Source organism: Pezoporus occidentalis, unplaced genomic scaffold, assembly GCF_034315485.1.
Source record: "Pezoporus occidentalis ecotype Australia unplaced genomic scaffold, CSIRO_AGI_Poc_V1 ctg270, whole genome shotgun sequence".
In the NCBI taxonomy this organism is placed as follows: domain Eukaryota; kingdom Metazoa; phylum Chordata; class Aves; order Psittaciformes; family Psittacidae; genus Pezoporus; species Pezoporus occidentalis.
In genome coordinates this window covers 334,296-406,384 of record NW_026914612.1, presented here as the reverse complement: position 1 = coordinate 406,384, position 72,089 = coordinate 334,296, and the positions used below count along the sequence as shown (strand labels likewise).

Genomic DNA, 72,089 nt, shown 5'->3' with positions numbered 1-72,089 from the left:
GTTACTTAATGACTCCTATTATTTCACATTTGCATATTTGAATAGATGTCTCGAGTCTTTTCCCCCCAAGCTTGTAATCTCTGTGTTATCTCCTGCCTCCATATTCCCCTTTGGTAGAATCAAGTCTCATTTGCAGAGCAGCATCAAGACACATCAGTTCTGATGTACCAAATCACATTATAAGCATCTCTATATGATGATGGGAGGGAGAGACTCAGATGTGTGCAGGAAAAGAGAAGAACACAAGGAGCAAGCAGAAAGTAAGAACCTCGGAGTGTGAGATTTCACCTATGTAGTCAAAGAGATTCTTAATATCACCTATTTGCTTTGATCACCAGGCTGTCAGAGGAAAGGACCTAGGAGAGATGACGGTAGGAAAGATGGATTCACCTTAATCACAGAGAAAGAATGTATAATTTTATGTGAGCCTGGAGAAGACCTGCAGTAGAGCAGGTCTGAAAAGCTCTTTTTGGTACATCCTCATGACACACTGCTGGAGTGATGCAGTGGGACCATGGCACAGCTCTACACCACTTGGGCAGAGCTCACTGTGAGCTCCTAAGCCTTTAGCGGCACCCCCTGCCCGAAGGCACCTTCCCAGGCTCATCCTAGTGCTGGAGCTCTGTTTCCTTATACCCTGGCATCACAAAACAGTATCTTCTGCTTTGGAAAAGTACCTCCATGAGAAAGCCAAGTGTGTACCTGCACTGCCAGATTAAATCCTACCTAATGCACATGAAAAAGGTTCTCCTACCAATCTTTGTACATAGCACTCTATGTAACCTCTATCATGCTGCCACCTTGGTGAGGGGTTTTTGATCTGGAACTCCACTAGACATTTGTAAGAGAAACCAGGTGACATTTGACCACATTTGGAGTAATGACAGATCTGCTGCTGGTTACAACATATGTGTGTGTCATACCTGTTGTTTGTGAAAGCTTCAAGATTAGAGACTGTGGTTTTGAAGCAGTGATAAGACTGACCATGTACCATTAATGTATTTGCTATGTGATCTGTTTTGAGGTGTAACAAGGGATTCCCACTGTGTACCGATTCCCCCTGGATATACCTACACCAGCATAGATGCACACTCCATGTGTAGCTGCGCAGATATAACTGGTTGAGTGTTTTAGGAACATTATTTGCCACTGTGCATGTTTTGAAATGTTAGGATATTCCCTGGCACAAAGTTTGCCTATTTTTACTCAGTTTACCCCAAACCATTCCCACATTTGGCAACTAGTGAAGTCCATGGACCATTCCCATCTGGCACTTTGCTCACTGCCTTGTTTTGGTGACTAGAAGATCAGTAGCCCAGAGCCAAGCCACAATGTGCAAAATGGTCTCAGCACATGGGAACATCCTCTGGCATACTTAGGTTATTAGTGTGGATGGTTTTAAACTCAGCACACTGGAAAGATGGGAAGTTTTATCATCCAGATGGAAAACAGGAGAGAAGAGGTTGATACACGAGCAGGGAAAATGCAGGGAAATATTTTGGGAATTGACCTTATATCCATCCTCATCTCTTTGAATAGTTTCAGGCTTTCTAACCTGTCTCATTCTTTGTCCAGAAATTTTATTCTATAAGAAACCTGCAATAAACTGGTCCATTTTCCAAATCAACATTTTTGGGTGCAAACTGGTTTTATCACCACATCTGCGGGCGATTTTGCTCATTGGAACCAGAGTTTCGTTCTGCCTTCAGGCACCTTGCACAACAGGATGGTGCTGGGTAAACTGTGCTCACATTTGCAGAGCTCACCCCTCCAGAGGCTAAAATCTCCTTTTTGATGAGTGGGAAGGAGGTTCTGCACTGATGTTACTGTTTTACCCACCAGACCATGTCAATGTGGGAGAAGATCAAGCAGCTGGAGAGCAGTATAGGAAAACTTAAGGGTTTTGCTTCCAGCCTGCACAGGGTCCCTCATTTACCATGAGTCTCACCACTGGCTTCTGCTGAAGTCAGGCTTTCCTTGTCATTTTAAGTCTGCAGGACAGAGATAGCAGCCTTTCCCATGCTGTGACCCCTGGTGTCATGCTTACCTGTGATATGAGCAGCTAGGGAAAAGGAGGAAGAAGCAGTGATTTCTGGTCCAGGAGTGTGTGGTGCTATTAGACACGGTTGTAGTATAACTAAATTGTAGTATTCCCTCTTGCACAAGCAGGAGAGAGGAGGCTCAGGGGAAAATCAGCTGTGATCCTCCTGTATTAGAAAGCATCATCATGTAGTGGTTTAGAGGGGGACAAGCAGGGATGGCAGCTCTCACTCCCCCTGAGCTCAGAGGGGACCTGAGAGGATGCATGATTCCCACACTATGGGTCTGAGGTGCGATCATCCTTTCTCATCCAGCTCCAGGCTTTCTGCAGGGAATAATGTTAGGGATGGCAATTATTGGTATGGCCTCTCAGCAGCAGGAAATGGTTGTTGGCTCATGTTATTTAAGCTAATAAACATGTGTCAGATGAAAATGACTTTCTTTCAAGCCCAATCTTAACTGGATTCAGCACGTGTACAAGTGAAGTGGATATATATAGTGCACTCAGAAACCTTCAGTATTGAGGAATCGCAGTTCCAGGTGTAAATAAGATTTAAGACATCATAGCAATTACTGTCAAATAAATATCCACTCTAGTTTCAAGACACTCTCACAATTGATATTCTCTTGCATTTAGCCGCCATGCATATTACAGCAAATGAGTTTGCTGGCAGAAAACTCTATCAAATAGCTAATTAAAGCATTAGTAAAGCAGACTTTAAATCTGCAAGCACCAAATACAGCATGACAGAAATACGCTCTAAGTGTAAGTCACCAAGGTGGGCACAATAGAAAATGCTGTGACCTACTTCAACTGGGCTCACAAGGGTGGCCCGCCAGCAATCACAGATCACCCAGAGCAACAAAATACCCCCTTAGCTTCCTCTTTAGCTTATCAGAAAGCTTTGCTAAAAAGCTTTAGCTGAAGGTCATGAAGTTAGAGCTATTTCCAACCAAATGTCATCAGGTCACAGTTCATGTGCTCTGCACCTACAGTGAGCTTGAGTTTGTGACAGTCAGAAAGTGTTGCTGGTGGAAGAACTACAAATAATTCACGGGAATTAGGCAATCACTGGCAATCAGCTGGGATTTGAATTTGATGGAAAATCCCCATCTACTGATTCCAAGAATACAGGAAAATAGGGAAAGAAGCCATTTGAGGAGGTCACTGGTCATGCATTCTCTATGCAGCTAGTGCTGTCCTCCACATTAGAGCAATGGGGTGAGGACCAGCTTCTTCCAGAGAAGATCTCCTCTTCCCTTGTCAGTATTCTGTGGGCCTTTGAGACTGTCGCTGGCCAAAAGCAGTGAGATTACTATGGAGTAATCAGGAAATACAATTGCCTTATTGACTATCCAGCCTGTATTTACTAACTGAGCAGTTTGCTGCTGCAAAGCAAAACTCACAATAGCTGAGCTCTTAGTGCCTTTGTCATGAGTGGACACATTTTGTTGCGTCTGTGTGGCTATGTCTGTAGTAAGAAATCAAAAAGCAAAAGACCTTCCTGGGCACTGGACTGAATAATAGTACTATATTATTATTATTATTATTATTATTATTACTACTATTATTTTAAGCCCTTGCTGTCTGACATTGTTCTAGACACCATTGCCCAAACTTAGCACAGGTCAACAGGCAATTCAGAAGTCAGTTTTGATGACACCTTTCCTGAAGGAGTTGAGCTTGATGGAGATGAGCAGGTTGTTTTTATGGGACCTCAGTACTACAGGAATGGCCCTGACCATGGAGGTGTTCATTGTAAGCACTCTTTTCTTTCAGTCTATTCATTTTGTTTTAAAGAGGTCCAGAAATTGAATGGAGCACAAAGAAAGAGATATGGACAGAAGAAATCAGAGAACAGGTTTGCAAGCCTTATTTAAGACTGCAAGACTTATTTAAGACAGCAGGGGGAAGAAGATGGCAGTAGATGGGTTTTCTGTGCAAAAGGGTTAAGGATGAAACTATTCAGTGCCAGCTGAATATGATTGAGACTAGTCTCCTTGAAAGCTTTCTCTGAAATTGTATTGGGAAATGATTGATTATGAACCAACTCTGTCTTGGAGATCCTTCTTTCATGCCATTGCTTGGGTTTGATCTTGTCTGTTCTTTTTGTATCTGAGTCAACTATACACAAGGGTGATCTTCTGGCAATGGGGTTGTGTTTTTCTGTTTCAGAGAAAAACTACCTGTGAACTATAAATTAAAAAAGGCTGGTGCCATTGCCATGTGAATACGTAGTTATAGTTACAAGGAAGAGGAGTTTGAGAAATGAGAACGTTTCTCTGGCACGTAAGAACTAGAAGGTTCATAGGAAGTTATCTGCAAGACTTCAGCTCCGCTGGGACCCTCCCCTGTTTACAAGCTTAGATGGACAATGAGCAAATCTCTGCAATTTTAGCTTGTTCAATACTTCTTTTGATTTGAGTTTGTTCTCAATCTGAGAATAACTTGGTACGCCTGTACCAAGCCTTAAGTTACTGTCCACCAGAACATTAGAGAGGAGCTTACAGTGGACATGAGTCCTGGATTTAGGTTTATCTCTGTGTTCAAGCAGGGCTGTAAATAAACCCAAGAGTTTTTAATAGCTGAACACTGCCAATTCATTATATGATGATATAGCACATAGTTATTCCTATAAATAGAGAGTTCTTTTTAACCCCAAGAGATACTAGTCCCATTTCTTAGCTAAATAGAGCTGCCTAGAAGTGAAGTGTGTTATGGCTCCAGAACCAGTGGATGAAGGGAAGATTTACAGTGAAATCACTCCCCAGCCAGGCTAATAAAGCACAAATGAAGGCAGTTGTTGGAAAAGAATAGTCTACAAACATAAACTATGAGAGGGCTGCCCAAAGCCCTCCTCAAATAACTGTAAGTGATGAGCTGGCGAAAATGAAGTCTGTGCACAGACAGTTCTTGAACTGTGGTGTCTTTTTTCCTCCGGTGTATTTTGATTGTTTTAGTAGGATCCAACAATCAGATGTTGTACAAACAGCTCTGGAGCTTCTGGCCTTGCAATGCATTAGTTACTTGTATAGAAAAGCAAAGACATTTATTTCTTAAGTTCCAGTAATGTCTCCAGAGTACATCCAAGTTCTGAGTTTTTATAGATGTACAGACATAGAGAAACTAGATCTGTGCTAGAGAGCATAGGATAATTGTGTTTTGTCATATCATAAGGTGTCTTCATGTTTCCAGCTTCCATTTAAAGGAAGTTAAGCAACTCAATCTCCTGGAAGCACAAGGCAATGAGTTACAGGATGATACTTAAAGACATTAAACATGTACCTAATTACATGAAACTACTTAACTACATGAAACTTTCTGACCAGGTAGCATCCCAGAAGGCTTTAAACACCATTGGGAAACAGGAGACACATGGGTTGAGGAGGACTTATGCCGTCTAGTCCAGTCTTGAGTGACTTTGATCCTGTTTTCACCTGGGGGCCTGGATATCTAGAAGATTCAGTGATGGATGGGTTCTGTGGGCCATAGGCACTTCCATTGTCTAAGCACTGCTGGAAACACATCTGCAGCAAGCCAGCAATGCATGGGGAAGGCAAGAGACACATGAGAAGGGATGTGGTTCACAAGAAGTCAGCTGGCATTTCGAGCTCTCATTTGTGTTCCCTTGGTTGGGTTAAAACCTGGCTGTTCTCTTTTGTGCATCCATAAGACCTCTGACCTGCTGCTTTGCCATCAGTGAACATGATTTTTTGCTGGGCTTTGATTTTCTCTGCATATTCAGAATTTGTTTACAGACATTCACATTCAATGAGATTAAAAGAAAGTCCTGAATAATTCGTTTGAATTGAACTGCAGTGACCTTTATGTTAAAAAAAAAAGTGCCCCTCTCCTCTGTGCACTTTAGCTTTTGCAAAGCAGGGAATCCACTGCATCTGTTGAATTCACAAGTGGCTTTTTATTTTGTTTCTGTTTGGTTTTAAATAACTGCCTAATAGCTGGAGCCAGCATTGTGTTCCTCCTGCTGACTCACTGGTTTCCAAAAGCTCTGCAACTACTGTGACATCTTTAAACACCACAGAATATACTGTTTCCTTTCAACCAGGCATAATCTGCAGTGATTCAACTCACGTAAAACAGCCATGGGGGTAGAAGTAGAGCAGCTGAATACGTCAGCCTCCATCCCTCCTGCCTGGGTGCCTCGCACTCCATGTGCTATGCCATTCAAATACTATTTACTATGGCAGTGCATAAAGAGACTTTGCCTTTGTTTCAAAAATCATGGACCGAATGTGGAATTTAGCTGAGGCAAAATAGCCTGTGCTCATTGAAGTGAGTAATTCCAGTTCTTGCCTTGACTGGGATATGAAGTGCATTGACACTGCTTATAAAGTAGTTATACAGGGTACCCTGTATAGGGTAGCATGTTGCTTGGAGTTATGAAGAGTATGAAGCTGATAATCCTTATACTAAAAAGTTCCTCAATCACTGCCTCGTAAAAAGTACCTAGATCTGAACATTGTGCAAGGATGGGAATTCCTGGAGAGCAGAGGTTAATTCTGTGATTCTACCATCTGCCATCTAATTTAGGGCAAGTCCCTCCATTGTGGCCAACATCAGCTCCTCGTCTGCAAAATAAAGATGGTATCATGTCAAGCTCTTCAGGAATGAGGTAATTTTTCATCCATGCATCCAAAGGGTTGAACACAAGAGGGCTTTTCCTCTGGGGAAGATCTCTTGATAGTGCTTCAAAATACACGACCTCTGAGTTTTCTTGTGTTTATGTGCAAAAGTGTTCGTGTGTAAGAATGTGCAGAAAGTGAAGTTATCAGGAGAATCGGTGAGAATAAATATTCATGAGAATCCTCTTGCTTTTGTGGCCATCTGTAAAAGCTTTTTTATTATTCAAACAATGCTAAGCTTTTTGCAGATGATTTGCCAACAAAAGGAAAAAAGGGAAGGCTTTTTTCTTCCTAAAGACAGCTGATGCTGTAGCGGCATCATCCCTGGTGTGTGATTCAATATCCAACATGTGGCGCAAATAGCCAGGAAGGAGTAATGGGAACAGCACTGCGATCCTAAAGACAACAGTATGCTCATACCAACTATTTTGAGTGAAGAATAAGTTAGTAAAACCACCACCTGCTTCTAATAATGACGGCAAACAAACAAAAAGATTCTCATTTTTTTCAACTGTTTATAGCAGCAATTCCCTTTAATGTTGGTGGATGCCTCAGTGTTGTTGCACAGCATCCTTCTGCTCCAAAGGAGAATTCTTCATTGTGGGAATTTCCTTCTATTCCTCATGTGAATCAGGAGAACCATGACTTAAACAGCTCCTCCTTTATCTGTCTTTTCATGCAATGTCAGTATTTTTCATCACTGTATTAGCAGAGCATCTCAAAAGTGCTATGGCTCTATACTCACCACACATCCCTTTTAAAGAAGACTTGTCATCTCTTTCTTATAGGAAAGGACGTGTGCAGAGGTAATATTTACCCTTTGCCAAGACCACCCTGGGAATCGCTGGCAAAGCTGGGAAATGGATTTTTTTACTGCAAACCCTCCTGTATTACCACTGCCACAAAGCCATCTTTTCTGTTGATCATTCTATTCCTTCTTGACTTACATTTGGAGCTAAAATGGAAGAAAAACTGGGAGGTTCCCTCTGTTCTTAGATTTTTTCCCTGTGCAAGGACTTCTCACCCTGATTTATGAGTTGAGGGCTATTGATCTGACCCAGCTATGAATTTTCTCATTATTTCTTTTCCTGTTCCTGAAGTGTTTCACTAGAAATTGCTAAAACAACTGGTGTGCTGTTAAATGCCATCCTGTCCTTCAGCAGTGAGTTCCACGAGTTACTTATTCATTACATGCAGAGTTATTTCATTTTTTAATTGATTTTTGTTGTTGCTCTGAAAGTGTGCAGGAATCTTTCCTTCACTGCACAGATCTGTATTCCAGCCTATTCATATCCCAGATTCCTAGACTGTGGCTTCTGCTGGAAGTCCTGGGGCCAGACATTTACCTTTGCATTGGAAGGGTAAATTGGCTTGTAATTGTTGTTGTAATCTCTTGCTTTTTCTTTAAATGGGGATTTTTCCACAACACCTTGGATCTGTAAGATATTTCTCATCGGAATCTGCTTATGGTATATGGAAATATAATAGTATTATATTTCATACCATATTTCATATGGTGTGAAACCAGTTGTTTGAGACATTCAAAATGTCATAGGAGCAAAGGAGAGAGCTTCCTCCTTTCTCATACCATCGGGGTGGGAAGCAAGCAGGGAGCTACTTCATGGTGTCCAGCCCCACATGGTGGATGAAAATGAGGGCTCAGGATAAATGGCTCAATTCGTTTAGCAATTAGGGGAGCCCCATTTGCTTTGAATCCTTGCTCTGTTCAGTCACTTGACTCTGGGGAGACGAAGCAGTATGATCCAGAATATTTCCTTCTGCAGCAGCAGTGATGAACACTTGAGGGAAGCAATGTCCTTCTGGAGGAGGCATCTCCAGCATTTTAAGGGAACGGGCCAGCATCGGTGTGGATGCAGGGGTGCATCTGCACAGGTGCATGTCCTCATGCTTGAGTGTATGCGAACATGTCTGTGATGCTGAGCTGTCTCTTGGTTGTTGGTTGATCTGGAGCTAAAATGGGTTCACGTGAAAACAACAGGGAGCTGGTCCTCCTGAAAATCCTGTATTCTCCTATACAAACAGTTTGCAATGCCACTTTCTTGGTAAAAATACCCTGTTTCTCTCAGCTTGAGCTGTTAACATAATTTTGAACACTCCTCATGGAATGACTGGTCTCTGCTGCAGACTTTGCCCTGAGACTGACTGGTTGATCACCACAAATAAACCAGGAAAGCACTGCATATAGCAATATATAGCAGACCAAGCACCAAATTGTATTTTCCTTCTCCAAATCTCCCCTTTTTTGCCTAACCTTAAAATTTTAATCGATTTTTCTACCTAAAATGGTCATTCCGAGTTATGACCATACAGAATAGTTGGTAATGTGTGGAAGGAGAGACAGAGGATTTTGAGCATGGACTTCACAATGCTCTCAGTTCAGAAGGACTTTATACATATCAAACTTGAATTACAATCAGTAAGGATACATTTCACCCATGGCTTTACACCATGCCCTTCCTTAGAGCCCAGTCTGCATGCCAGGCACAACAGAGTGAGTTTGGGTTCAGATGATGAAAGATAAGTTTCCCTCTCTGAACAAAACTGGCTTGCACTGCACAGCTCCTGTCCTGCTCTCTCCCCCTCATCAGTTCTCTTTTCCCTTTCACACATCAGCTGCAAACATCTCATTTGGCTGGGATGTTGCAGGCAGGCTCATCTCTAGCAGTTCCACACTGTTAATTCAATCAGCTCTTGTATCAGCACTAACATAAGTTAAGTGGGGAAAGGCTCCTGAATTTCATCACCTTGTTAAAAACTCAGGTAGATTTCTGCAAGGATTATTTGATTTGCTTCACCAGGTTTTATAAAGGCTTGTACACAGCATTTAAACTACTATTATTTACTCTTAACAAATGTCCTACTCTCAACTGCATAATCAATACAGCTCTCCCATCTGTTCAGAGATCATCACATCAGCAGATTTCAATTCTCTGCTGACAGAGTAAAAAAGAAGGAGTAATTTAAACACAGTGAGTGAATGAGAGAAAAAGAGCCTGAGAGAGACTGATAGGAACTAAATCTCCATGTCCAAGATAGTCAGGCATTAAGGAATTGTGGATCCAAGTCATAAACTTGCTGCGGACATTGCTGAGAGCATTGAAGGAAGCTGCTATGTCTGGGAGTAGATCAAAGTGGCTTCTATCAGTTAGAAGAATATTCTGATATCCATTAAAGCTGCTTGAATGAGTTCCCTTTTGAGTTAATTTACTGGGACTTCTGGGTTTTTTGACTTTGCCCTGGAGCAGGAAAAGGGTCTTCACTTGGGCATTTCCAGCCCCCCCGCTCCATGGCTGGCATGAAGTAACTTATGAAATCATTCTGGCTAGATGAAATCACATCTCTGCATGGTGAAAGATGAGAGGAAGAACATCTGCACGCATGCAGAAGGATGCAGAAGTGCAGACGGGTGATACAAAGGGAAGAGGTCTCAGTCTGTTGCTGCATTGTCATTGTCAAGGCCCTAGGAGACACACAAAGTGATGGGAACCAAAGGATTCTGACCTCATTTACAGTGGTATAAATCTGGAATAACAACACTGAAGCTTTTGGATGAGGTCACTTCAGGATGGGCTGATTTCTCCTCATTCAGAGATTGCAGGACTAGGAAGTGAGGAACTGGCGTGGTATCTTCAGCCAGTTAGCGTTATCGAAAATAGGAACACAGCCAGAGATAGCACAGGGGTCACAGCAGCTGGGTTTACTTCACAGCATTTTTGGTGCTTGTTATCTGGCTAATAAACAGTTAACACTTTGCACTCTGACTTTGTTATTTCTTTATACCAAGGACAAATGCATCTTTTCTCTTGCAGCGGTCCTTTACAGACCCAGCCTGCATCTTGAACTTCCCTAGTCACCTTCTCAGCTACGTCAGATTTTGGGTGAAGGAAATCTTATTCTCCCATATGCTCCTCTGCTCCACATCACAGTTCCCAAGAGGTGTATTGAAGACTCTCCATACGGAATATGGGAAGGTGGCTTCAAGGTGGTTGATGCTGCAAAAACAGAGGCTTGAGCTGGTACAGATGTCTCTCTTTAACCCATGTGAAAACATTGCTGATTTACAGACAAGGTGTTTAATTGAAATCTTAAGGCAATGGCTCATTTTATCAGGTTCAAGCCCTGCTTTTGGCACAAAGCTGGGTGTTTTTCAGCCAGACCTGTTGTGGTTTCTTTCTATTTATTCCCTTCTTTTCAATCCACCCAAAGAAAGAGAAGCAAATGTCTGATTTGGTATGGAGACAGCCCAGCACAAAGAAACAACTGAAGTTCCTCCTCCCACCTGAATTCCAGTGCCACTGGATCTCCTGAAGAACTAAAATGCATTCAGTTTTAACACCACCTTTTCCAAGAAAGGTCACTTTGTGTCACTGCTGACACCTACCTCGCTATCTCAGAAATGCCACCATGGTCTGGCATTTATTATCCTTTTGATAGCCACATGCTCCATTTCCCCCATTTTCTCTTTCTTTTTTCCTCTTTTCTTTCTGCGTAGTATGACCAGACTGAGTCAATTCACTGGGTGGGTTACTTCTTCTTTTGAATGAGGGTTGCTATTTCGTCCCTTTTTCTCCTCTACTTTGGCCCCACGGCATTTGGGGAAGGAAGGAGGGAGGAAATGAGAGGTGATATCTTGAAGAAATTCACCCTGGTGGAAAATGACTGAATATAAATAAGCTCTCTGAGAGCTCACATTACCCTGCTGAGCTCATGCACAGCAGAGATAAAATGGCTTTTTTAAAACTGAGTTTTGCTTTCCCTACCAGCTGAATGCAATATCAAAGTATACAATTTGAAGTCACTGTTAGTAAAGGGGTTATACACAAGGCTATCAACAGAAGGGAGCTGAAAATTACATGGAAATGATTACCAGAGAACTCATTTCCTTCGCTACTGGGAGGTTAACAACAATAATGAAAAGAATTTCAAAGTGAAAGCTGAGATCTTTCCTTTGGTGTCTGTTTATTTTCTGTTTATGTTTCTTCAAAAGAAAGAGCCACATCATAAATTAAATGTGATGCTCAAACAGCATGTTCCTCTAGGTGGTTATTAAAGTTATGATTCACCTCTCCAGCTGCTATATACTGGCAGCTTTCTGTTTTGGCAGCAGACCAGTCATAGCTGGGTCCCAGACAGACAGAACCCAGTTGCTTCTTGAAACAGCAATTAAGGGGTTTCTAGTTGAATATGTGAAAATGAAGAATGAAAAGGAGCCCGTGCCTTTAAGCATTCCTACAGCTTCATCTTAACGGAGCATCTCCTATGACATTCAAGTTATTTAGGCAAGCTTTCAATCACTTGAGCTTTGGAGGCAACGTCATTGCTTTGATGAGAAATCTCAGGATAAGTGATTGACCAGACTCTGGGGTGCTACGTATTGGACACACTGGGTGCTACATATCAGTCACACTGGGGTCCTGGATGGCTTTAAAAACCAATGTGTCTCTCACAGCCCACAGTCACCCTTGGGTGCAGTTGCAGGTGAAGCTGGAGAGCCCAAGTGCACCCACTGAGTGATCATGGACCCAGCCTCTGCTCAAGCAAGGCAAATAAGAGCAGTTGTGGTGGATCCCAACCCACCAGTAGCTGTCCCAAGGCTTTACCAAATATTCCTAAAAGGCTTCAGCTTCTTCATGGCAATGGACTGCAGCAAATGTCTGGCTTGGTATCTGGGGCTTTCTAAGCTGAGTTGCAGGCAGATGGCAACCAGGATATACCCAGCCACACAGACATGTATGAGGTTTCTGTTTTGAAGTGATTAAGACCTATATCATGAGTCTGGTCCTCAGCTGAAGTGCAGAATAGAAGAAATAGAAGAAAGCAAATGTCACTCCCATCTTGAAGGAGGGCCAGAGGAGGGTAAGAGTTCTGCAGGCTGGTAACCCTCACCTTCATCCCTAAGAAGCTGACGGAGAAAATCCTCTGGGAAGCAATTTCAAAACTTGCTGTGGACAAGAAGGTGATTAGGAGTAGTCAGCATGGGTTTAGAAAGGTGTGATCACGTCTGACCAGCCCGCACAAAAACCTTCTACAGTGAGATTATTAGCTTGGTGAAAGAGAGGAGAGCAGCTGATGATGTTCTTCTTGAGTTTAGCACAGCTTGCAACACAGTCCATAAGTCTTACAGACAAAGTGATGAAGTTTAGACTACTCAGGGGGGTGGTGAGATGGACCAACCCCTTGACTGTTCCTGGCTCTGGTTACCAAAGTAGGGTGCCACAACAGAGACCTAAGTCCCATGACACTCACAGCATAGCCATTCAGAACCAGTCTTGGAAGAAGAAAGCCTGATTCACAGCCAGTTGAGGTATTTTTATATTCTCCTTTTTTATACAATGGTGCTACTGTATCTCCCTGAAAGTAAGGCCCTACTGAACCCCAAAGTGATGAACAAGGTGATACACAATAACAGAGGGCAGCATCTGCCTACTTTTCCAGTTATCTGACTTAGAATAGGATTAATCATACTTCCAGACTCTTTCCACTTATAATAGAGGAAATTTAGATAATTAGTTTGGATGCAGCTAGTTAAATTTTCATGAACTTTAAAGATTACAGACTTTCAGGCAACTCTGGCTAGTTGGGCTTGAATTCCATTCCATAAGCCCTGAACAACTTAGAGCAACAGAGGATGACTAATGTTCAGACTCTATATACTTACATATATACTCTAGGCATATGCTCATAGAGGAAGAAAAGTCAAAGCCTAACAAGATAGCTTGCACCAGACCACAGGAGATATGCATAGCAGACCTTGGAAATAAATGTAGGTCTACAAAGACTCACTAGCACCTTAACCACAGGCTTGTCTTTCCCCTAAGACACGCTTCTCTTCAAAGTTGTGTTGAATATTGTTCAGTTTTGCTCCAACTTAACCCCACCAAGAGATCATGTAGGCCTTGTTGGCCTTTTAAGGAAGCCTCAAAAGGTGTTAAGGGTTTTGCAGTCAGCTTCTGCACCATTTCTGTGGAGGTGGACAAAGATTTCTGGCAGAGCTTTGAATTTTTGACTCACCAGATCCCGAGATTCAAAATGAAACTGAAAGTCCTTGTGGAGATTGGAAGCAAATACAGTTCTCCAAAGACCATAAATAGGGAGCTTTGAGCCTCGCTGGTTATCACTGCTTTAGCATGGAGAAGAGGAGATGCTTGTCAATGCAAATGGGAATGCACCATCATCTGGTCCTCCATAATGAGGATGTACCAGGAGGATGGAGAATTTCCTCCGTGGAGTTTCTTTAGCAACTACAGAAAACATGTTGGTGACTAATTTCTGATGTTTCTTCTTAGAAGGATCTTCTTTAACAGGATCAAACCATGAAGACATTGCCAGCCTCTAGGTCAGCCTGTTTCAGTAGCTCAGTGCCAGCAAATGTTCCACAAGCAGCTACCACATGCATATAAACCAAGTGTGCCTGCCATAGGCTCAGCAGATGCAGGCTTGCTCTTGGAAAAGGCCGTTTGTCTCAGGTGTTTTTTAGGACAGGAGTCAATAAGATGGCATTTTTGCAACCCAGTGGCAAAAGCAGAGAACACCCCAGGGTGTCTCAGTGATGTTAGATGGCTGAAAGTGAACACTGCATTCCTATGCAGTAGACAGCTAAATGCAGTTATTTGAACTGGGATCTGAATCCAGATTCAGGACAGAAATACTTGGATTTCTGGGGAAGATGTCGGGGTAGGACGGATGCTCTCTGTTACCCAAGAGGTCAGATTAGAGCCATTCATCTGTTCTAGTCGCAGGCTGTTTGAGATATCCCTCTGATATCTCAAAAATCCTTTGCTTCAGCTACAAAAGCAGCTCCAGGATTGGTGACTTTGAAGGAAAACAGCAGGGTTGTAACTGAAACCATGGAATGAAGAGAAATGTTGTATAAGATTATATCAACCTGTACCCCTCCTTTCTTCCCTACTTTCCTTTTCTGTGCTTGTTTCATATTCTACAACTCAATGTTTTTTTCTTTGTTTCACTTTCCTTTTCTTTTTAATCATTTCATATCCTTGTGTATATAAATATCAAGTTAATATAGAGAATAAAGGACTCCATCATGCCCATTACCAAACAGCAGAATGGACCCCATCATGTCAGGTACAGTCACTGAGCTGTACAGCACTATTGGCTTGCAACCTATGCCAGTTACAGAAGAGCCAGAAATGCATTAATTCCTGTGTTTCACCAGCTCTTCGTGTGCTGTCTTGGCTGCTGTGAGACAGCTAAGATAAAGGGTCTTTGCAAGCAAGGAAAGTAGAAAGGCTTCCTGTAGTGTGCACTGAGACCTCCATTGTCTTCACAACACCACAAAACATGCTTTGGGTCACATATTGATTATGATCTTAACTGATGTAGGCGATGCACTTGATGAGCTGGCATCTCTTGGAGTGAGAGAGCAGTTTAGGTCCCAGCTGTGATCTCTCACTTGGGTTTTAAGTGTATAAGATACAAATGCAATAGTAAAGGGAAGAGTATACCTGTAGTATTCACTGTTTTGAGCTGTATTGGCAGACAGGGACTCCTGGTGATATCTCTCCATTGTAAGATGTGCCTGGTAGCCACTGGGCAAAGTTGCCTTTTCTTTCTGCATGGGCAGCAAAGAGCATGATGGGGCACAGGATGAAGCTTGGTCTTCCTTAAGGGAGAAGCAACCATACCGTTGGTCTGCAAGCTGAGGAGCTGTGAGACCAACCAACCTCCACTGGAAAGCAAGTTGGAGGCCTTTGCAGGAGGACTGGAGTCAGGGCTGTTACTCACTGATGATTCCCACTTATCCTGGCCTGTTCATCAGCTTCATGTTTGGTTTGGTGAACATCAACAGGTAGGAATGTGTGCATCAGTCAGTTGAAGAGCCAAGACTGGGGAAGAAGTTGGATGGTGAGGACTTCCAAATCTTGAGCTGAAGCATAGGGCGTTGGAGGTCAGACTCTGATGTTTGCAGGAGCCAGGCTCCTATTTCAGTGTTGTGATCCCATGGGGCTCCAGAATGAAATTTGGCCTTCAGTGAATCACAGAATGGTTTGGGTTGGAAAGGACCTTAAGATCATCCAGTTCCAAGCCCCTGTTGTGGGCAGGGTCATCTCATACTAGACCATGTCACCAAGGCTCTGTCCAGCCTGGTGTTGAACACTGCTAGGGATGGAGCATTTATTACTTCTCTGGGCACCCTGTGCCAGTGCCTCACCACCTTCACAGTAAAGAACTTCTTCCTTACATCTAACCTGAACTTCCCCACCTTGTCCTATCGCTACTGTCCCTGATGTCCTTGTAGCCTCCTTCAAATACTGGAAGCTGCTCTGAGGTCTTCATGCAGCTGAACAGCCCCAACTTTCTCAGCATGTCTTCGTATGGGAGGTGCTCCAGGCCCTGATCATCCTTGTGGCCTCCTCTGGACTTGTTTCAACAGCTCCATGTCCTTCTTATGTTGAGGATACCAGAACTGCACACAGTGCTGCAAGTGGGATCTCACGAGAGCAGAGTGGAGGGGCAGAATCACCCCTTAAATGAATAAACCAAACCTGGCAAGTCTCACCTACCGTGCCATAAAATGAATGTTTTATGGAGGAGGGGAAAGGAAAAGAAGAAGAAAAGACAAGAAGGGTATGGAGGGGCCAGGTTTATCCAAGGCAAAGAAACATCTCTGCGGGTACCGGGCCTGCTGCTTATTTCCGTGCGGGTGTTTGGTTTTCAGCCCTCACCAGCTCCTATCTCTCGATCTCCGCCACCACAGGAAGACACTTGCTGCTTACCACGTCACTCTTCACCTACCACAGGCACAGCTGGGAGGGTTTTCGTTCTGTGGCACTGGTGAGACACACAGCATGCGCGTTCCCATCTCCCTCTCTCTCACCCTCAATGGGTTTATTGGGGTTTTGCGCTGAAGATGCCTTGCAGAGAGAAGCAGGCACTTCTTGTGGTTTACATCAAAAGCCCTACAGTAAGCCTAACCCCATGTCTGCTCTAGCAACGTCCTCCTTTACAAGTCACTGGTATGTTTGGCTGCTTTATCTGTACAGGGCCACAACTGGGGTGCAGAGAACCCTGCCTCTGGTCAGAGAGGTGTTAAACCCTGTTGCTCTTCAGTTACTTAAGCATAGGAGGTGATTCAGAACCCTCCTTCCTTTGTCTTCCCTCTCGGGGTGTCCCTCCATTGGTGTTAAGCCCAAACCACTGTGCCATTGTAAAGGAAACATCTGTAACAGCCATTTCGAGTGGGATACTGCCTGTCTTCACATGCTTAGAAATGCAATCTCTTGTCTGGATCAGGCCACCCAGACTCCACGTATAGCACGTGGACAGTGTCCTAGCACTTGGCTGATCCAGCCTCATTCAGGTGTCAAAGGAAGATGGTCTGAGTCACCCTCTAACAGTAATGACTTCTGCACATTTGGCTCTGCAACCCCTCTGAGATACCAGACCCCATTTACAGCCATTTCTCCTTCTGGCAGTAAAAAAGAACGTTTTACTCTCATCTTGGCACCTTTGCAAGCGCCAAATGCTTGTTATAGATGCTGATCTATGAAGTAGTTACAGTTGCTCAAATGCTTGCTGATCCTGTGTATTTACAGGTTGAAATTCCCTTGAGGAACATTCCCCAGAAAGCACAGCGCCGTTTCAATGGCTTTTCTGAGCACTTCTGTTCTTTGCTCCTATTTAATCACTTCAAAGCCCATTTTCCAATTGTACACAATGTTTTATTAAACTGTACAAACGGCACTGGCATTTAAAAAACCCACATTAATCATTCTAACTAAACACGGTGACCAGCTGCACAAACTGAGCACAGATGCCCCCTGAGTTTCACACAGCACAAGCAAGGATTTCATGAGAGTCACTGGACTGAAACCTTCTTGTTGATGCTCGGCACTTCTTCTGCTCTTGGTCCTGAAGGACTCAGTGCTTGCGGTCACTGCCTGTGATATCCCAGTGCTGCCTGCAAGGCTGCGTTCATCCTGGTGAGAGATCCAAGGTGATAGCCTGGTCAGAAAGGCACCTCGGAAGGGAATCTGATTTTGGGATCACCTTCTTGATCTTCTCTTCTCCATGGACTGAATGGATTGGTGCAATGGAGCTCCAAATGTATATATGTCAATTAGAGCCTAACAACTTGGGTGATTGCCTAAGTCTAAGCTACTACAGAATCCTCTGTTTGGGCTTTGACAAGCAGCAACTGGGCAGTTCTACATCCCTCCAACCTCAGAAAACAGCACATCTTCATTGAAAAGGATCCCATGGTGAAAGGATCACAGAAAAGACTTTTAAAAACTCCCCTGCATTTCCACAGACTGCAAAGGGATCGAACACAGCAAAACGCCATGAGGTGAAGAGCAAGATCACCCTCACCTGATGTGCTGTCCTGCCCTGTGACTGTTGGGTGCAGCTTGTTGACCCGTGTCCATCATATATGCCAAAGAGCTCAGACGCCATATAGGGCAAAAGACAGTGTACCAGCCTTTGCAAGGACTGATTACTACCTTTCAAGTGAAATACACCAAAACTGGAAGGCCAGTTTTACCACACTTCAACAATTGCTTGAGGAAACCTCTTCCGCCTTTAGGATAAAACTCCAGAAAGCCCAGTCCAGGTTTTGCTATGAGTCTGGTGTGTGCAAGGAGAGTTAAAGCTTTAAAACAGGGGTTCTCGAGGCTTTCTGCTGGACTGCAATTCCACATCCTTCCTGCTTAAGTCCTAAGTGTAAACCACTGGCTTTCTGCATTGATCTTGATACTTGCCATGGGGATGATCTTCCTTTGCGGTTGAGTCTTTAGCTCCAGTGCCTCTGATTGAGATGTACAAATGCTGGACTGGGCAACTGCAAAGTGTCTTTGTCCCAGCAGAGCAAAATCGAACCCTAACACTTGTGAACATTACTTGTGTAGGGAGCAAAATTGCTTCTTAGAACTGTGCATACATGCACAATTCCACACAGGTACAAGTGGAGGTCACTGAAACATCCAGCCCAAAGTCTGCCCAGATACCTTCAGATACCTTCAAGCAAACCACTTGTCCTTCAGAAGAAGGTAGGTTTAGGTGTAAATTGCAGAAACGGGCACTGACATCACCAGAAACTCAAATATAGTTGGTTTTTTTCTTACAAAGAAACCCACTGGCTGTGTATACAAGTAGTGAGGAACAGGTTTTGGCATCTCCTCTTCTTCGGATGCTCTCAACTTCAAGAACAAGAGAGACCAAAAGATACCACAAAGTAACTTCATCAATAATGAAGAGTAGCTGGCATCTGCTATGGACTGGAATAAGCCAGAAGCCTCCAGGCATGGTACAAACTTTCATTGAGGTGTTTTTCTGGAGGGTTCTTGGTAAAAACCACCATGCACAGTCTTCATGTGAGAGAGTGTTTACCATTAAAGAGTTCTTTCAGTAAGGCAGACCTCAGCACAGTATCTTCTCCATTTTAGGGTTCACAAAAGAAAAGTTGCTGAACATATTTTGGTCCATGCTGTTAATGAGTGCTCTGTCAGCACACGACAGTCTCGGTTTTTCATTTAGAAATTCCTTGTCAAAGTTGCTGCAGTCACTTGGAGATTTCTTTAAGAAAAAGAAGACAAAACTCACGTCAAACCAGTAATATCCAGATCTTCATTACAATGGTACTGGCCCTATCAGGCTGCTTCCTACAGGCTCAGCTTAACTAGCTGGGAGCAAGCTCAGCTCAGCCAGGGAACCTGAAATGCATTTCTCTTGGCCTTTTGCGCAATGATTAGTTGCTCCAGCCCATATGAGGCACAGTAAGATACCAAACTGCAGTGAATGTCATAGAACCCCTGACTGGTTTGGTGTGTAAGGGACCTTAAAGCTCCTCCAGCTCCAGTCCCTGCCACAGGCAGGGACCCCTTCCACTAGAGCAGCTTGCTCCAAGCCCCTGTGTCCAACCTGGCCTTGAACACTGCCAGGGATGGGGCAGCCACAGCTTCTCTGGGCAACCTGTCAACCTCTGCCTGAGCTCTTAATATCCAGCAACCACTGCTAATCACTTGCTTATTGCCATCCTATTGAAGTAGTAATGGGAATAAACACTATACAGGAGGTACTGAGATTGAGATCTGTGAATTCTGCCAGGCAGAGATGCTGAAGCTTTGTAACACAGCAGATTAGACCCATCAATTAAATAACTCCTGTGAAAGACTGTAAAATGAAAGCATGATGCACTTGTCAAATTAAATTTTATTATTGTTGTTAATAAGAATTTGATAGCTTATTATGACTGTTATGAACAGTCAGGAGGAGCCTGACTTAGCCGATCACCTCATTATCTGATGTGCTTTTCCTTCTTTACCTTCTGCAGTACAATGAAAGATAATCCTGACAGAATGGGCTGTACTTATGTGTTTAAGTGAAGGTGTTTAAAGTGGCCACCAGACCCCTTCTATGGTAACTGAGAAAATGAGTAATTTATGGTTTCTCAGGTGTGGGCATGCCAGATTTGTGCTTGTAGCCATCACATAATAATAGTCATGATGCTCAGGTCAGGCAGCCCAGCCAATAAACAAACATACAGTGAGTAAGGCTGTAGTAGATCTAAATCGTGTATGGTTTCAGCTTCTTGTGTCTGAAGTACACTACATACTGGCAGCCTGTGAACAATTTAATCTGTATTTGGACATTAAAGTAAGAGTCAACGCTTTCCATTCTGCCTGCCCAAGGTCCTGCATCTACTTTTAGACAGAGAGACTACTCCGTGTGCAGGGCAACTCCACAAGATAACTCTGAAAGTTTGAGGACATTCTGAAAGCCTTCACTTGGTGTCTAAAGCTGTTCCAGTGTAAAGCAGACGTTTAGTCACCTTTAATACGCTGACTCCATGAATCTAAACAGGATTTGAGGTCTCTGACATTAAAGACCCATGTCTGAAGATTTTGACAGTGCCCCCATAGAGATGGCTTATAACATTACTGTGGGTCTTGGTATGTCTGGGGGTATGTTCAATATTTGGGGAGCAAATGATTTAGGATAGAAAGACATAAGATGGGTGGAGTTTGAAGAAGGATCCTTACCACTCTTGGTTTGAAAGGAGGCTCCATCCTTCTTTCTTCTAAAGCTTCCCAGTTTATTTCCCGGAAGAAGGCATGCTGGCGGATGTTCCCTCTTGCTCCCAGTCTCCTCTCAGGTTCTCTCACAAAAAGCTAGAATGTTGAAGAAAGAGAAGTCACTTAGTCTTTTATCAATAACAGTGTATTCATTGAGACAGTCCTACCAGATAGGGTCTCAGACTTGAAACTCAAGCACGGTTGATAAAAGAGTGTGGACTTTTCTACCTTACTGCATTTCTGACTGGGGGAACCAATTTGGGTTCTAAGCTGAACACATCCAAACTGAGAGACCTTTGCAGGAGAAAGAGGACAATTTGCTACAGAAGCAACAACAGACGTGTCTGAGCACGCAAATATGCAGCTACGCAGGTGAAATGTTGCACTTGTAAAGGTTTGTCTGCACAATTTCTTGTTATCAGAAGTATTTTTATGGTTTAAATATAAGCATGATTTTGTGACAAATACTATGTGGGATTGCATTCATCTCCTACAGCCTTGGACACCTGGACTATCAGCATTCGACACCTAATAAACAGTCATCTTTTAGATGCAAATCCTCTGACCCCTTTAAACACTTAAAGAGGAGATAAAAGACACCCTGGAAGTGCTTGCTTCTCTCCACTGACCAGCTCAGATACTGACAAAGTCTTCTTTGTTAAAAGACTCCCAGTTCAGATAGCTGGCTTGTGTTTGTTGCACACTGCAGGCTACAAATCCTGTGGATGACTAGTTCTGATGAAGATGATAAGGGAAAAGCTAGAAGTGGAGCATATCTTCTCACCATCAGCTACATGTAGGCGTGAGCCCACTCTTCAGTTCAGTGCAAACACAGCCGGTTTTGCCATTGATGTTTTTATGGTGATGCAGGAGCCGTTTGGCTCTGGAAGCAGTGAAGTGGTTTTGGGGGAGAGTTTTGGGAGTGCTAAATGCTTGAGTCCTCTTAAAGTGTGTGAGCAGGATGCAATCCTGAAGTACTGGTGTAATGGTGGGTGTGAATAGATTAAAATTCATCTTTATATCTGCAGCTGGCCCATAGAGCACCAGATTCTGTATCCCTCTAAAGTCAGTGGAGAGGAATAATGGCAGCACTTGACAGCAGGGCACCTGAACACAGCCAGTATGTCTTACTGCAGAGGTAAGGGCAAATCTTCAAAAGCACTTTACTATTGGAGTTCATCTCAAAATGCAGTTGGGTTACATACAGTAGAATTGCTTGCTACTCCATTCGGCAAAGAGTGAGCGTACAAGAGATACCACTCAGCAAAGACAAATAGAAATATCTAATGCCAAAAGCGGCAGCAAAATAATCTGATGTATGGACTATTGAGGGCCAGATTGGAAAAGAACCCAAGCATTGGGCTTTTGTTAACACTGTGGGCAAAGCTTAGCCAAAACTGGAGTCTTCTACAGGCAACTGATATACAGCAATGCAGAGTCCATATGTTAAATTCTGTGCTGATAATGGTTGTGGTTTAAGCATTAAGGCATTAAGCAGTGTAGAGTATGTAATTATCCAGAGTCAGTGGCAATGAGAATAGCCCTTAATGGAGTTTTTAATTCTTTTTTTCCTAAGCCAGGAAGTTCATTGATCGCTATAGAGGTGATTACTAACTCTAATCCTGACAGAAGTATGGGTCGGTTGTACAGAAAGATGGCAGTGTAAGTCCCACACACAAACATTCAAAATATCTTCCTGGAAAACTGCTTTTGATTGTTTTCATTATCATTTTATAGTGATACTTAAACACCAGAGCCCTGCTGCGCACTGTACAGATGCTAAAGTAATCTCCTGTTCTCCATTTTTTGGTAGTGGAATGCTCTATGTTGTCCTGTCACTTTGTAAATGCAGAAGTGAAGGTAGGGGCTGTACATCAAATATAACCAAAATCTTGTGAGGAACAAGCTACCTCACATCAGCTGAACCATTATAACACTCTGCACATGCTCTCTTACTGTGCTCCCTCTTGATACAATGCCTTTAGATCATGTCCAGCATCAGTCTAAAGCCCAACTGAGGGGAGGGAACCTGTTGTGACTTCATTGCATTTCTTTTTGGCATCTCTAGAATAACTTGCATGCGAAAGCCAGAAGGCTACAGTGCTAAATGGCAAGGAGCTGAGAAGGAGGAAATGAAAAAATCAGTGTATTAATGGAAGGGAACCTAAAAGAAGCTAGAGGGAAACAGAAGAGGAAGAAAGGACACTATGCATTACTATGTAAGAGATCCAAAGGGCCAAAAATCAGTGTATTAATGGAAGGGAACCTAAAAGAAGAGGAGGATACCCACTAGAGGGAAACAGAAGAGTGCTCTACTCAGAAAGGACACTATGCATTACTATGTAAGAGATCCAAAGGGCCAAAAATCAGATGACATGGTGCTACTAGCTTGAGCAGCTCTGCCACTTCAGGACATGGCTCAGGCTTTGTTTTCTTGCTCTTTAGCTCAGTGTAAAGATGCAAAATATCCTCTACTAAAAATCAAGCTGAACACCAAAGCAATCTACCCTGCATGTCCTCATATTTAAGGCACAAGAACTGCTTCAAAGCCAAAGTTATCGAGGAAGTCACTGTAACCCCTAGTTTGAATCCTGGTAGAATAACTTTCCCAGGATTTAACATGCTTTGTGCCTTAGGCATTTCTCTGCAAAGAAACTGATCTCTGCTGGTACCTGATACCCTGTGATCCTACGTACTGGATGCAAGAAGGCACCATCACAACTCCGGAGAAAGAAGACACAAAGACAGCCTCATGACTTAGGTCAGGTGTGCTTTTTGATCCACAGACAATAAAAGTGATTCTCTCTGGGCCTATCACACTAAAGGTGTTTCTCTGAACAACAGCTGAAGATGCACAGATCAGAGATGACAGCTGTGGCAAAAAGACTTTCATTCCACGTGTGGTAATCCTTACCTTCAGCAAAATGTCCTTTGCATCTTTGTCAAGCCAGCGAGGATAGAATGGGTTATCCATGCGGATAGACTGGAAAAGCTCCTCTTCATCTTGGCCGTGGAAAGGAGACTGGCCAATAAGCATCTCATACAGGAGGACACCAAAGGACCACCAATCAACGGAGGTGTTGTACTTCTGCCCCAGCAATATCTGCCCAAAGAGAGGAGTAACAAAGTCAGATGCAAAAGGCCCGTGAGGAGTATTTCAGCTTCAAAAGGGTGGTCAGACCCTGACCTTCCAACTGACTTTGCACTGAGAGGGATAGCAGAGATGCTTCCCTCTGCCTGAAGCATGAACCAGAGCATCTACTGGTGGTGCGCAGGCTGGGATTCAAGGAACTCCATCCAAATCACAGCCACCACTGGGTGCCTAAACAGTCCTTCACACTGCAGGTAACAGGTTGCAGGTACCTCTTAAGTTACTTGAATGAATCCTTGGCTACCAGGGAGGTCTCAAACCTAAGAAGTGAGACAAGTCATCTTTGGCCTGCTCTCCAAGTTATTCCAAGGATTCAAATCAGGTTTGTGAAAGCCAAGAAGACAAATGGTCAGGCATTAGCATTTTGGGACTGACTTAACTCGCACTGTATTTTAAGGTCACAAAGGTGGCAGTGGAAGGGTACTGTAGGGCTATCAGTCAGTAAAATGGTGTGAAGCTGCCCCAGGAAAAACAATGAGAAAGCAGGTGTTGATCTGCCATCTTCAGACTGGTTGAGCAGAGGATGGGAATTTGTCCTCAAGCCTATCCATTGGTTTGTTCCTTTTTGTTCAGCTATAAAGTGAGGGCTACATCCAGTGTGTGGGGACCAGGGGGAAGTCAGCTGGAGTGATGACCTTCCCTAAATTGCCTGTGTATTGACCCAAAGTCCTCTCATGAGTGTGGCTTTAGCCAAGGTGCTGAGACTGCAACAGATTACAGTGCTTGCAGCTGCATTGAAACACTGACAGCAAGTCCAGTGCTCCTGCCTCTCGTGGGAGAGATGATCCATAAACTCTATCCGTGCTTTCCATTTAGAAGTAAAATGTTTCATATGCACCCATTGAATCTCTAAAATAAATGATGGTGCAGAAACAAAACTCTGAGCTGGTTTAGTCTTTCTCTTTTCTATGAAGTAAAATCACAGATAATGGGTTATGACTTCTCTCTTTTTTTCTTCTTTAGGATCAGAAAATAGCTTTTTTATTCTTAAATGAAAGCATACTACAGTGGAATAAAAGACAATCGCAACTTGATTGCAGAGCATGTTTATGTCTGCTCTTAGGCAATACTAATCCAATTGATTTGAAGAGTTTGTCAGCAGTGATGTAACCTAGATCAGAATCGAACCTGTGGTGCACAGTAAAAGATCAATGAATTATAGTGGAGAGGGGAAAAAACAAAAGCTTTAAAAGCTATTTGGAAAGTACCAATATCCATCATGGAAACACTAACATCAGGAAATGAGATTTTGAAAGGCAAATAAATGGATTTCAGAGTGATGTCAGACATGATGCATGGATGACTCGTACGTTCTTCTCTGAGGTGAAAAATGTTTTCTTTGGCCCCAATTTGCCACCTAATTAGTCAAAGCCTCTCCATAATAAGATCTATCATTGTGTGAAGTCACCAGGTTAAGGAAGCTTTCTCCTTTCTGAAGGGATCTAGTCCAAAAGATCTAAATTTACTAGGAGAAAAAAAAAAAGAGAGGAAAAAAAAAAAGAACAAATTTCTGTCTGTGAAGATATGGAATGAAATAAGGAGAAGCAAGGACCTTGCTATGGGCAAGCTGAAGTCTGTGTCTGTGACCACCCAATTTTATTGCATGGCTACATAGAGCTCAAGTTCAGCTTTGCTCCACCAGGTATCAGTAGATAGCAACTGCAGAAGAGGAACTGTTGGTATGGTTTTCCATGGAGCCTGGAGACTGCCCCCATGCAAACTCCAGCCTTCCGGAGACAGGGGAACAGAGCGGGACCTTTACACAAGCTACAAGCTCTGCCTTCCCCTTCTATAGCTCAAGCACAGCTTGGCCTTGATACAGCTCCATCATGTTTAGCGTTAGAGCCTCCTTCACCAGGAGACAACTTGTGCTCCAGGGATGGATTCCTGCGGTGACATGAGGTGCTCTGGCATTGTGCACACACAAAGCAGAGAAGCAGGTAATCCAAACCCCAGTCAAGAAGTCAGTTCCCACTTGTCCTCCAGAGAGCAATGCCTCTCCTAACTGCTGGCATTTAAGAGAGTGAAAATCAGGATACATGGCCACCCTCCTGTTCACGTCTCCAAACATCTCCATCCCTTTTACCAGCAGCTATTAGTTGTTTTTTGTCTAGGCAGACCTTCAAGCCTGTGCTCAGTTTTAAGGTTATACCACAGAGCATATAGTGTCTTATTCAGCTCTGGGAGGATGCTCTCTATACAGGCTGTGTTTGCAGCCAGCTGAGAACCCGTCTGAGTAAGAAAGAAGTCCAAGCTTACGGGTGCTATCCGACTAAGCATCAGAGCATATCCCGGGGGAAGGTGAACCCCAATCTCTGCTTTATTATGGACGCAGCCTCTCTTTATCTATAAGGTGGTCAATCAATGAGAAGGGAGAATCAGTCCAGATGGACATTCTATCCCACCTTTCTCTATTTTCTCTCTTAGGTTATGATGAACATCATGCTTTAAAAGTCCCCACAGCTTCCTACCAGCTATAAAGGAGCCTTTATAGCCATTGAAGCCTCCTATTGTTAGCTTGCGAGGGAACATGCTTCCCATTCCTGTCCCTGAATTTCAGGACCTACCTCTTGAAGCTTCTTCTGCCATGGCCCAAACTGAATTTCCATGAAGCGTTTTGTTTCTTGCTTAGGTTTCAAGCACCACTTGCTTTCCAGGCTCATTTGCACAAAAAATGAATAAGCCACACAAATATGCAATGCCAGACAGCAACACAGACTCTGAGTCAAACTGAAATCCAGTTTCCAGCCTGGAACTGCTCAAAAGCAGGTCAGATATGTTCTCTGTCCCACAGCATCTTGCTGACCTCCCTTGGACCCCACACCTACCTCAGGAGCGATATAGTCAGGAGTCCCACAGAAAGTGCTTGTCTTTGCATCTCCAAACATGTTCTCCTTGCACATCCCAAAATCAGCGATTTTGATGTGCCCCTCATTGTCCAAAAGGACGTTGTCTAGCTTCAAGTCTCTGTGGAGGAAGAGAAGGAAATCCCTCCTTTAAAGTGTTATGAAGCCACACAAGTTATTTGAGCAGGTTACACATTAACTTGCTATGTGCCTCTATGTAGTGCCTATAGGGTGAAATCACAAGGGAAGGCTGAGGGTTGAATGAGGAGCTGCTTTCTTGGACTTCAACATCCCTCTTTCTCATTCCTCCCATCCCAGCACTGATTCATTTACTGGAGATGTTACCAAGACATCTCTTACAAGCTGCCTCCTTCAAGGATGCAGAATCGTGAAGCCAGTGTGTTTCTTCTGCCCTAACATAGCCTGGAAAGAGTGAGCAAGAATGGAACAGCTAATGCTCACTTTCTCCTTCCCTGGAAGTCTCACTACTCTCTCTGAAGCTGCCACTAGATCTCAGTGCAGGCTGTACAAATGTTAGAGTAAGTAGGGATACACAAGCCCTGCATGGCTTGCAGAAGGTCAGAATAATCCCAGATATCAGCAAAATACCCCGCAGCTTTTCAGCTCTGTGCTGCACTATCTGAGACCTGGGGGTTTACAAAGCCCTTCAAACGTAGCTGCCCATCCGTTGGCAGAGGTTTCAGGCTCTGAGCTACTGTGGGAAACAAAGAGGTCAGAGAGAGGGAAAAAAAAGAAATGCACAGAGAAGGAAATAAAAGCAAGTGAGCTGATGAATCATAGCCATTGACAGAGAACAAAGAGGGCCTCACGTGGGAGCAACGTGAAAGGAGAGAAAAGCATGTAAAGAAAGAAGGCAGAAAGAAAGGAAGGCTGGCGTGGCTTCTATGATAAATGTTTTATATCTTATCTACAAGTTTAGCTTTTCATTGAAATAATGACTCAGGGAGATGTTTGGATCAGTGATGCTGCATTTCAACCTGGGATCTAGGTAGCATTTGGGTCACCTGGTCTTAGAGCACCCACGTTCCTGCGCTGCCTATGCCATGCTGTCAATCACTGCTCCTTCTCAGGGCTCCCAAAGCACCCAGACACAACATTGGCTTGTGCCTACAGCTGAGGATACAACTGGTCTTTTCCAGCCTCTGCTGATTCACAGCCCGCACACATTTTCCACATCTCAGGCAAGAGTCCTAACCACAAGGCTGGTATACAGCTGCCTCCTGATGATAACTCTTTTACAATGTGTTTTTGTTTTCCAGAATGGCTTTGACTCCCTTAAGTAAGGTAATTCCTAAGGCATGATGCTCCCGAGATGATTGCCTACAACTGCAGGAAAGATGGTAGTTCTTGCCTCCCTCTGTGCAAAGCTCCTTCAGCCAGATCCCAGTCAGGGTGGGAGACCTCATATTGTCTACACACTAAATTCTTGTCACGGGCCAATTGTTCGCTGCTGCTAGAATACGGCTCCAGAAAAACGGGGAGTCATCAATCAAAAAGAAATATAAAGACAAATGAGACATTTGCCTTCCATGTTGCAGACACTCGTGTTGTCACAATTTCCAGCTGGAATGACTTATTTTAGTTACACCATTGAGATCAATCTCTGGCTGCCAGCGCTGCTTTTATTCAGCTGGAAGATCGAAGCAAAACAGAAAACCCATCACCTACAGTTTGCTTTCATTATTTTGATGAGTCTCAAACTCATTGGCTCCAGGGATTGGAGTTGCTGCCAAAAAAAGCCTCAGCTCATTCATTAACATTTAAGCCAACATTTCAAACGTAGGTGCATGAGACGGAACAGCTGGATTCATTATTCTTACTACATCACAAGTGATGTAGTAGCAAAAATGATTTCTATTCCTAAGTGCTTAGTTAGCTCTGACTGAGATACTCATGACTGTGTGTTCAACTGACCCTGTTATTGTCTTCAATGACAAAGGACTGGTTAAATGTTTTCTCTCAAACCTCGATACCTAAAACAATGCTGCACCGACTCCTGAGAACGAGGTATTTCTTTCCTATCATTATGCTACCCTATGTCTGGAGATTCCAATTTACCCACATTTCTTGAAGATCCAGACTCTAAACATCTCTCTCATGAGGAAATGGGCCACAAACCCTAACACACCACTGGTGTAGCAATTCTGAGTAAAAATGTGAAGGATAAAAAATTCAGCATTAACAATGCTGACACAAAGTCACAATGTCACAGAATCATAAACTGGTTTGGGTTGGAAGGGGACCTTAAGATCATCCAGTTCCAACCACCTGCCATGGGCAGGGATGCCTCACCCTAGACCATGCAGACCAAGGCTTTGTCCAACCTGGTCTTGAACACTTCCAGGGATGGAGCATTCATTACTTCTTTGGGCAACCCATTCCAGTGCCTCAGTAAAGAACTTCCTTCTATCTAACCCAAACTTCCCCTGTTTCAGTTTGAACCCATCACCTCTTGCCCTATCACTACAGTCCCTGATGAAGAGTCTCTCTCCAGCACCCTTGTAGGCCCCGTTCAGATAGATGACTGTCTATTTTATGGCAGGGAAGGGTTTTATGGACTGGGGTGAGTCCTCCTCCAGTTACAGATCAGCTATTGTCCTCAGTGAACGCTTGGCTAAATATGCAGTAATGTACTAGTTTGTCTCTGATAATGCAGATCTGTGTAACCAACTTTTCTGAGAAGTCTGAGTAGAAATGACAGACATGGCAAAGTGATCTTGGCACGTCAGTCATCCAGAAGAATAATTGGAGCTGGAAACTTGCTTGAATCACAACTATCATCTTAGCTTAATACCACTGGTATTGATTGCATGTTTACGCAACCACCATCATTGGTCAATAAAGACTATAAATGGCTCCCACATGAGTACTAATAATGAATAATAAGGTGAGTTATGTAAATTGAAGCTTGGATTTTAATGGGAGCGTGGACTGTAAACAAGCCATTCACTTTCAGTGTTTGTTCTAATGTTCAAGCTACATGACAAACATTGAAACAAGCTCATTTTGGTTTCAGCAAACATTACTGTTCTAGTAAGCTTTCTCAATTGTTTGTGACAGGCTATTTGCTTCCTGCTTTTCAGAAGCCTGCAATGTAGTAACCAACTTTTGAAATAAAGATGAGCTGGACTGGAGCTCCCTAGAAACTCCCTTTTGGCCATGGGAAAGCAGACTGTGGCCTGATTTCTGCAGCCCTTCTTGCTCCCGTCTTCTCTTTGTCCTTTTCTATTGGTTTGAAGCACAACACTGGTGCATTAGACTAAAGCATCTGTGCCTAACTTTGATTCTCCTAGGGAAGACAAGCAGAGGCTGGAATGGGTGGGTTTGCAGTAGAGGACTTCTTGGGATTTGATAGATTGATGCATTGTGGAGTAAGTTCATACCAGTAACTTTGGGAAAGGACTTTTCTGTTTGAATGCAGCTGCAATGACCCACCTAATCCCCATTGGCTCCCTGTAAAGCCTCCTGGTAGAAATAGGCATTTCTCACACACAGGCTCGATGAACCTAAAAAAAGCCCCTTCCTCTCTGCTAGCTACACGAAGAGTTTGGGCAGCTAGCTGAGATTCAGGGTAGGTGAGATAAAACCCATCTCCCCATGGAACTGCACACAGCAGACCTGCTAATAACCTCAAAATGAAGGTATATCACTGTCTTCCTGCTGTTGTTACTTGAGCTGAGATTGTCACCACTGATCAGCATAGCAAATGCACCAAATTCCTCATGGCTAGCTTGACCTTCATACATGGAAAGCTTAAACTGAGTGCCTGTGCTGGGTGTTGTATGAATGACTCAGTGTAAATGTACCAAAGCACTTGCTTTTAATGTTAACTGAAACAGGACTGGGTTTTCTAAAAGGGCTCAAAACTGCCTTTTCTACACTCTCCCTTTGAAATAAAATAGACAGACTCTGTAAAAAGGAAATCAGCATAGAAATGCAATATCAGTAAGTACATCAGTAAGAAGCAGTCTCCCTGTTTCCATTGGTGCTTTCAGGGAAAGCAGGAAAAGTTTAATATATTAGACACTGAAGAGTAAAATTACCTGTAAATTATGCCCTTGGAATGGAGGAATTGGAGGCCACATATAATTTCAGCAGCATAAAACCTGAGTGACAGAAGGCACAGATTAGAACAGATGCTGCTCAACAGGCGTTTTCAACTAGACCCAAAAAGATGGAAGCTTGATCTCAGTAGAAGCCAATATTCCATTAAGTTCTCAGAAGGTTTGGGATGTCTCTAGAAAGCTTGGTGTAACTGGGTTTTGCAGGTAGCTGATGGATGATGTGAGGATCCCAAAAGCATGCCACATGGCTAGCAGCCCAGCTCCCGCTGAAACCACTTGGGGAAATGGTAGACACCCGGAGCCTACTCATCTTCAGGGATTTGGAAGGCATTTCTTTTTACATGGAACTGACTCTGAGGACTTGTCCTTCCATCCCAAGATTGTCTTGTATCAACCGAAGAGTGAAAAACAACCATGCAGTTCCTATTGTTCACCCTTCCTTGCCTCAAGCTATGGCTCCCAACACAATGAAGCCAGACCTTGTGGTGCCTGTATCTATGCACTGATTTACATAATCAGAGTAAATCAATGAGTTAGTGATGCACCAGGCTGTGAACTGCAAATTACAGTTAATGCCTCAGACACACAGCTGTAATTACTCATGTTCAGTATCTGCTGCACAAACAGTGGAGCGATCCCAGCAATGGGCAGGCTGGTGTGCATCACGGTTTGGGGACCACAGGCATTCCCCTTGCCTTGTCAGAGACCTCTCTGCAGCTCAGGTTTATGACTTGCTGTTGAAAGTTTGCCGGAGACATGAACTACCCAGCAGTGTGGTGGCCTTTCTCTGGGGTCTTTTTTGAGCTTGAGATCTTTGTTCTCCACACATTTCTGCTGGAAGCACACCACCACATCCTGCTACAAAGGGGCAGTATAAGGTTGAATCACCATTGTGCAGTGAATGCGCTCTCCCAGTGGGGAATGTAATCACAGGCTCCTCAGCCCCTCTGGTGATGCTTCTTCAGTCTTCCGTGCATTGGCCCTTAATTCTGAACATTTAAATGCTTTTGAAATAAGCCATTACATTAAACACTGATTTCAATGGGGGTTTGGTTTGGGGTTTTGAATTATTAAATAAAAATCTAATTCTTGTAGTGGTTTCAATATTGACTTTCAAAGTACCTTTTGCTTGCAGAAGGATTTAAAGCCCCTTTCATTTGTTCTAATTCTTCTATTTACTTTCATCAAAGATAAATACATTTTTAATTTGCTGTGGCTGTATTCATTTTTTGTTTAAATTTACCTTTTGCACTTTCAATAAGTTTTATCTCTTCCCCTTCCTTCCCCCCCTTGAACCTTAAAGGCAAAAAGAGAAAATCCCATTACTTCTAGCAAACAGCTTCACCTCTGATCACTGGAGTGGGAACCTCAGCTAAATCAGGTCCCGCAGCTTGCCTACAGGCCACCTGTGTTGTAAAAGAACAAGATATCTGGTTCCACAGATGGCTGAAAATGCATCTGTGGGGTTTCTTTAATGATGGCCCAGCTGGGGTGGAGGTTGCATCCACAATGTCATTATTTCGGCCCCCAAGTATGGGCTGAGCAAGAACAGAAAGAGTAACAAAGAACAACCCCAGATTCACAGCAGATACCTGTAGGTTGCTTTATAATAACCCTCATCTATAGGCCATGAATACAAGATACTAGGCATGCTTGGGGCTGTTTACAGATGGTGGAGGCACTTCCAGAGGTTAGGCCCCAGCTGGATTGAATGGTCCTTCTGGATGTCCTCTCTATTTGAGGGACTGCTGCTCTGGGAAGGGGACTTACCCAGCAGGCAGGGCAGCCTAAGGGACAGAAGGAGGTCCCTGGTTGTCAGGCTTAAGGAAAAGCCTGCAGGCAGATGCAATGTTGATGAGCAGCATCTGCAATGCTTCCAGACAGAAATAGCTTCCCTGGTTGACCATGAACGTAAATCAAGGTCACCTCTGATTGACGTGTGGATCTGACTGTGTGGATAGGCTCTAAAAAGCCTTCTGTGGGAGGAGAAAGAGGACAGGGAGAGGAAGTGACTTGCTCCAAACCCATCGTTGAGTTGCGGTGGTGAACTGCATGTCCGGTATGTTCAGTTTTGACAGAGATGGGATAGGGAATGATTCCACTTCCAGCACAAGCATTATCTCTGCTTTGCAGTTGGGTAACGTGTAGAGAGGTCAAATGATATGCCCAAGGTTTCCTCTGCAGGACAGTAGCAGAGCTGGGAATGAAATCAACTGGTGTCTGCAGCTGCTGCTTCTGCTTCTCCCAACCAAATGTGTGTGACCTGCAAGTAATAAGAACATCTTACGTTGCTCTAGGAAGGTCGAACTTATGACAGCTCTGGATATGGAACATGAGGTCTCCTCCATTGAGGTATTCCATGACGAAAAAGAGGTTTTCCTATAGAATGAGACAATAAATGACAATAAAGGGTGGGGAAGGGTAAGCTAAAAATAAAAAGCCAAAACAACCCACCCAGAAAGCACTCAAAAAGAGGAAGGAAAAGATGACTGTGAGGGTTTTGGACAGAAAGCAGTTTCTTTTCAGATTCTTCACTTCTCACTGTTCTCTAAGCCTGTAATGACCCTCTCTGCTCTGATTTGTACAAACTGTATTAGCAAACATAGCAAATCCACTTAATAACCAGCTGGTGCCGTTGATACTTACCATCAGACCTCAAGGCTCGCTAGAAGGGAACGAGTAACTCTACAATGCTTGTATAACAGAGACAGAACAAGCTCCCTGGGGGACTAGTGGAAGAGGCAGAAGTAAATCCCAGCTCTCCTCTGGTCCCCAGCCAACCCCAACCCCATTGTTGGAGTGATCTCAAGCTGGTGTTACCTGAATTCCTGCACTTCTTTTTGGGTCTGACTTTTTCAAGTTATCAAAGACACTGGCCAGGTGCAACAATCTGTTTTAAGTGTATGCTTGATTTCAAGTTTGAAAGGGGCTCTATTAAACAAGGTAAGTTGTAAGTTGCTAGTGGGAAGATTCATGAAGGAATCACATTTCTGGATGCCCACTGAGCGTTTGCAGGACAGAGAAGCTAGGAAAAAGATCCAGTCATTATCCACAGTTGCATGCAACTATCAGCTCTTTCAGCAGGGCAATGAAAAAGCTCCTCCTGGTACATAGAAATGATGGGAGGTGTGTGGGTCTCCGTACTGAATAAAGAGCAGAACTGATCACTAAGGTTTGCTTCCCAATCCTTGGTATACACCACACTGATCCCCTCGCTGCTCCATCACCCATAACTTCACCATCAGCTCCCTTCAGAAGCTGGAGGCTGATTCAGACCAATCCCTTCCACACTGAATTGTACCTACAAAGCAGGAGGGGGACCTTTTCTTTCTGGAAGAAGAGTATCTATGCAATGAGTTATGCTCCCAGATTAAACTTCTGTTTCAGGAATCTCATCTTTTGTTCACAAATGCATGAATAATATAGGATGTATGCAGTACTTCTTTTCCTCAAAAGCTTCTCTCTGTTGTGCACGCATCTGAAGTTAGTCATCTCCAGGCTATGCTGAAGTTGATGACTATCTTCCTTTTATTCTCTATTGCTTGTCGCATATTTTGGAGGGGGAAACAGAGCTCTTTTCACTTATGTTTTTAACACTTGGAGGAAAATTTTCATCCATAAGGTCTAATGGATGGAAGTTTTCATCCATAAGATCTAAAGGATGAAAGTTTTCATCCGTAAGATCTCTGGCAGCAAGTCGAGAGCTGGCTATTTAAAACAACAACAGTATTTGTTCCTTTCAAATCACAGCTGTTTGCTCTGATCTGTGCAATTTCCTTAGCCAGATCCTTTTAATTACAGTACTCTTATTTAAATGGACGTCTGCCTGGAAACCACACATGTCATCCAACAAGCACAGGACCAGAACTGGCCTCCCAGGGAATAAATACAAACTCTGCCAATAAAACAAATGGGTGCGGGTTTTCAGCTTGAACATCTTGCATCTGTGGATGTCAGTGCCCATAAATCAGTTTAAGCAAGTAAGAAGGCCAAATAGAGTTGAGGAATTTAGTAGTATAGAAATGCATAAATCTTGGAAGCAATTTCAGGAGCCTGCTCAGGAAAACACTTGAACAGATGCTCTTTGTGAAGGTATAAAAGAAGGTGATGAGATTTAGCCAACAACAGACCAGCAGCCACATGTACCACACTGTGATAGAAGAAATCTCATGGATCTTTATATGGGCCAGATTCAGGTTCAGTTAATGGGAAGCTGAAAACCCCTGGGTTTCCCCAGAAAGTCCACTGAATTTGGCTACACCTTATCTCACATCTTTAAGTGCAACTTGAAATTCGTGTTTATTCAGCTGAACAAGCAATTCTGCTCTACTTGCTCATGATTTTGAGCAGCCAGCTGATGCACTTATTTAATTGAACTGGGGACTCCAAACTGGGGACTTTGGCAGCATCCTTCTACCACCTGAGGAAAGAAAAGGTGGACAAACTCTTACATTAATTAACATCCAAAGATCATTATATGAACTCAACTGTCTAAAGCCAAGAAGCCGAAGACTACAAACTTGACTTAGGCATGATTAATACGGAAGTTCATGGACTACCAGGTACTATAGAGTGGTACATAAAAGAAAGACAGCATCATTCTGACTTTTCTGCTCTGAGACTTGGAAGTTTCCCTTGCTTCTTACAAAGGTCAGGTGTCTGGGATGGCCCACGGCAAAAACCTGCTCTAAGTATGTCATTATGAGCAGCAAGATATAATCAAGCAGTGGAAGCTGCAATAAATTATTGCAGACAGCTTCCTAAGGCTGAGATCTGTAGAGCACATTAAAAACGAGAAGTGGCAAACCCCATACTTGAAACCACTGAAAAGCCAACTGTGTGCTAGAGATTGAAGGGCTGGAATGGCGTGTTTGGAGGTGTTTGCAGACAGTCTCCAACCTACACTTCCTCTTGTCCTGTGACTCCTGTCTGCTGCTGTGAGGCTCTGAAGTCTGTCAGCATCTGGACCAGGTGAGAGTGAGTTAAGTGGGTATTTCTCAAGATGGTGATAAACCATTGCATGCCCTTATCCCCTGCAATGGTCCTAGGTCAGGGGCGCTGGGCAAACAAACAGGAATGCTGTTGCTCAGTGCTGAGACCTACACAGCTTTGAAGAAGGCTTGGGAAGAGCCCCTCACCTTCACCCTCCCTGTCTGCCATGTGTATAGACAGCAAACAACTTCCTGACCACCCATGAGAGCATCCTCATGTAGCAAGTGGTCAAGTCAACTTCTGGTCATGGTTCCAGACTCACATCACAGAACAGAATAAATCTGGTCTCATGAAAGAGTTTGGGGCCATCTTTTACAACCACAGAGCTCAAGGAGGGATGTAAAAGCATTTTCTGCACTCAGCAATGGACACTGCCCCAGGATAGTTGTCACTAGTTGTCTTGAGGACATCCATGTATCAGCCATTCCCTACTTCTAGATCATCTTGCATTGCAGCAGATGGAATATCACAAGCCTCTCCATGGGAGGATGAAGCACTGCTCCTACAGCCATCAGAACCATGCAACATGATGTGCAAAGCACAGTTAGACACACAGATGTACATCCTGCACTCAAAATAACACTGTTCCCTCACTGAGTTAATCCTGACAAATGCTGAAAGACTTGATTACTCCAAGAACTTAATTTCTTGATCCATCAGTCCCTCAGTGCCTGTGCTGGGCTCCTCTCTGCAGAGCTACCTTCTCCCTCTGCCTCCCCAGGACATGGCAGAGATGGAGTTAAATCAACCTGCTTCTGCTCTGCATGCAGCTGCTGTGAGAATGAATAGTCACTATCAGAGATGCTTTCAACTTTAGAAACAATGAGGATAAAGCAGGCAGCATTTAAATGTATCTTTTGAAGGTACATCCTATAACAGGCTCTTTAAACCTTCAAACCAGCTGGAAGCCCTCTAGAGCACTTTTCTGCAGAGATTTTCAGGTTTGGTTTTCTTTGCATGTGAAAGCACTTGCATACATACAAATACACCATTTAACACCACCTACTGAAAGGAAAAACTTCTTCTTCTCAGGGTTTCCTCAGGATGAGCATGGGAATAATTAATGCTGCAGGACAGTGTGCCTCTAACCTTATTTAAAGCAGTTACCCTCACAAATGGCTGTGCATGTGGAGGGGTCCTCAGTCGGATTAAGTGACCTAACCCTACTTCATGCCTACTGAATCAGGTGGCCCTTGCCAAGAGAAAGGTTTGACACCACACAATTCCTGCTCCTGATTCTTGTCTCGCATTTTCCTGACAGCCCTGTCTGAGTGCTCAGCCATAGCATAGCATAGAATCACAGAATGGTTTGGTTTGGGAAGGACCTTAAAATCATCCAGTTCCAGCCCCGTGCCATGGGCAGGGATGCCTCACCCTAGACCACGTTACCCAAGGCTCTGTCTGACCTGACCTTGAACACTGGCAGGGATGGAGCATTCATCACTACTTTGGGGAACCCATTCCAGTGCCTCACCACCCCCACAGTAAAGAACTTCTTCCTTATATCTAACCTGAACTTCCCCTGTTTCAGTTTGAACCCATCACCACTTGTCCTATCACTACAGTCTCTGATGAAGAGAGAAGAGATGAAGCATCCTTGTAGGTCTCCTTCAGCTTCAGATCCATTTTATTTCATGGGACAGATGGGAGCTAAAGGCCTCTCAGCCTTCTGCACCAGTGGGTGTTCCCATGCAGTGGGAAAACAAGGAATGCATTTGCACTGTGCCTACTCCCATGGGGATGAGCTAACACAAGGTCACTCCTCCCTAGTAGGTGACCATAGGAGTCATTTACATAGCTAAATGCACCATAGAATCATAGAATAGTTAGGGCTGGAAAGGACCTTAAGATCATCTAGTTCCAAACCCCCTGCCATGGGGATGAGCAAAGCCAATGTGTTACAGATTAAACTCTAGGTTTAATTTTATTCTCTGGTTTAGAGATGTGTTTGTAGCTCTTGTGTAATACCAGTCTATCTTCTGGAGATGGCAGCATTTCTTAAAGCTGTCAAATAATTCAGTCCGGACTCTGATCTTATGGTTTATTTTCTGTTCTAATCTTTTCACTGTCAGTGTTTTTGGCTGCATGTTAAACTGCTCATTGGTGATGCTTAGCTTTGTGTGCCCATCTACTTGGTATGAAGAATATGAATACATTGATACACATATGTAAGAATACATACATATACATAAAGGTGTAGACAAGGCTGGCAATAACTCCTTTCACTTGAGTTCTGAGATTCCAGGACCCTTCCTCACAGCTCCAATCAGGCAGAGTATAACACTTACAGTGGTAAACTGAGTTGCTATCAATCAGCCCTGTCTTGCAAGGGAAAGTGGCTCTCCCTAGGACTTAGGGGTGTTGGTGGATGAGAAAATGAACATGAGCCGGCTTCAGTGTGCGCTCGCAGCCCAGAAAGCAACCGTATCCTGGGCTGCATCCAAAGGAGCGTGACCAGCAGGTCGAAGGAGGTGATCCTGCTCCTCTGCTCTGCTCTCGTGAGACCTCACCTGGAGCATTGTGTGCAGTTCTGGTGTCCTCAACATAAAAAGGACATGGAACTGTTGGAACAAGTCCAGAGGAGGCCACGAGGATGATCAGGGAACTGGAGCACCTCCCGTATGAAGACAGGCTGAGGAAGTTGGGGCTGTTCAGCCTGGAGAAGAGAAGCTGCGTGGAGACCTCATAGCAGCCTTCCAGTTTCTGAAGGGGGGCTATAGGGATGGTGGGGAGGGACTCTTCATTAGGGACTGTAGTGACAGGACGAGGTGTAACGGGTTAAAACTTAAACAGGGGAAGTTTAGATTGGATATAAGGAGGAAGTTCTTTACTGTGAGGGTGGTGAGGCCCTGGAACGGGTTGCCCAGGGAGGTTGTGAATGCTCCATCCCTGTTGGTGTTCAAGGCCAGGTTGGACAGAGCCTTGGGTGCCATGGTTTAGTGTGAGGTGTCCCTGCCCATGGCAGGGGGGTTGGAACTGGATGATCTTAAGGTCCTTTCCAACCCTAACTATTTTATGATCAGTACTGGAGGGATCTTGGAAAGGAACTATTTTTCTCAAGGCTAGGAACAAATTTCTGTGAAGATTTGGGATCACCGGTCCAAAACCTAAGCAAAAAGTCAGATTTAGGAAACAAGTATTTTATCAGCTGAAAAATGGGAGGGGAAATGTAAATGTTTTCATTTTAAGAAGTCAACTTTTTCCAGGACATAGAGCAGACTTTTAGACATCTCAGGCAAAGCTGAATGCATTTTGGGCTGATTCTCCGCACAGACGGACAACAGGAAGGCGATATGTGTATTGAATATATTGATCAGCTATCACTTAACCCCATGCTTATGAGCTGGCCCCTTCTTTTCATTGCCAAAACACTCCAGCTGTTCCCACCACATGGGCTGACACAACCAAGAAGGGTCTTGCAATTACAATTACAGCTGCTCACACCTTCTCTGGCAGAACCTTGTTGAAATCCCAAAGCTCTGCTGAGGCACTGCTATTTCTACTGAACCATGTTGAGATTTTGGCCAGGACTGAATGAGACCTTGCCAGTTTTCTTGCTGCTGGTTCCTCAAAGCCTCCCTAAACTTCCCAATTCTTCCCCAACTTTCCCATTAAGCCTTGAATCAGCTGTTTCCAAGCTGATGTATCACCCCAAAATACCAGGAGGATGGAGACCTAGGAACACTGTAGCTTCAAGATCCTGCCTCCCAAATGGCAGAACACCAAGGCATGGGATGGTTTGTGCAAGGGACAAGGATGGTTTATACAAGGCAAAAACCCACTGCATTGCTGTATACTCTCTTATTTAGCCATCCTTACTGGTCAATGCCAAAACTAAGCTGCTGACTATAAAGACATCTGGTCTGATCTTAAAAGACACCTCATTTTGTAACCAGCACACCATGTTTTGTTTAGTCCATCCATCAATTTGTTGTGGTTCAGTGGTTAAATGGTGGTGGAAATCAAGACTTGCAACTTCACTGCTCTGCAAGATGACTTCAGTAATACATTAACATCCTGCAGCCATGCTCTGGTCAGAGAGGATCCTGCATTGCTTGGGAAGGGCATGTGGGCCTGATCCAGGGTTGCTCATAAGGTCTATGGCACAACTATGCAGTGGAGCTGAACGTCACATAGGTGTGAAATGCATGTGTGCCAACCCACACGCTCTGACTTAGGTCAAATAATTCATCTCTGTCCCTCTAACAGCAAGAGAAATATAGAAGAAAACTGAAATTCCTCTTGGAAAATTTTGCAGGAATTGTAGTTTCCTCTGAGGAGATATTTTAATGGGAAATTTCCTAAAAATACTCATGGATAACACTTCAGAGACTAAGAATCTTTAAATTTGGATCACACTCCTTATGTATAATCCTTTTCTCCTTCCTGCCAATGTAAGAGATTTTGAAGTCAGTCATGTGAAAATGGCTCACCACCAGGACTTTGAAAAGACAGAATACATTAGTAAGCAGAAAAAAAAACCTGTTTCAGTAAGACTTGCCTTTAAATTGCAATAAAGATGACTTCTCTTTTGGGTTGAGGTACTGTTCTCTGGTGCTTTTTTGTGCTATAAGCCAAAATGCCTCAAGACTTCATTTGCATTTAGGTAAAGGGTGTGAAGTAAATGAAGCAAAAGAAGTAAAGTAGCAGAAACAAAAGTGACTTTCAAAAAGGGAAAGCCTATTTTTATCACAGAATATCAGTGAAATGCCAAAAGAAGAATAAAACAGAAGCACTGGGATGCTACTCAGTGTTTTGGCGTTACTAATTTGGGGATTTCATGGAATTATAAACATGTTTTTCCTCCTCTCGAACATAACAGCGCTCCTTTAAATCTAATACAACAGAGTAACTCTCTGAGCTTGTTAAAATTCACACCATATAATTATATTGGCTGAATATCTGGATACAAAGATGACTGCAGTGAAATAAAACAGTCAAGTTCAAAATCAGATTAGAATTTTCTGCTTGGATTTATTCTAATGTAGAAAACCATGACGAGTATTCTGGGTTTCAAATGCACTGATTGTTCAGCCTATGCAGGAATACAAAGGAGTATTAGGTGCCTGGTGCCTTAGAAACACCAGTCTGAAGGGCTGTCAAGCTTTATGTATCTGAGCATTCACAGGTGACCTGGGTTGAGACCAAGAAGAAACCTATCCCAGAGAACTCATAACAGATTATGTGGCCTTTTTTTCCCCTCTGGAGACGTGGGGTTCTTGCTTCAGCATAGGAATGCTCCTGGTTTACTGCCCTTTGCAGAGGCACTCAGTACCTGAAGCAGTTCAGAAACCTTGCAAGGCAAAGCATTAGGGATTCAGAAAGTCATTGACACATGCATTTCTGTTTGAAACTACTTATCTATCCAGCGAAACCTTAAAACAATACCAGTGCTTCAACTGAAAATTGAAGTTTTCAATACCAAAGTCCAGAGAGGGGCTGCACACAGCAGTGCCCTGGCTTCTAAGACACTGTTCTAAAAGATATTATGACTGCAGCACGTCCTCTGAGCCATGAAAGCCTGTCCATGGTTTGTCACAGCTCTCCCCCTCTGAATGACTTTCATGCATCGAGCAATCGCCTCTTGGCTTGCAAAGGTCAGAGGAGAAAAACATAAGCTAGAAATCAATCAAACCGAGCGCCTTTGGCTGGGGCAGCCACATTCCAGCTTCTCTATTTGTGAACCTGAGGGCAAAATGGAGAGATCAAATAACTTTAAAGTGACAATGGTGACTTGAGATGAGATGGATGCTGGTTCCTTCTCTATGTCAGGAGAGCAACGCTGTGATGCTGCCCATGAGACAGTGTAGGAAAAGATCACTTGGGTTTTTGAGCCCGGCACCCATGAGTTTTCAAGCACTCATTGCTTTTCCATCCTGCAGGTTTTCCTTGCCTCAGCCACCACTGGAAGCACAGTCACCCCCTTAAATGGTCAGTAAATCCCACCTGGCTCCATGTGGTCTCTCATCTTTTTAGTCTCATGAGGGATGTGAACACTTGCATGCCACTTGCCACTGCTGCAACCATCCCCAACCGGACCTCCAGCTTGCAGATTGAGGTTGGAGCAGGCTGGACCATAGACAACACAGTTCTGTGCTGCAGCCAGTGGCATCAGTGCATGTCCCCAGGAATTACAGGCAGCACAAGCATCTCTCCCTGGAGTGTAAGTTCCCTTGTAGAGCTGCGAATATTTTGTCTTTTTAATTAAGTCTTGATTTCCTTTGCTTCAGGAGTTTGGTCATTTATATTTTCCCCTGAAGTCTGGGCCCCAGAAAGGGAATTAACTCCTTTCTTTTCCAGGCAATGATCCATTCCCAGGTCATGCTGTCTTCACTGACAATCCCAAAGGGGTTAAACATGAACACCTGGTCTCAGTGACACATCACCTATGGCAGTTCCCAAACACTCCCTGCTATGAATTTAATCTGTCTTTAAACAGGTGCCGCATCTCTTGGACAACTGTGATCTACTGCAGGGGTTATATTTGTTCCTCCTGACCCTGCAAAAGCAGTGAGCCTATTGCTAAGCAGGTCCTAACCTCACACTGAACAGTGCTTTGTGTCACTAAACCCTGGGATTGAGCAAGGACTAGGAGCATCCTCACAAAACCCTCAACAAGCAGCCTTAAGAGAGTGGTGTAGCTCTGAATCTGAGCTCAGGGACAGCAAGCACCTCTCAGGAACAGGAAGGACAAACAAGACAAGCTCTCAGATTTCCTTCCACTGTGTTTTCCTATGCCCTGTGTGTGCTTTAGCATTAAGGTGACAGATTATCACTGTAGGAAAGGCTATGGAAAGATCATCTGTTGGTGGTTTGTTGCCACATAGAGTCATGAAGATACACATACAACTTAAATGTCACTTCAATTTTGGTTTGGAGTCCTACGGAGGATTTCAGGTGAAGATGCTTTGTGTTACCCCTCGGAACCTCAATATTCACCACTTGCATGAATTAGGAAGTCTAACAAAACTTAACAGTAATTGGAGATAAAGAAGATTCCCAAAGTGAATGGCAGCTTTATTGTTTATTCTCAATAACCAGAGTTTCTTGAGTTAGCTTTGACTCACTGCAGCATGCATACTGCTTCATGGTCTAAGATGTTCTGATAACCCCAGTGTGGCCACATCTGCACCCTGGCTGTGGATGTGGCCTTTGCATGTCCTCAGCCCAGGGTACCGGGACACAGATTTTAACAATGGCTCTCTGCATAGCCTGGATCATCAGTCAGTCCTGGAGTCCATGATCCTCCAACGCCCCATGCTGCACCCAGGTTAATGTGGGCAAGGCATGTGAAATTGCTGGAGCTGCTTCCTAAGGGGTTAACCTGAAGCTCCCTTGTCTTAGCACCACTTCATGTCCAAGCTGTTCCCTAACATCTAGCAAACTTAAGCACTTCACCAAGTATCCATATTTCAACAAAGCATCCTCAGCCCATGGAATTAGGTATCAGATCCTTGTCTTACCTTGGTCTGGAATGTACAGAAGACATGAGTCAGGAATGGGTGCTCCCAAGCTAAGGAGAGGACTCTCTTCTCCACCATCGTACATTCAACATCATCATCCATGAGCACCACATCCTTCTTCAGGGCTTTCACAGCAAAATACTGGTCTGTGCTCTTCAGCTCAGCAAGGAACACCTATGGTGGAAATGGCTGCTCAGAAAGAGTGATGCTAATCTCACAGAGCTGGCAACACAACCATATGAGGATGGGAGCTGAGCTATGGGGAATTCACTAGGGTAGACCTTAAAAAAGCTGATGTTTAAGGCTCAGTTCTGACCTTAAGGACCATGTAGACTTTGAGTTAGTTCCCCACACCCAGAATAGCTGTATGAAGCTGAACCCTAGGGAGGCCTTGGTGCATACAAGAGCAGGGGCTACATGCCCATATGGACAGGGCATGTCAGAGAGCAAACACTTCTGATAACGGAAACCAACTTTATGCAAATGCTCTTGAGATACATTTCCTTTTTTATGTCTTCAAATAACAAAACACAGAATCTTGCTTTGTCAACATGTGAAATGCAAATGCCCTGCACCGAATCCTCAGCAGCTGTAAACTGATGTCCACTGTAGTTAGAATGATCTGAATCAGATGCAACTTTCTCCTCTTCCTCCCAGTAAGCAGGATGCCTGAGTAAAAGGGATGGGTCCTTTATACTTCTGCAGAGCTACTTCTCTAGGAACAGCAAAATACATCCCAGAGGAGTTAGGACCTCTGCCTGGTTTTATGGGCAGGGAAAATGAGACACGGAGCAGCAGAGAAGGGGCTCCTAGGGACCGAGGAGCAAAGAAGTTTCCAATTCTGTGCCTTTATGCTGCCTGTTGACACCACTTCTCATAGACTGAATAAATGCACAAGACACATCAAAGAGGTCTCTGAAGTTCTCTACCAGACACTATTTACTGAGTAAGCTCAGACATGTTTTACCTCTGACAAAAGCTTTATTTACCCTTTTGGCTGCTGCTGCATTTCACTTTGTAGCACCAGACAGTGAGCAGAGTTTAGAGCCTCCCTTGGTCTCTGCACTGAATGTCCACACATGCTAACAGTGCTGATGCTGCAGGCACTCTTTTTACCTTTGTTTTTGTGCATGGCACTGCTCTCCTGAGGAGCACAGTACATCTGTGACTTGTGCTGGGACTTCCAAGGTGGGCAATGCTATCCCCACTCATGCAGAGAGGACTTCCTCTGGCCCTCAACATCCCTGGTCCATGCAGAGCTGGAGAGAACCCTCAGGCAGTCAAATCTGCACACCCTATATGGGGAAGTGAATCTTGCTCCAAGCAAATAAGGGGACCAGGAACAACACCTACACAGGAAACTTGTGGGTGAGGTTTGTTGCAGAAGGGCATGAAATAGCCCATCCACACCCACATGGTGCACTGCAGAGAGATGCAGAGGCTTGCAGAGTCCATGTCAACAGAGAGGGCTAAAGCCAGATACAGAATCTGCATCAGGGAAGGCATTCAAGACTCGACTAGACAAACCCTGGAGCACACTCATCTGCTTAGACTTGTTTTGAGCAGCAGGTTGAACTAGATGGCCTCCAGAGGTCCCTTCCAACATGAATGCTTCTATGACATGTATTGTCTGGAGTCCAATGTCTGGGACATGGATTTTGGATGTATTCTGGCTCAGATCTCTAAATGAGATACCTCAGCTCTGCTTCCCATGCAAACTGTAGTCATGCCAAGTATTTCCAAGTATGGAAAGCCAACACAGCAAATATTTCACCAGTTTAAGAAGTGGTGAAAACAATTTAAGCCAGTTTAAGAACTGGCTAAAGCAGTTCCTCCAGCTCACTTAGCAGGCAAAAAGCAGCCCTTCTTTAAGGCATGGTTTCCATCTTGGAAAGATGTGAGATATGAGCAATACATAATGATACACATTATCCTTATTGGCTACGAAAATACAATGGTGAGTTCCTCTGAAATTGCTTCCTGCAGCTTTATGTAGGCACTGAACAACGCGAGTCCCCTTCCAGGGGACATCTGGGAGGAGGAGCAATTCATCAAGATTAATGAATCCACTGAAAACAGGTGGTTCTTGTTCCAAAAGCACAAATTCTTGGCTGTTACAAAGTTTGCTTTATGCTCCAGCACAAACTGGATGGGAAGACGGAGATGGGAAAGATCAGTTAGCATTCCCAGCTGGAGACCTGCTGCTCCGGAGAGGAGAGGTGATCCACACTTAGCTTTTCAGCTAAAGCTTTCACCTCCCTCTGAACTTGCTCAGCTAAGCCAGCAGGAGAGGGACAGCATGGAGATCTTCCTCTCTGTGGATACCCAGGCCACATCAACCTGCACAGCAGGGGAAGGTGCAGCTTTATTTGGCTGCTTTTCTCTCCTATCACGGGCACTCATGAAACAGCAACTACTGGGACAGAGGGAAGGTCTTTGTCTGAGGAAAGAAGTCTGATTCAAGAGTCAGCCATGCCAGACCAAGGGCTCCTTGGAGTCTTGGAGATGTTTTTTCCTATGTGGCCCTCAAACCAGATGCTATTTAGTGCCATAGAAAGCAATATACAGATGCATTCAATGGTGTCTCAGTCCCCCTGATGCTTACCTTGCCAAAGCTGCCTTTCCCCAGCATCTTGTGCAGGACAAAATCCTCAATGCTTAGTTTTAGCTGCACTTGGTGCTCTTGCTGCTCCTGGGGCTGTTCTCCTGAGTCTGACTCTATCAGAGATTCCCCTTTTGTTGTGCCCTCCACTGGAGACTCCCAGGAGATGCCTTGTGGCTCTGCAACACACGTCAAAGCATTCAAATAAACCCCTGGAACAAGTGGAAAATCCCCAGACCACTTACAGGCATTGTGCTTAGTGTCAAGAGGGTATTTCAAATACACAGTGGCCACATCTACTAAGTAGATTGGATCTGCTCCCAAAGTTCACTCCTGTGTAACTCCACCTTTTTCAGTGGCATTACTCCCACTTTACATCTGTCTCTTTGTTTTACGGCAGCGAAACCATGACCTTCATTTCTGGCTGCCTGTGTACTTCAGTCCTTCTTGCTCATTGCTATTATGATGCTGTCCCATTTTTTCAAGGTCTTCTCAAGACCCTTGGCAAAGCAAGACGAAAAGATGGAGCAGCATTTTCGTACTAGGCACCTACTATGGATGTGAAGCTCTGATCAAGTATTCCAGCTGTCCTGGAGTGGAACTAGTCAGATTTTCTTCATTACTGTATACACTTGGATATATGTGAACTTCTGAGATATCCTGGCCATTACTGGATTTATCCCATGCACTGAAATACACAGTGCTGTACTGTTCTAATTTGCTGAACAGCAAGAACACTACACATCAGACAAATAGACCCACATGTAAAACAGATGTGAAACCATCTGGGGCTTTACTGATTCATATCAGCGTAGCCAGTCCTACTTGTAGAAAAGAAAGAAAGTAAGCACAGATGGGGATATCATTTATTTCCCCCTTGGGGGCCAAAGTGCACTATCCCCTGAGCTCAGATAGCACCAAAACCAGCCTCAGAGGCTTGGCAGCTTGCTGTTGCACAGTATCAAACCCAGAGCACTGGTATGAAGTGGCTCTGCCATGCTTTAACTAGTGCCTTCTGACTTTTTGCTCGAGGTCCAGTTTCCAGGATATTATCTTCAGACAGGATACTATTAACTTGCATTAACAGCAGCCTTCTGATAGCTGAAGGGGGCTATAAGAAAGCCAGAGGGGAGCTCTTCATTAGGGACTGTAGTGATAGGACAAGGGGTGATGGGTTCAAACTGAAATAAGGGAAGTTCAGGTTGGACATAAGGAAGAAGTTCTTTACTGTGAGGGTGCTGAGGCCCTGTCACAGATCGCCCAGAGAAGAGCTAAATGCTCCATCCCTGGCAGTGTTCAAGGCCAGGTTGGGCAGAGCCTTGGGGAACATGGTTGAGTGTGAGGTGTCGCTGCTCGTGGCAGGGGGTTGAAACTGGATGATCTTAAGGTCCTTTCCAACCCAAACCATTCTGCGACTCTACGATTCTATGATGCTATGATTAAGAAAGTGGGGCCTAGGCTCTCAGCTTGACATTTGTTTGGGTTTGCAGCTGAAGATCCACTGTCCCAGTCCTTGCCAGGCTTAAGTATTGATTCACTTGCACTCTTTCTCCCTTCACGTTCTGGTAGATGCATTTTAAAGCTTGTGGGAGGCCAAAAACCATTGTGTCGGTACCATCATAGGGCTGCTGCAGTCACAGAACAGTGCTTGGAGGGGAGCCATGAAGGTGGAGGGGTTCTGAAATGACCATTTAAGTGGGTCACATGAGTACAATGAAAGATGGTGACATTTTTGCTCTTAATATTCAGAGTTCTGTGACTCAAACAAAGTTTGGCTGACAAAGCAGACAAACCAGGGATTTCCCCAAGAGACTTTAAGTTCTGTTTGAGGCCACTGAGCCCCCAGTAGCTTTGTCCAAAGTCTGTTAAAGCTTCTCCCCAATCTCTCATTCACCTTCCTAAATACTCGTTCTTGTAGCACAGAGGACCCTGAGACCAAGATCAGTTCCTGGGCAATGAATGAATGAATGAATGAATGAATGAATGAATGAATGAATGAATGTGGGAATCTGTCAATGGTTTTCAAAGGTACTGTGGGTTCAACCCACAACCAAAAATATGAAACCAGAAACAGAATTGGCCATGGTGATCAGAAGGATTCCCAATCTCGTGTTTAGAGCTTGGTTTCTCTTTAAAGTTCTCAGATTTTACAGTTTATGAGTCCCCAAAAAGGGAACAAACATATTTTTGCCAGTGGAGGTATGAGATGTGCTCAAGCACTGGGTCAGAAAAAGAGTTTAGGGGTTAGCTGGGTGAATGAAGGTTGGGGTCTCATTTCACTAGAGGTTGGATGGCATGGAGGAAATGCTGATTTATAGAGAAGGAATCAGGCTCAGATCCTACCTGGCATGCCCAAGTGATGTTGTCAGGAAGAGTTATTGATATCCTGAGATGAGAAAGGGTACGTCTTGCTCTAGGCTGGAAAGATGCATGAAAGATTCACTGGCTAATAAATTCCTTTGTCACCTCTACATAACCATGGACCAAGCAAAAATGTTAACAAAGCTTGCTGCCCTGTATCACCTTTTTTTCCTGTTGTGGATGCTGGCAATGCCTGAAGAGTTGTCACCTCCTTCGTAGTAACAGGGAAGCCAATTTCAAGAGGTCCATCCCTGGAGATCTGTTCAGTGTCACGCTGACAGCGAGCCTGGATTACAGAAAACAGCTAATGTCATGGTTTTGACATTTTGAGCCCTGTGTCATGTTCATTAAAGCACAGAGTGGTTTGGGTTGGAAGGGACCTTAAAGATTATTTAGTCACAGGCAGGGACACCTTCCACTAGAGCAGCTTGCTCCAAGCCCCTGTGTCCAACCTGGCCTTGAACACTGCCAGGGATGGGGCAGCCACAGCTTCTCTGGGCACCCTGTGCCAGCGCCTCAGCACCCTCATAGTGAATAGCTTCTTCCTAATATAATCTAAATCTACCCTCTTCTAGTTCTGATCTTACAGACACTGTGGTTTCTTGACTGTGACTGTCACAGAAGCCAGGATCTAGAAGAGGTCTTTGCTATGAGACAAGCATCTCTGTACCTAATGTCCAGGGGTTTGGTAACATAGAGGAACCCGCAGCCTTCTGTGATATGTGCTCCACTCAATGCCCAAATTACTTGCACTGAAACAAACACTGAACAGGTGATCCTCCTTTCTCCATGTGACGCAGGACTTAAAGTATTTACCTGCTGGGTGCTCCCTATCATTGCCAGAGCTTCAGCCATTAGTTTCTGGTTAACTCCACAAAGGTTTGCTACTTTCATCTGGCACTTGTGATGGACATTCATGCCACACGCTGAAAGAAAGAACAAGAGGTGTTAGAACAACAAAGGACTGTGAGGCTGTAAAGGCTTTGACATGAGGTTGGGCAGGAGCATGTGGTGCTGCTGGCCAAGGGCAGAGATAGCCACACAAACAGCTTAAAGCTTGGGCACCATTTATGTCTCATGGAATGGCACTCGGGTCATTTTATTTGTTTCTCAATGGAGACAATGTTTTTTATATCTCTTTCAAGACAAAAGGTCCATTTCAGCATCCATCAGCCTTTGCAGCTAGAGGCTACCAAAACTCAAAATGGTACCAAAACTTAAACTCACAGTTTGAATATATCAGCTCAGAGATAAACCATAATCACAGAACAGAATCTCCCCATTGGTACAGGGTTATGTAGATGAAGTGTCTTGAGTTTGTCTGCTAGTGGAAATAGAGCATTTAAGTTAATACTGGGAGTCATTTTGGAAGATCAGCAGTACCACTGAGATGTTCTTTGCCTCTTTGGGAAATGACTCTTCAGCCTCATGGACCACATATCTTTCTGTATACTGACAAATGTTCTCCTTGAAGAATGATACTCCTTGAAGGCTAATCCTCTGGACCACTCCTTCACCACCCTGGATGGCATCTCATACTGGTCTTGGAGGGTATAGTAAATGAGATTTGGTTCTTCAGGTTGCAACCTTCTAAAGACAACAGCCCACTCCCATGCTCAGGTTGTGCCAGTTACATCAGGGACTCACCATCACACTTCAGTCCTTGCCGTGCAAGGCCCCAGAGGAGCGTGCCACAGTGCTCACAGAATGTTGGGCTCTTGTAGTTGTAGACTTTGAAGCGGTGAGGCATGTCGATCTTGAACCGTTCTTTATGAAACTGCAAGAGAAAAGCCATGTTGGCAATTCAGCCCACCTCAGCTTTGCTTGGAAAACCAGACCTATCGTAGAATCATAGAATGGTTCGGGTTGGAAGGGGTCTTAAACATCACCTAGCTCCAACCTTCTTCCATGGGCAGGGATACCTTCCACTAGAACAGGCTGCTCAAAGCCAAATCCAACCTGGCCTTGGACTTGTACCACAGAAGATGGGATGCCTATTGCCCTTTTATCCTTGGGTATGACCATCAAGAAGAAACTATCTTTAGCTATCATTTCAAATATACAAAGCCAAATAATAACTGCAGTTCAGTGGGAACTGGGTAATTTCATCCCTGGGCTTGATCTTCTGACCAGAGAGCTGCTTACATCTCATCTATACAACCAGCCTCCCTTAACGCTCAATGGAAAAACAATGGCACTTCTAAAAATTATCAATCTCCTCCTGAAAAGGATGTCTACATTTGTTTTAATGAATCACTCTTGGAAGAGCCTGTTTCTCTTTTTTAAGTGCACAGGGAGTCAAAGGTGGTGACTAAGTTGGGTACAGCTACCCTGGAGATGTCAGAAGACAAAAGAGATGGATCTCATCTCTCAAGACTGCAGAAGGAGAACAGGAACCGGGGTGGGACTGAAAGCAAACAGAACCTCTGGAGCACAGCTAAGGAAAAGGGAATAGTCCTATCAAGAGATCAAGTTCCAGTTTTGCCTACCAGAAAAAAAAAAAGAGGGTTTATAATAAAGTGATACGAGAAAATAAAACTAGTAATAGTGGAGATGCCAGATCTTCCGCTCACTGCTTGGAAATCTCAGATAACCCGGAGTGGGATGTTAAAGTCCTGTTTCGAAAATTCAACATACCATCCTGTCTAACATCAGGGAGTGAATAATTTCCTCCAGTAGATCTCCACCTCATGTCCATGACTTCCCCCTGAGCTATACTTCATACATTAGAAGAATCTCAATCTTGATTCAGCAACTGCTTATTCAGCAGCTGCATTTGAGTAAAGCACAAGTAGGAGGTAATGAAACCACTAGGAATGTAAAAGGCAAAGGTCACAGATCAGCTCACACAGCCTTTAGTTCAGTAGCTCCTTTTGCTTCATCAGAAGTTGCTTTACAACGATGTAGGGCAGATCTGAATGACACTCAAGCTTTATTAAAAGCAGTCAAACAACAATACGTACCATTGTTTCTCTGCTATTGACTGCTGATCCTGTACACTTGGCTATTACTTTATCAATGCATTTCTTATGAATGGCAGCGTTACATTCTGAAAGAACAAGCGTGTCACGGTGTTAATAAAATATTCCTTCAGAAAAGAACAAGTAAATAAAGATTGTAACAACATCAGAAAGGTTTCTTACGTCTGCATTGATAGCCTTGTTTATTCAGTCCCCTGAAAGAAACAGAGAAATGGTTGATGCTGAATTGCCTGAAAGCCTTGAGGGGAAAAAAAGAGAGCAATGCTTATAAAAGGAACAGAATAAAACAGCTTTGCTTTTTATCAGTCTTCATAGAGCTTCTCTAATTAAAACATCTTCATTCAATCTAACTGTGGAGTGATTCTCTGTGGTTTTCACAGCCTTCTCAGCACATACAGTCTGAATTTCACGATACCCAAAGAGCAAACTGGGCTGATAAGAAATGCCTGTGCATTTGGCCAGAGATCATAGAATCAGAATAGTTTGGGCTGGAAAGGACCTTAAGATCACCCAGTTCTAACTCTCTTCCATGTGCAGGGATGCCTCACACCAGACCACGTTCCCCAAGGCTCTGTCCAACCTGGCCTTGAACACTTGCAGGGGTGGAGCATTTGCCACTTCTCTGGGCAACCCATTCCAGTGGCTCAGTACCCTCAGAGTAAAGAATTTCTTCATTATATCTAACATGAACCTTCCCTGTTTCAGTCTGAACCCATCACCCCTTGTCCTATCACTACAGTCCCTGATGAAGAGTTCCACTCCAGCATCCTTGTAAGCCCCCTTCAGACACTGGAAGCTGCTCTGAGGTCTCCACACAGCTTCTCTTCTCCAGGCTGAGCAGCCCCAGTGTTCTCAGCCTGTCTTCCTACTAAAAAATGAAGGGAGCTTTCACAGTTGGAATTACAACTGTGAACCACATCCTGGAAGTGATGTAATAACTCAACAGGTAAGATGTCAAAGGTCTCATCCTGCTGCCTTACTGACAGCTGGAGCACAGATAGCCATTGGAGAATCGTAGAATTGTGGTATCATTTAGGTTGGAGAAGAGCTTTAAGATCATTGAGTCCCACCATTAACCCAGCATTGCCAAGTCCACCACTGAACCATGCCTCTAAGTACGTGCCACATCTACCCAAGAACTGATCCCGAGGACTAAAAGGAGAAAGGGCAGAGATCTATTTTCATTTACCAAACAAACTCGTGGCACACAGAGCAGAAGGTGGGTTGTGGAAAGAAGGTGGCTGTGAACTCGTGACACTTGACATTATGGATTTTGGCCTGTTTGATGGCTCCCCTGCGCTGGTGGAGGGAGAAGGCTTCAGTCTCACTGTCAGCCAGGTCCTTTGCATCTGGGGGGGACAAGAAACAGATAACTGTCTGATAAGGTGCCTTGAGAAAATGCAGCTACCAAAACATTAAATGACTGAAGCTGATTCACTGAGGGAAATGAGTATTTTTAAGACATACCATATTCTGAAACCCACAGAAGCCTTGTTTGTATGGGTTTTTATCTGCCATCCCTAAAAGGACACTAAAATGACTTTAAACTTGGGACCCTGAGCTTTCTTGAACAGTCATGATGCTGCTTTTGAAATGTAGACCAGAAATTTCCCAAGGAGAGATAACTTGCAATTAAACATGAACTTCTAACTTTGTATAGCACTGAAGAACCATGACCTAAACCAGATGAAAATGCATAAAAATTAATAATTATCTATATATGCACAAACACACTTTTGTATATAATATATATGGGTATTTAACAGAATCCTTTATGTGTACAAGTGTGTGAGTAAGCACCTATATATGTTCCTAGGATATTCTTTGTCTTGTTATTTTTCCATGCCAATAATTACTTTGCTGTTTGCTGTATCCATGCCATTATTCACATTTAACCTTTTTAGAACAGCAGGAGAACCAATTCTGACTGCACATGCACGTGTGAACTTACATATGTGCTTGTGCCTACAAATCTAGATATGCATGCTTTGTCTCACTCTCAATCTCTGTTTCCTTTTACTCACACAATGCACAGCAAGTTTCACATGTATTCTGTGGAAACTGGCCCCATGTGCGATCTGATGCTGATCTTGCTGTTTGTAATACAAGGACAATTTGTGTTTCCTATGCTGTGGCCTCTCTGACATAACATACAAGGAGGCAACAATAGTCTATTCCATATTAATCAATGGATAAAACACCAGTGTGGACATGCTTTTAGCTGCTTTCAGTACTTCTGTTTCTATGAATAGGAGGTCCTTCTACGTATCTACACCTTACAGCTTCACCCACATCTGTGGGTGTGAGAATTTTGTCATCAAAGACAGGAGGATAAGATCGAGCATATGGATTGCAACCTGTTTTCTTCCACGAAGCAAAATGTATTTCACATGGACATCAAACTCTGCAGGTGGGATTTGGTTCCCAGTGAAGACACATAAACTACTGCGTGTCCCCTCTCCAGGGTGACTAAGCTGCTGCTATGTCCCTGGAGGTCTAGCTTCAGCAGTCAGTGGAGCCCAGTGAATGACTCACCTTGCAGCAGAAACCTGCATGTGATCAGATGAATCACTCTCTAGGTTCTTTTCCTGTTTTGCCTAGATTGCTCTTGATCTTAAATGCCCAACTAACAAGCATGCCTAGGTGTTGTCAACCTTAAATCATACCTCAACCTTTACATCTGCACTATAACGCACAGCATAGCAGATGTTACATGCTTACATACAAGTATAATGATTTCAGAGGGAGATGGATCCTTATGTATCTATTCTGTCTTGATTATAATGAGAAAATCTACCATTTTAGTGGCAAACCAGCCAAAAATCTGCCTTGCAAATCACAGAGGAAGAGTCAGTCTTCATCCCCACCGCACAATAAAAATTGCTTTTCCGTGCTGCTCATTTCAAACCACTATGATGGTTCCTAGGAATAAACCAGTAATCACATAGGCACCACTTTCAGTGAAGACACCAGCTGTGCCCCACATAACCAGAAATCACATCTATCAATAGACAAACTAAATCACTTGCCACTTATTTCCAGGAAGTATCTTGCATTCATCAGCATTCGTCCTTGAGGTTTCAGTTCTAGCTGGTTGAGGTAAGTGAAAAACAAGAAAGAGAAACCAGTGCAACCATTAATCAGTCATTCAAAGAAGAAACAATCATTTCAGGTGATTCAAAATATGCCCTTTTCCCAGTGGGAATTAATGAATGTCAATTAATGGTAGTTTTGGGGTTGCTCATATCAATGTGTGGCAAGAAGGCATGGTAGGAGCAACTATAGAGAGAGGAGGCTAGATCGCCTCTTATAAAACACTCAGAGTGGCATGATAGAAGGGATAAATATGACTAAATCACAGAAGCTGTAGGAAGGATTTTAGACACTAGTGCAGGACCAGCAGTATCTATAGAGTAAGCTGCTTGCTCCCAGTAGATCCTGCAAGTTGGAAGTGAGAGCACCTCAAAATAAGCCAACTTCAGAAAGGTACTTAAAAGATGCTAAAATCTTTTAGACACTTGGTTCTGCAAGTCTAACTTCCATTACAGTCAGCATGAGTGGTGCTACAAGCTTACTTAGGCATTTCTGGGGCCTTCCCACTGGAGTTGGAAATTCCCACCTACCTGAACCTCCATGCATAGATGCCTTTGTAAATCAGTATCCACTTGCCTAGGTATAAAAACACCTACATTCAAAGATTTCTTCAGCCTGAGGATCACAACAGGGACTTCCTCACTCACCTCCAGCACAGCCTGAGCAAGGTTACCTGTCTGCCTTCCAGAGGAAACAGTGCCCTTGCACAGAGAAGTGGGAAAAGTGCTATTCTCTCTCCTCATGACCCTTGCAGGATGGGATACCTGGGACCATCTCCCCCAGGTTGTGCCGGGGAATGAGTAGAGAGGAGATCTCAGGAGATGCGACCAATCTGGGACACAACAGGATCAGGGTCTCCCAGCTCCACTTGACCTCAGGTCTGTCACCCTTGATGCAAGCAAGCAGCAGACCAGACTATGTGATCCCTCTTCTCCTCACCAGGCCACTGCTACCCATGGCTTTAAAGGCTGGGAATGGAGTCACGCTGAGAAAAGCCTTTTGGTTTTCAATCCCCTCCTTAAGCATCCTAATTACTTCCAAGATACGTGTTACATGTGCAAATCTCTACCATATCTCGCTCTTAGGTCTGCTAAGTGACTGAGGCCTTTTTGCCTTTTCTACTCTCTTCATACCCCAAGCAGCTTAGCCTGAGAACTGGCATGAGAAACAAGCAAACAAGGAAATAAGTTTCTCTCCAAATGTCTTTTCACTTTATAGCTATTCACAGCATGACTACTGAATACTACATGTTAAAGACTATCAAGAACTTTCTTGCTTGGGCTACCAGGGAATACAGCCTTACATTTAGCCTCCTTATGAAGACTGTTACTTCAGATCTACTCCACTCATGATTTTAAAGGAGTTCCTCTGACATAAACCTGAAGCCAGGTAACTGTGAATCAGTTACTTGATGTTAAATTTTTAAAGCTGTTTCCCCAGAACACATAAAATAATTCACATTTAGCCACTCATATTACTATTTGTCCCCAGTGGGTTTCGTAAGCAAAGATTAATACGTGGGCATAGCTCCCCTGAACTGGAACCCTTGCTAACAGAAGGCATGTTTCAATGTAGGATCATAGAATAGTTTGGGTTGGAAAGCACCTTAAGATCATTCAGTTCCAACCCCCTGCCATGTTGATATATCAGTTGATGTAACAGCAGCAGGTAATATAATGTGCTGTGCTCTTTTATTCTGACATGCATGGGAATCTTTCCTTCAAGTCATACCTAAGCAAACTGAAAACATTATTCTTTGGATGGCAACCAGTTCCTGCTGCTCTGCTGGTTAAGTCACAGCATGGCACGGACACAAGGCATTCCCATACCCCATCACATCCCACAAGAGGAGATAAAGATGCTCACCCACATCTCTGTCTTCCCATTGCTCTTTTTGCACCTCTCTGCCAGCACCTTGAGTTCCACCGTGGTCTCTGAAACCATTTCAGCACTTTTGTCCTTGACGACGATGTGCATGACCCTGCCGTTGTTGATGTGGGCATCGAAAGTGCTGTTCCAAGGTGGGTACATGGTGGGCTTCTTCTGCACGTACACTTGGCCATTTTCTGTCAACAAGAAGTGATGTGAATTGCCTGGACCTGCTTCTCATCTGCACGAAGTTCCTGAGACAGGTCTGTGTTATTTACCCACTTAAAGGTCTCTCTCTATGGTGTGTGATGGACCGTGTTAGAGTGTCTCAGGGGGATACTCTGTGAAGTGAAACCTAGGATGGGATTCACCTCACACTTAACTTTAGGTGTCTACAATGTGTATGCCCATATCTGAGCTGTTTGAATGCTGGTTCCATTCAGAGACAGTGAACAGAATATAGTCAATGTAAGTTAGTGCAGTTAGGGTGTGTTCATTTGACCAAATACAGGCATTTACCATAGAAAAGATAATTTCCACTCTTGAGTGGACCTCAGATGTAGACTCTGACGCTCCTAATTAGATGAACCTCATCACTGATAACCAGCTACATGTATCATACATCCCATGGCAATGCAAAAACACAAGGTTTGCTTCAATCCCCCCAACAGCTGGGTGTGCTTCATGGTTAACCTTCAGCTGGAGCCCATGTCCATTCAGTTGCTGCATCTCACTCATTCTGGGTTGTTGCTACATGAACTGCAACCACATTCACAGTGATGCAGTTTTCAACCTAGCAAACTCTTGCACTTCTTCTTCACATATTAATTCCTCTTCCTTCACAGCAGATTCATCTTAACATAGTGATGGGTAAAAACTGGGTGTTTCAGAGGCCTAGCATTAGCTTGTAGAGAGTTCTCTCTAGTCAGTTCTCTCTGAAAAGCGTTTCTAGGTCTATTTATTTCATACAGCCTGTTTTGTTTCGTACAGCCCTGTAAAAGGCTTGGCTGCTTACTCAAAGTAAATTCTATTTCACAGTTACTTTCTGCAAATTTTCAACCCATCAAATGCCAAAGCTGGTGGGTTAAGAGAATGAAAAGCAGTTGTGCGAGCAGCAGACCTGCGACACCTGTCTCCTAAAGACCTGCTCCTGTTTCCAATAATCCCAGCCTTTCCCTCATCCAGCTGGAAAATCACATGCAGCCAATAGCCTGGAACATGACACATGCTGGGGAAAAATCTTTCCCAGTTGGAGGACTAACTCAGGTTTCTTCCCTCTGCTCAGCTTTGATTTACAGAGGTGGAGCTCCAGTATTTCTAAGGCTTGGACCGCATCTTCAGGATGGGCTAAAACTTGTAAACAAGCTCCAAAGTTATTGCAGGCAGGAGAGAAGGAGAAGAAAGGAAGCAGTGATTCCTAACTGTGTAATATTCATCTCAGGAAACGAAAGAACGTTTACTTGGGAGAGAACAACTATCAGGGCTGTGAGATAGCAAAATCCTGCCTTCACCCTGTACAATAGAGAAATGACTGCCAGAGCCACTACGTAGATTGTACTTACTAGATAGCTCTACATTGAGAAAATAGCTTCCTGAGGAGAGGCATGCAGGAACCTCCAGCCAATACTGACTTGATGAGGTTTCACTCCAGGATCAACCACCTGTTGTAGCTTTGCACTTTGTTTGATCACATAAACTCGATCTAAGCTGCAGTACCCCGACCATCAGCACTGGTCTGCATCACAAAACTGAGCAGAGATCATTCCTGCAGCATAAAATCACTTCTCAAGCTTCTTGTGACTGGCATGACAAGTGGTTGTGCAGCTCTATTTTAGGTTCAAACTCAGTTTCCCCAGGGTTTAGAGCACCTCAGTGTAAGGTGAATCCATCTCTATCAGTTAAGTGAGGTTGACTTTCACATTCCCAGATTGAGGCAATCATATATTAAGCTCATTGTCTGCAGACTTAATTCATTCCCACCAAGCCTTTAAATGTATCTATAACACACACTTTATAACACACTCTTTCAACAAAACCAGACAAACTCAGACCTAAAAATGAGGCATAAACTCCCCAGCACCACAGAGAGCAGGAATCTCAGTAAGGACCATCATTTCTTTGCTACATCAGTGGAGCTCCATGGATGTGAAGCACAGCCCTTGCAAAACAAGTGCTTTTGTTTGCACCTCACCCCAAAACACCAGGCTTTAAATAAACAACCCTGGAATGTGGATGAAGCAGCCAACGTAAGGGATCAGACAGTCACCCCGGCACATCCCTGCTGATGTCTGTGGAATTGTGCCAGGGATTAACCCAACCCTGGGTTCCTGACAGTTAAAATAGCAGCTGTCTTTCCCAGGCAGTGGCTTGTGCTGTGGCTGGGAGAGCTTTTCCTTGCGGAATTCCAACATGGAGCAGGAGCTTTCATGAAGCAAATGTCACCAAGTCAGGTGGCAAAGTGACCCTGGGCAGCTCGTGAAGGAAGAAGCTATTCTTAAAGGGAAGATTCTTTTAAACTCAGGGGCTGCTACGATCTCTGAAATGTTTTGTCACCAGTTTTCTGGTTTTTAAAGATTATATCATAAAATACCAAGGTCCCTCTTAAAATGTAAAAAAGTGGAAACACCCCTCTCCCCCCCAAAAAAAAATAAATCTGGGCAAGATGTTTCCTGAGCTTCTGAAATTCTTTAGGGTGGCCTTGTTGTGACAGCGCTGTGTCCACAGATGACGTGCATTACTCCCAGACCTCTGGGGACCTCTGTCCCAATGGCTTATTCATCATGGCTGGTTAACAACAGATGGTCTTTGGCATGAAGCCGAAGTTAAACTCCCTTTTTTGGGGGGAATTAAACACATTTACCATCTACTGCTGCTGCCTTTGCAAAAACCAGCCAATCAAACCAACCCCCTCACACTTTCCTAATGCACAAACACATATCTGATCCATAACAGGACGTTGCTAAACTCAAAGTAGAGTCATCTACCAAACCAGTTCCAGCACAGAGCCTGCAGGGGTATGGGACTGGACCTATCCTTGATTCAGCTCTGGCTCTGGGCACATCCTGCCCTTCATTCTGCACTCACCGCTGAATAGCAGTCATCTACCCTAAAGAAACCTTACTGGCCATGTGTCAGAGCACAAGGCTGGGAGCTTGTCCATTCCTACCCCTAGTACATGCTACTTTAACCACTATAACTTCTTTTGGTTTAATCCCAGTGCCATTGAGTAGCAAGTGCATTGTGAAACCTGGGAGCTGGAGAGCAAGCTATAATCAAAACATCACAAAGCAGGGATGCAGCTATTCCAGATTTATTCAGCTAATGTTTGTCCTGAGACCTTCATTGCTTTTTGCCTTCTCTAAGCCGGCTTGAGCACAACAGCTCCTTGGGATGGTCACGTTCAGAGCATTTCTGGCATTTAGAGTCAGCTTATCTCAATAAAATCAGACCCCTACCTCTGAGTGTACTATGTAAACTGCCCTTGAGCACTGGGCTTTTCCAGGGTACGATTCATCAGACCCATTATGGATGTCTTCCTCAAGATGAATCCCACCACGGACATCCCTGTTTGTTCCCCATGGCTATATACAAGGATAGCTGACTTGCTGTGCTATCAACATTCTTGCAGAATACTGGAATTACACAGGAAATGAGTCCCACCATGGCCTCATCTTGTCTTAGTCACCTTAAAGGTAAGGTCAGCCATCTACAATTTCAAAGACCCTTCACCAGCAGCAGATTAATACCTCCTAAGGGGGGTTCAACCCACTCTAAGAGGGAAGTCTGAGATGAATCAATCTCAGGAGGTTCCTGTTACTATCACTGATATGAGGAGTGCCTCTGGCAGTCCCACCATACTCTGAGCTACCATTAGATGAGTGCAATTACACCCTAGCAAAGAGAAATCTTTTAACAGCAGGATGTAGTTTGTCTTATAGTCGGTGAACATTAATGGAGAAAAGTTCCCCCAAACACACGTCTTGATTTCTTGTTGGCAGAGATATTATTATTATCATTGCTTTCAAAGGCCTCATTAAAGCCAAGCCCTGCACAGTGTTGAAATGGGACACATTTTCAGTAAAAAGTGGGATCTGAGGGATATCTCATCACACAATATTTCCTTTTCAATTTGTCAGTTACCACATCTTCCATAATCATAGAATCCCAGAATGGTTTGGGTTGGAAAGGACCTTAAGATCATCCAGTCCCAACCCCCTGCCATGGGCAGGGACACCTCACCCTAGACCATGTCACCCAAAGCTCTGTCCAGCCTGGCCTTGAACACTGCCAGGAATGGAGCATTCACAACTTCCTTTACTAATTTAAAAGATCATTTAAGCCAAGCTAAAGTTCAGTGTGATAAATGCAGACTCTTAAAAACCAAACCAACACAGACAAGAAAACCCTCAGTGAAATACTGAATTAATTTAAGAGTCTAAAACTTCTTTTAAACTGCTTTAACATTCTCTGAAGAAAGGAGCCATGGGGATCCTCAAGGTATAAAAAAGTGTTTCTGAGTTGATTTAATTTTATAACAAATCACAGCAGTCAAGTTAAGAACTTACTAAAGACTGAAGATAAATAACAGCCAATATGAGGCTGAAGTTTCCTAACACTGAAGTTGCTCTTCATGACTGCTGAATAGCAGAAGTGAAGAACTTTTCATCCTACCACTGGGTCTATTTTCATGCATGAGACATATAAGAAACGTTTTCCCAATGAGGACTCGTCAGTGGTGTTCAATCAGGAAAAGGAACAACCCATGTATCCAGACACAGAAAACAGTTTAGCAGGAGGTTTCACTTTCAAACATTATACAATGGTACGTATTACATAGTACAGCAATTATGCAGAGAAATTAATTCTCTCTGCAAAGACTGGGGTTGTTTGAGAGCTATTATGTTTTAAATGATGGAATTTGCTGGACCTGTCAGTTCCTCAAAGCCTGTGATAAACAAAGACAGCCCTCCCAGGATATTTCTAGGACACATGGATTTCATCTGTCAGTAGTCCCACTGACAGACCAGCAACTGCTCATAGAAAAGTGAAACCGAATACTCAGTTCATCTGCTATGTCACATGCTGGGACCTGTAATTCAGTTCATAATAACCTCAAATTGAAGACATAGATTTGTAGGGCATCGTCTTAAAATCAGATTGATCGCATGATATGACGAACCCAATCTTGCCCTGTGCTGAGACAAGAAAAGCACCACACGAACCATTATAAAGATTTATCAGTATGCTTTTTACATGCTAGAAATTACACAGTAAGGCACACACATCTTATAAAAGCTCACATGCACATTTAACTCCTCCCCGCTTACCTGAGTCCACAGCTTCTTTCACCATCACAGCACAGTATGGGTTAATCACCTCCCCTTGGGATGGCAGGTAAGGGCCACTGTCATAGTTGGATAAACCGATGCGCAGAAAGGGCGACATGACAAGTCCTGTGTCAAACAGAAGACAGGAGACAGTTGGGAAGAGTCTAAAAATTCCCTTGGTTTTAACCAGCCTCTTATCTCTGTCGGACAGGAATAAGCCGACTGCTGGTTATCCACCCAGCTGGAGACTCTCTGACTTCCTCTACTGTCTAGCAAGATGATGGGCTGAGCGAGTGCAGCCTAATGTGGGTAAGGTAGAGTAACTCAGCTCAACTGTGCAGCTGAACTCATTGCAGGGCTGGAAAGACCCACAACAGCAACTCTGAGTACCGGTGACTGGACACCAGCCATCAGGAATGACAATACACAGAAGCCAAATCAGGACTTTCTTAGCTGGGTTAACCTCTGCTGTAATTTATGTTGAATCATGAGTTCAAGAACCCAAATGCGATGAGAATAGAAAGGCTTTCGGGAACACAAGGCTGTTGGAAGACTGCAAGCTGAACATGAAACTGTGAAATAACTGTGTGCTATTTATATGCAGCAGGAAAATGATCTTGGCCATTCAACTGCCTGAGTGCTGACCCATATTCAGAAGTGAAGCTATAAAGAGAAAATTCAGGTCTTACGAACCTCACTGTCTAGAGAGTGGAACAAAAAAGGACCTTAGGATAATTTTAAGCAGCTGGAAACAGGAACATATAAAATGAAGATGCCAAGAAACACAAAAAGCCTTTGGGTTGGTCTTCTCTTTCAGAGCTTTCAGAGAGAGCATTCGGTGAAGACAGAAGTTATTAACTGCTGTAGCTGGTGCCCACCCTTGTGCCATCTGGGTCCAAGGTCTGGGATTTACCACCCAACTTCTGTGCCAGCTTCTGAGCTTGTTTTTCCTGGCTCCCCTTCTACTCAATGGGGAGCAAGAGGCACTTTGAACGCAGCTGCAGATGTCTCTATTTTGGACCACCAAAGCTAAAAAGTCCTATCACTAGCTGTTACCTGTCTAATACATTGACAACAATATACTGTTCAACTACAGCAGCAAAAAGTTGAATGTCTTGTGGTGCTGGATGCAGCCAGGTCTCTTCATTTTACACATAAAATGCTCTATCCCAAGAGCAGCTTCTCTAACCTCACACAGAAGAAGGCCAGATTCTTTGCTGGGAAGGGCACTTTCTTACCTGAAAACGGTGGTTTTCTGCCAGACAAATTCAGTCTCTGGCAAGACGAGCTTCTCCTTTCATCACAGTGGTGGACAACATGGAAAGGATTTTCTCCGCTGAAAGAATGATGATAACTGCTCTGGCTGGGGTGACTTTAAAACTTGGACTCTGTTCAAAGAGACAGGAGGCAGGCCCATCAAGGAGAGGGGAAAACTTGAGAAACCAAGACACAGCCCTTTGCTTGAGTGTCTGCTCTCTTACCCAGCAGTGTGGAGCGATGAGTTTCCATCAGCTCCCTGTCCGAAAGTCTGGGGTGGCTGTAAAACTCAGTCCAACTTTCTGATACTGCGTGACCAGTTCTCGTTTTGCTTTTGTCCCGCATATAGAATCATAGTTAGGATATGGTGAGATCTTTTTCCTCCTGTTGTACAAAATGAACACAAAGAGCTACAGTTAGCAGAGGGACTCAAACACCAACTATTCTGGACTTAACATTCACAAGCACTGACACTGCAGTGCTTCCTGACACTTTGGCAACAGACAGCCCATGCAGCCAGCTGCAGCTCTTCTCTGATAGAGATTTTGGCAAGGAGGCTTCCCCAAATTTGTTGCCCTAAATAAAGCAAATCTATACAATGGACAGCATAGGAAAACTCTCCTTCCCGTTTCAGCTCCTGGATAGGTTAGCTAACAACTGACCTGAGATTTCAGGAAAAGAACAAAGGCTCGTAAACCTTGGACACTGCACTTAGAAGAAAACCATCAGTTCCTGGGGAAGACAGGATAGGACAGAAATACTTGGCTCACGTCTAATATGTGTCCCTAGGAATGCACAGATCATGGGCCACCAGCAGCTATCCTATTTTCTCTGAAGACTGGCCAAGGCCCTCTGCATATGGCATTGCCTTCAACTGGGAAAACATCAGCACTTTGGAATTTTACAGAAGCTATTGGGGAAGACAAAGCACCACCTGGGGCTGGATGCAGGAGATCAGGATAATCCTGTTCTCCTCTGGATGAAGGCAGCATCACTCTTGAGCGCTGTTTCAGAAGCACATTAGACAAGTGCCTGATGAACTTACTCTAGAAAGCCACTTAGAATCATAAAATCCCAGGTTAGAAGAGACCTCAAGGATCATCTGGTCCAACCTTTCTTGGCAAAGCATGGCCTAGACTAGATGTCCCAGCACCCTGTCCAGATGAATATTAACAGTGTCCAGTGTTGGGGAATGCACCACTTCCCTCAGGACATTATTCCAATGTCTGATTGTTGTCACTGGGAAGAACTTTCCTCTTGTGTCCAGTTGGAATCTCCCCGGCAGTAACTTGTGCAGCCACGCCTCAACTTTCCTGTGTGACTCCTTGTATTTAGGTATTCCAGCACAGGTAACTCTGTTAAGAGGTGCATTTGTGGCACTGTGCATTAGTGCAGTGAATGGTTTATGAGTGGTTCATGGCACAAAAAAGTTAAACTTACAGAAGCAGAGACATCTGATCAAGTTAAGTAAAAAGCCCTCTTCAACAGGAACAACTATATGTATATATATGTCCCCCTGTTTAATGCAATTATTTAGCCATTTCCTTTGTTTCAATTCATTAGTCTAAAGACAAAAGGAAAAACAAATCAAAGGGCCTCTGGAGCAGAAGGGAAATCCAAGTTGCATGTTCTGTCTGCACAATGTAGCATGTGTGGAAAGCTAAGAAGAGGCAAAGACCAAAACCCAACAGTTACATCTGCACTATGCCTATTTGTGTGAATGGAGATGCATTTTCTCTGCTTTTACATATTCCACTATTACTTCTGGTCACTTCTGGGCAAGGGAAGATTATGTATCCCCTTCCAAATGCTCAGTTCCCATACTCCTGGCTTTAAGAACCTATTGTTCCATAGACAGGAGCAGGAGGAAGTGCAGGAGATCTGTAAGCACTCCCTCCCCAGGACTTTTAAAACTCACTTTTAAAAACTCAGAGTACCAACAGGAATTGCTGGTCAATGTGTTGGAGATCTAAGAACATGGGTGTTTTTAATGAGGCCTTGGGTGAGATGGTTTAGTGTGAGGTGTCCCTGCCCATGGCAGGGGGGTTGGAACTGAATGATCTTAAGGTCCTTTCCAACCCTAACCATTCTATGATTCTAAAAGGAAGGTTTTTTTGATGACTCTTCAGCACTAATAAGTAGTAACACTATCAGCTCAAGTACTGTGTCTTGTGCTACCTTGTGCCTGACATCAATAGAATCATAGCGCCATAGCATCATAGAATGGTTAGGGTTGGAAATCATGTCATTTCAATGAAATCAAGGTGGTTACAACATAGTTAAAACTGAAAGCATCTTGTGCTGCTAAATCACTGCTCCAAAAATCACTGGTTGGATGTGACAAGATGCTTGTGCATATCTGTGGATCTGTCCCCTAAACAGTGTCATTTGAAACTTTACTTAGTCTTTAATGCTGGACACCCCCTCCTTCCTCTCCAGTGCAACACTTCATTTTAGCTTTGTGCAATCAAGCACTTCATGGAAGATGTTTCCCAGAGAAGCTGTGGAGCTAAAAAGCTGTTTGGACATGGTCTTGAGCAATCAGCTCCATGTGGTCCTGCTTGAGAAGGAGAGTTGGACAAGACGACCTTCAGAGGTCCCTTCCAAGCTCAACCAGCCTGTGATTCTGTGAAAACATGGGTAGGACAGATCTCACCTAACCTTAGATGTCTACAGCATCCATGTTTCCATGTGCAGCAGTTTCCTGCTCCAAAGAGAGGAACAGAGGGAAATCATGAGCTGGACCCATTTTAGACACTGCATTAGCATGTGATGAACCTATTTCTCTCCTTTAGAGCAAAGGGGAATGCCTGAGGATGATCTGTTTACTCAGTACTCACTGTACTCAGTACTCACTGTAGAGATGTGATTTTGATAAAATTCCTCAAGCCATTAAACTTCCAAAAATCCCCTGCACTGTATCAGATCTAAAAGACTTTGTTTTCTACCCATCTGCAAAGCATGTAGGTTTGGCACACCTAGTGCTGGCACTAGCAAATAGGTCTTGCCTATGGAAAGGCTGGATAAAAGCTAGCTAAAATCAGTTTACTGTTACACCAGCCTCACGTGAGCATTCTGCCCTGGGGTGAATTCCTTCACCCTGCCCAATACATCAGACAGATAACTGGTTTCCTGCTTCTCTTTTACTGTCTTTCCTGAAATCACCTTGGCTTTGGCCCAAACATCTGTTTTCCAGGTCATATCTCCAGTGTTTGCTACTACAGGACTGCTACTTGGCTGGCATCCACAGCCATAAACAATTAAGGAACAACATAACTCAGCTCCAGCAACCTCTCGCTCTAATAGCAGCAGTTCAATTTAACACTAGGAGCAGCTGCACTGGATATGAAGAGTGTCTGCTTAATTTCCCAGCGGAAAGGATGCTATAAGTTATCTAAAAACTAAGGATGAAGTGCATCTTTTTATAAAGGGCCACATGAAACCTCTCCTGCAGTAAAACCCTAATTGGGGTTCAGCCATGCTGCAGCCTGTTTCGCTGGCAGAGGGAGTTCTGCCCACTCCAGAGAATGATGCAACATATGGAAATCATTCCCACATGATATCAGGAAGTAATAAACTCCTTAATATCCTTAATCAAATGTGGTTAAGGAGAGTGGAAGGAATGAAGTCCTACTCCTAAATCAGCGGAAGAACTGTGTTGAGGACAGATGCCTTTAGCGGGATTTATGATTTTTGTTCCCCTGAATGAAAATGGATGCATGAATGATGCAGCAAAGATCTCAGTTTACTGAATGAGGGCCAATGGAGGGGAGGGAAAGGAGTTCTGCATTTGAGATGCTGCTTTCCTAATGTCATCAAGCTCTCATTTTCCAGGGGTCAGAGGGAATCCTTCCAGCTCTCTCCCCTTTTTGAGGCAAAACTGTGCATGCAAAATGAATTCATAATCTGAGGATCAGCATTACTGAGAGGGAAAGAAACAAGGAGTTATAGCTGAAGGGGATGAACTTCCTTTCACCCCCTGAAAGGCATCTCCGAGCCAAAAAGGCAGGTCCTGACCCTGCAAAGAGCTGTTTATATAGCTGATGGAGACCTGCACATGAGCATAACTCAGCACAACTTAGGGTCTTCCTGCTGATTTCAAGAGCAACACTGAACGCCGGCAATGATGGCTGGAGTCTCTGTCTCTGCCCTCTGACTCCTCATATCCCAAGACTATACGATAAGAATCAGGGATCTAAATAACTCCTTTGAGTCACTTTCATTTTGGGTGCCTGTGTCACCCATTATTTCAACGGAGATCAAGCTGGCCTGTTCACAAAGGAGGAAGTTCAGAACCCCGCTGAGTTCCACTCAACACTTCCCACATTTCCCTTTTACAAGGATGTGGATCAAAGAAGGAGAAGGCAAGGAATTTGCATAGCCATTTATTTTTCCATCTTTCCAAAGTAATAGAATAGGCTCTTTAAAAGCCTCTGGGACATCTTGTGATGCCATGTTTAGAGCATGCTGCATGTACCTGTAACAGGACCTGGTCTCCTATATATAGCCTGTAAACACGTCTGTTTGGACTCTGCTGAATTCATGAGGTTTCTTCCTGTCGCATTTGTTGTGCACAAGCCAAGACTTGAACCTCAGGACTGTTTTCAGATCTTATCTCTGATTTAGCTACAGAAGAGATAATGCAGATGAACAGATTTACAGCTGTGGAAGAGTTGGTATCCACCCCAATGGCAAAGATACAGACAATTGCTGCTAGGAATGCCAGTGGTCATTGCACAAATGCATGGATTCGAGGACAGAATCTAACACCATTCTAGCACATACATGTATAGCTGGGTCTTAAAAAGAGAGAATCTGTGCTTTGCTATCCTTAGGTCTCTGCATAACAATTGCTTTAACCTGACCTAAATGCAGGCTATATACAAAGACATGGTACAGCTTCCCACCTCATCTGACAATGCAGCTCCCAAGCTCTTCCAGCACATCCTGGTGTCTGTGTATGGTTCAGAATCAGGGAAGAGACTTCTCTAAAAGCAACCCTTCCTTTCTTTTCTTGACAAGCTGGTTTGCAGCTGAGCTCACTGACCCATCATGGATGCAGGGACCTGTATTAAGCAGGAATGATGACACAGGAGATGATATGCAGCAACTGCATTTTGGTTGGGATAAAGAAACTGGGAAATTGTAGCCTTGCTGCCAGTGAAGAGATGAAGGATGCATTCCCATGAATATACGCAGACAACTGCAGTGCACGTATGGGCTATCACCCCAGCTACTGTCATATCCAATAAAGGGGTATAAGTACTTGTAGGGGGGCATTACTCCACCTTAAAGAAGGCATTTCAAATAAGTTAAATCAATCCCATACTGGAATCGTTGTTTCCCTGCTGGGATTACATCTATCCCAAAGATAGCCAAGATCAGTCCTACCATGATGTTCCGATGCCCAGTGAAAAGGACAGGGTTTGATCCAGGAGCAGATGCATTTGTGTCTAACAGTTGCAATAACATGAAAAGATAGTGAAATACAGCCGGGTGGGGCTGTCCTGCCTGGCTGGAGCCAAACCTATCTGCTCCAAAAGTCCCTATAGATATGGAAAGAGGGTCCCAATGCCCATGGCCAGTCCTCAGCACTTGATTCATTCAAATAGAAGTATCCAAAGTCTTACATCAAAAGGAGAATCTCTTTCAGATAAACCTTTTGTTCTCTAGTAGACAACGTGAATTTATACCTCTCAGGGGACACAAGACTTCTAAAGCTAAACCCCTTGTTATTTCTGTAAACTGGAAAGAAAAGCAGAGCAGACCCATGAAATCTCCACTTGGAATAAAACCCTTCAGGTCCTGTCCCTTTATTTCATCCCATTTAAAGAATGTTTGTCATGTGCGGGCCTGAAACAGAGCAGACTCACACACTCGCCCGTCCCATTGGAAAGATGCAGCTCTTCAGATTACTTTCCTTTGCAAATACGCGTGTGTTCGCATTGGTTCAGGTCTAGGTCATTAAAGGCAATTTGTGAGGTTTGCTTTCTTATTTTTCTGGAGGGCTTCTGGTTACTGCAATTTCCTGCATCACTCCATTTCTGCAACACTCGGGCCACACAAACTCAAAAGAAAGGTTTCCAAAAGAACCATTGACATTGTACTTATTTACAGTTTTTATTACTAACTTTTCTTCTGAGCTCTTAGTTGGTTTCTAACAAACAGAAGCCAAACTTGAAGCAACAGCGCTCAGTTTTTCAAGCAGTGCACCCAAAATTCTTTCAAAGAGCTTTCCAATGCAACGAGGGAAATAAAACCATTTTGAACTGAGATGTAGCTACAACATCTCCTTTCCTTTGGCCTCTTTGTTCGTTAGCACAGCAGTTCCTGTGTTTCTGTATGATTTTGGCACTGGTTCACACACTTGTGTAGCAAGTCTTTCTGTTCGGTTTTTGGTTTGTTTGGGTTTTTGTTATTTCAATGCCACAGGTGGAGTGTGCCTCAAATACTTCATCTTGTATTAGGATGGTTGTTAATGCACCAAACTTCCTGCCAGGGCCAACATCTGCACCTACCCTTGATTTTCTTTCTCTTAAGGGAGAAAAAGCCTCAAGGATGGTGGCAGGACCATAACAGGGCATGGTAACATCCTTCCTTCTGCAGGCGCTGTTTCATGACTATGGTCAACCTCATTCAGCAGCAGAGGTATTTAATGTCACTATTTAATCCAGACATCTGCTAAAGGTATTTGGACCCTGAATCATGGAAATGGACTGGAAAAGAATGTTTTGCTCATCCCTCTGCCTCCTGGCAGACTGACTACATCACCCTTGACTTGTCAGTCTAGCCATCTGTCAGGAACAAAGCTTCTTGTGTGCTTCATATTATCACATAATCCTTAGAAACATGGCCAAATCTGTCTCAGAGCAGCCTTGCATTGTAACTGGAGCCCACACTGGACACCCACACCTTCCATCTGGGTGGCACAAAGGACTTTAGGATTGTGCCATGTTTCTCCAGAGCTTGCACTATTATTTAAGGAGAATTAGTGTTTTCTCCACCCTCCTCTGCAGCACTCAACATTTCCTGTGAGGCTCAGCAGACAGGAACCGCCAGATAACTTCATTTTAGGCACACCAACAGCATGAACCCAGCTGTGGTCCAGAGCTTTCTCCTTGCCCTCAGTCCTTCCAGTAAGGCTTCAAGAATATCTACCCTGTGAACACTCAGCCCACATTTTATAATGAACAGTACCACAGATATGTCAGGTAATTCAGCCTTCTCCACACCTTCACAGCTCCATGTTTATTCTGCCTAATACCTTAAAACCAGAAACACTCCTTTTGCACAACAGAAGCTGGCAGACCTGCTCCTTCAGTCTTTGCTGCCACAGCTTCACCAAAATCACTCATCAATCTCAGCTGTCCCTTCTGCAAATGCCATCAGTATCTGTGCCCCCTCTTGTCAACACCATCACAACACCGACCTCTATCTCCTTCCTACTCCCAATGACTCTGGATTCCAGCCACCTCTTCAATAATCTCTGATGTATAATTCCCTCTTCCTCAGTCATACTAAAGCTCATTTTAAAACTACACTTAAATAAACTCTCGCTTCAGTTAGGCTGAAAACCTTCTTCCTGCTTATAGCATTAGAACCTCCGGTGGGTTTCTGGCACACCTTCAACCTGTATCTTCATATCTTTCTGAAAGGGTTGAATTCAGAGGCTTACCTCAGTACTGTGGTCCAAAGCTCATTCAATTAACACTGCATCCTCCTTGTCTACCATGCCACTGCCCTCCGCTTAGTTCTCATCCACCAACACAGCAAAAGAGGTCCATGAACATATGGGGCTGTAGCTGGTGATGCTTCTGCTCCTGGAGTCCTCTGCCCAAAAGGGACCACAATCCCCAGGAACCATACTATGGGAACTTCTCCCACAGAGCTATGGGTCCACCTATCGATCTTGACACGCTGAAGTCCCCTTCCCTCTTCTCTTTGCCCAAACAAGCCAACATACAGTTGGGATGCCTGACACCTAGCTTTAGAAATTCACTCTACTTCCTACCCTGTATAGATCTGCATATGGACTATTCACCCCACAGTCTCTTCACAAAAGACAGGAAGAAACAGGCCTGCTGGGTTTTCAATTTCTATTATCTCCGTGTAGCTGACTAAAATGGGTCAAACGCCTGGTGACCTCCAATGCCTCTTTCTCCCCACAGAGACCAGGCAGCTAATTCAGGTAGAGATATCTGTCTGCTGTTTAGGCTTCTGAGACAAGAGGGAATAGCTCCCAAACATGGTGCTTCACCTGCCAGCAGCTAAATGAATTCACAGACCAGCTTATGGGTCTTCATCTGCATCAAGGCACAAATGAACTAACACATGTATTGCAGAACGAGACAAATAAGCTGAGGACACGATGATCATAGAATCATAGAATGGTTCAGGTTGGAAAGACCTTAAGATCATCCAGCTCCCACCCCCTGCCATGGGCAGGGGTCTCTCACACTAGACCACGTCACCCAAGGCTCTGTCCAACCTAGTCTAGAACTTTGCCCAAGTATACCATTCTCTGAACTAAAACTCACTGAAACCTTTATTTTACTTTCTGTGGGGTTTGCATCTGGTCTACAAATACAGCAGAAGGGACAGTGTTAAAAACTATAAACTGGCAAAACTGACATAAGCTGTATAACTGGATTTTCTAATGATGACATATGGTAATTCACCATCCTTTCCAATTTTACTAGAAAATACCTGGTAGAGAACAACCCTCCTTTGACAGGGATGGGCAGATAGAGCTGTTTTCAAGAGACCTTCTCTACCTTATTTGCTCTGAAGTTTTAGTAACAAGATCTGTAGCTGCCATAATAAACACCCCCTCCTTGTAGAAGGGGGAGGAAGGGATGCGAGACCTGAAAACGGAACCAGGAGGATGTACATTCTTTACTATTTCACCAATGTTATAAATCAAAACATAAATAGCAAGTGTTACTGCAAGGGTGGGAGGGGGAAACCTGGGTAAATTCATCTCTCAACATGCACACTGTCCTGCAAGACAAATGGCAGTGACTCCCACATCAGCATTTGTCTCACTGGTTTCCATAGATAAGTAGGGCACGACCTTGTCTGAATTCCATTCACAAACCAAGCCTGAACAAATCTCTACAAGCCTCAACTGCTCTTTCTGTTCTCAATGTATCAGACCCAAAATGCCTCCACTTTCATCCAGACTGATTCTTCCCCTACCACAGCTATTCCCAACTTGTACTGCTGGTTTACCTCAGAAGAGCAGGAGGCTCCTCAGCACATAGAAACTCCACAGCAAAATCAAATGACCACATCAAAAAACTCCTCAGAAGAAAAAGCTTGGAT

At 43.9% G+C, this 72,089-nt stretch overlaps 1 protein-coding gene across 1 annotated transcript; it reads right to left on the bottom strand.

The window, feature by feature from the left end:
- Positions 1 to 17,365: 17,365 nt before the first annotated feature.
- Positions 17,366 to 62,892, bottom strand: PRKCQ (protein kinase C theta). Its single transcript, XM_062624752.1, has 18 exons — positions 62,747 to 62,892; positions 61,509 to 61,634; positions 56,179 to 56,378; positions 54,249 to 54,309; positions 52,409 to 52,568; positions 51,382 to 51,413; positions 51,202 to 51,287; positions 49,886 to 50,015; positions 49,055 to 49,164; positions 48,401 to 48,524; positions 45,881 to 46,056; positions 43,276 to 43,449; positions 33,108 to 33,199; positions 30,800 to 30,862; positions 26,718 to 26,856; positions 23,653 to 23,841; positions 20,706 to 20,834; positions 17,366 to 19,239 (listed from the first exon to the last, which is right to left on the bottom strand). Exons 2-18 carry the CDS (start codon positions 61,624 to 61,626, stop codon positions 19,084 to 19,086), a joined length of 2,139 nt encoding a protein of 712 aa, XP_062480736.1. The 5' UTR covers positions 61,627 to 61,634; positions 62,747 to 62,892; the 3' UTR covers positions 17,366 to 19,083.
- Between the last annotated feature and the right edge of the window lie 9,197 nt (positions 62,893 to 72,089).

Bases quoted from the DNA above. Each gene is read 5' to 3' on its own strand.
- PRKCQ (XM_062624752.1), bottom strand. From the start codon at position 61,626: ATGTCGCCCTTTCTGCGCATCGGTTTATCCAACTATGACAGTGGCCCT. The intron at 33,200-43,275 runs GTAAGACAAGGA...CTCATTCTATAG, and splicing joins TCTGTACATTCCAGACCAAG to GAAAACCTCTTTTTCGTCAT. The intron at 20,835-23,652 runs GTAAGGATTACC...TCAACATTCTAG, and splicing joins CAAAGGACATTTTGCTGAAG to CTTTTTGTGAGAGAACCTGA.